The sequence below is a fragment of the Eleutherodactylus coqui genome, chromosome 2 (genome assembly GCF_035609145.1).
Source record: "Eleutherodactylus coqui strain aEleCoq1 chromosome 2, aEleCoq1.hap1, whole genome shotgun sequence".
Classification (NCBI taxonomy): Eukaryota; Metazoa; Chordata; class Amphibia; order Anura; family Eleutherodactylidae; genus Eleutherodactylus; species Eleutherodactylus coqui.
Genome location: NC_089838.1, coordinates 9,604,951 through 9,677,039, shown reverse-complemented (window position 1 = coordinate 9,677,039; position 72,089 = coordinate 9,604,951). Strand labels below are relative to the sequence as shown.

Sequence of the window (72,089 nt, the reverse complement as noted above, 5' to 3'; positions counted from 1 at the left end):
CGTAGTAGGAACACCGTTAATCTTCCCGTAGATACCAAGCCAGAGTGTAGTAGAGTTACAGCTTTGTGTAGGGGAGCAATGTGACAGTCAACCTCCAGGACAGAAAATAGTAGTAATGTGAGTGATTGATGCTGCAATCATCACACATAATACACTATATGGACTAAAAGTATTTGGACACTGCGGAAAATCAGTAAATATGCAAATACTGAGTTTGCCGAACGGCATGCTGGGAAGGGCATGGGTAAAATAAAAAGCTGCTCATTTTGTAATAACCATTCATTCATCCGATCGAGCACTTGTGGGACGAACTGGAGCGACGGGTGCGACACCGCCGCCCACGCCCATCCTCACAGCAATCTCTTCTCACAGCCTCGTACGAAGAATGGCGGCTATTCCTGCCCAGTCTTACAGAGACCTTGTGGGAAGTACGCCTCGACGTGCGGCCGCTGTAATACCAACAAAAGGAGGGCCGACACGTTACTACAGAGAATAATAAAGCACTTTTTCTGAAAAACATGCAGCGCCCAATTTGTCCACATGGTGTATCTAGAGGCCACCAGTTCTACTTATTCCTGCTATTTGAATAAGGGGAAATGGAGCCGCCTGCGATGACAATCATTGCCTAAACATGTCAGATCTAGAGCCGGGCAGTAGTGCTGTTCTTAGCCTAGAAGAGGCAATGAAGTTACTTAACCGCTGCGTGTACAAAAAAAGATGCCAGACACCGGAAAGCCATGTGTCTGTTCAGACATGGAGTCTAGCAGCACGATATTTGCCCCTCAGAAGGAGGGGGCTAATGGGGGCATCTTACCAGGGGCGTAGCTAGAGGCTCATGGGCTCGGGTGCATAAGTTTAGCTTGGGGCCCCCCTACAGACCCCTCCAACCCCCACTCCTTTTCACGGCTACTCCTTCTACATCACTTTTTGCTACATTACTGTTTTTTTAAATGACCCATCAATAGATCATTAGTAATCAGGGGTTTTAGCAGAGTTTTAAAACATCCAGAACACAAGCCTCAAGGCACGCTTTGTTTCCTCAGGAAAGAAAATGTATATATATATATACACACACATATACATTGGAGACAGCATAATAACAATACATACAATAGAGACAACATAAGCTAACTTTATATAACATGTTAGGGCTCATGTCCACGGCCAGGTTTTCACCACCTATTATGCGTGCGTGGCGCACACACACGTGTCAATGAAAGTCAATGGACTGCGTGTAGATATGCAAGAGAAATAAATCCCAGCATGCTCTCTTTCTTTATGTACCACGCAACGTGAGCCCTGTACACTTGTATGGGCTGCATGTGATAAACCGCCCATACGCAATACATTGTTTCCATATGCATTGACACTCTAAACACTCCCCATCACATGGAACACCCCTTGTCGTCGTCACCCCCCCCCCCCACTCCCCATTACACGGAACACCCCTTGTTTTCACCCCACACACTCCCCATCACACAGAACGCCTCTTGTTCCCCACCCCCCACTCCCCATCACACAGGATCCCCCTCATTCTCCCCCGCCCCCGATCACACAGGATCCCTCTCGTTCTCTCCCCCCATCACACAGTATCCCCCTCGTTTTCCCCCCATTACACAGGATCCCCCTCGTTCTCCCCCCCATCACACTGGATCACCCTCGTTCTCCCCCCCATCACACAGGGCCCCCCTCGTTCTCCCCCCCATCACTCAGGGTCCCCCTCGTTCTCCCCCGCCCCATCACACAGGGTCCCCTTTGTTCACCCCCCCCCCCCATCACACAGGGTGCCCCTCGTGCTCCCCACCCCCGTCACACAGGGTCCCGCACACTGACCGCAGTTTCAGCCCCACTTCAGTAGCCTTGAGTACTTCCAGCAACCTCATTGGTTGTTGGGGACACACCTTCCTTTCAGATGTGCCCGAGGATACAGTTACACAGAGCTGTGCACGAGAAGCAGATGCTGACAGGAATACCGTTACACAGATCTGCCGTGTATTCGCAGAGCTGTGGAGGCAAGAGAAGCAGTGAATACACCGCAGATCTGTGTAACGGTATTCCTGTCAGCACCTGCTTCTCGTGCACAGCTCTGTGTAACTGTATCCTCGGGCACATCTGAAAGGAAGGTGTGTCCCCAACAACCAATGAGGTTGCTGGAAGTACTCAAGGCTACTGAAGTGGGGCTGAAAAGAAACATATGCGCGCGGGCCGGCAGCTTCTCCTGCAGAGGGGAGGAGTCTGAGCGGAGGTCCGGGAGGAAGCGCCGGCATGCAGGAGAAGCTGCCGGCCGGCGCAGAGACCTTAACGAAAGTAACTGCGGTCAGTCCGTGTGAAAGAGGGCCCCCAAGGGCTCAGGAAACCGCAACCGCGACCCCAGAACCCCCTATATGTACGCCTATGCATCTTACACTACGATGCCCTGCATGACAAGCAGAGCGCAGCTATGATAGGTCTTATTCTAGAGGCGATAAGATAGCGGCCCGATAGCCATTGTGGTAATCATGACCATAACCACCCAGCTGAAAGTGCCTAACTCTGCCCAGAAAATAAGCATATACGTCTGAGGCAGAATCGCGCAGCACTACAATAATTATAACCCAACCATGTAGGAGTCATCCATATACGCCGGTCCCAAGCCCAGATAAATGGGGAGGGTTAGGGAAAGACCTGGCGACCCACCATGTAAAACCTTCGCCTTGGAAAGCCTATGAAAGTGATGTAAGATCCAACATCTACCAAAACACCCGGGTCACGTAGGAAAGGGATTTATTCCTGTGTCGTCACTCACTTAGAGGGACAATATGATCCCAAATCTCTGAGGGGCTATTATATTGTATACATGGGTTTATATATTGGGTAGGCAGGCTTATTAACTCCTTAGTGACGGCCCAGTAGTCTTTCCACGTCCTGCTGTTGCAGGACATGTATGGAAGGAGATAGCGCCGCTCTCTTCCTCCATACGGCACAGGCGTCAGCTGTTTATCGCGGCTATTAACCCTTTGAATGTCGCTGTCAAGTCTGACAGCAGCATTTAAATCCCCTGATATTCGGGGGGTCCCGTACGGCCCCCGCGCGGTGAGATCGGGGGAGCCGTGCAGGTGTTATGGCAGCCGGGGGACTTTAGAAAGGCCCCAGGGCTGCCTTAGCAGACTGCCTATTAAGCCATCCCCGTGGGGTGGCTTGATAGACTGCCTGTGAAAAAGCAGTATGACGTAATGCTATAGCATTACGTCATACTGCAGGAGCGATCAAAGCATCGGATGTTAAATCCCCCCTGGGGACTGAAAGAAACTGTAAAAAAAGAACAATAAAGTTTTAGTTATTATTAAAAATAAGTAATAAAAGTTCAAAAAAAAACCTTTTGCCATATTTGCAATAAAAAAATTAAAATAACAAACCAAAAATACATGTTTGGTATCGCTGCATCCATAAAAGTCCGATCTATCAAAGTAATGTATTATTTACCCGCACGGTGAACGTGGTCCAAAAAAAAATAAAGAAAGAACGCCCGAAATGCACTTTTTTGGTCACCCTATCTCCGAGAAAAAATGTAATAAAAGGCGATCAAAACGTCAACTGTATACGAAAATGGTACCAACGGAAATGTCAGGACATACCACACAAAATGAGCCCTCACACAACTATGTCGCCAAAAAGATAAAAAAGTTATTGTGCGCAGAAAATGGACACAGAAAATAATTTTAAAAAATTAAATAACTTAAAAAAAAATACAAGTACTACAGCAAAAAAAATACTATATAAGTTTGGTATCGCAGTAATCGTACTGACCCAGAGAATCAAAATATCAGGTCGTTTTTGTTGCAGTTTGCGCGCCGTAGAAACAGGACGCACAGAAATATGGTGGAATGTCGGTTTTTTTTCCATTTCTCTCCGCTTAGAAGTTTTTCAATAAATTATATGGTACAATAAATAGCGCCATTGAAAAATACAACTCATCCTGCAAACAACAACAAGCCCTCATACAGCGACGGCGATGGATAAAGAAAGGAACTACGATTTTTTTTAAAAGGGAGTAGGAAAAAACAAAAATGGAAAAAAGCAAAAAAAGCTCCGTCACTAAGGGGTTAAAAGCTAACACTTATTGCTTCATCTTATCTTTAACTTGAGACAAAGAAAGCAGGAAGTATATTTTACTTTCACTTACAAGTTTAGGAAAGGGAGGGAGAGAGAGACTGTGAGGGAAGGAAAGGGGGTTAGTGGGTAATAGAGATGAGCGAACGTACTCGGTCACGCCCCTTTTTCGCCCGAGTACGGCGATTTTCGAGTACTTCCGTACTCGGGCGAAAAGATTCGGGGGGCGCCGTGGGTGAGTGGGGGGTTGCTGCGGGGAGTGGGGGGGAGAGGGAAAGAGAGAGGGCTCCCCCCTGTTCCCCGCTGCTACCCCCCGCGCCGCCACGCCTCCCCCACCCCCCGGCGCCCCCCGAATCTTTTCACCCGAGTACTGAAGTACTCGAAAATCGCGGTGCTCGATCAAGTAATTACTCGAAACAAGTACATTCGCTCATCTCTAGTGGGTAAATTCCAACTGCTGCTAAATCCCTGGTATCTGGTTACACAGTGTATCTGTCATGTCCGTGCAGCACACGAGCGCCACACTCACCAAGGACGCAGGGTGATGATAACAACTACAGGAGCTGAAAGACTATTGCACTGAAGAACAGTGCGCACCACAACAGAAGTACATAACCCAGATGTAAGGCCCGTGTGACACCAGAGTACAACACTCAGCGTGGCGACAGGGAATGTACACATGATAGAAAATAGATGCACACCCAGTTATGCTGCATGGTAGCACCCCTCCAAGGAGAAGGAAGCCTGGCCCTAATCTAGCAGAGGAGGTGAAGGGTCCCTGCCTAGAAGCAGAGTATTCATGTCAATAGAGACGGCCCCACGGTCTTCATCCTGGGCCCTGGCTGTCCCTGAAGGGACCCCTGGAGAGATGAACTGAACAGCAAAGCAAAATAGAAATGAAAAGCAACATAATAACTGAAAAGGAACCCGCAGCTACTTATCTGCAAGTAAAAAAACACTCAGCATAGCAGAGCTTCAAACTCCAAGATCTGTACAACGGAATAAGCAGCACTGATCACCAGGAGGGGTGAGAATATATAGCCACTCTGCACCTGAAAACTGACAGAGTGAATAGAAAACCATACCTCCACCCTACTCCCAGGCATGACTAATCTAGCATGCATCCATGCAACAAAGACAGACCCTAGACTGTGCACATGGTGCATTGACCCTTGGCCTGCTTAACAATCTGTGTTGAGGCCACCATGCCACGTCGTTGTCACGACTGACAAGCCACGACAGTATCTCAGCTACAGTTAGTATCACATAGATGAGAATTAGATACATAGCAAAGCAGACTGTATCTACTTTTGTTAGAGAGAAACACATTCGGCATTTAGGAGAGCGGCAGCTCGCTTGCCAGCAGCATCTGCTTTTCTGTTTCCCTGTGCAATGAGTGAGTCTCTTTTCTGATTTCCTTTACAGTGAATGACTGCCACTTGAGTAGAGGCCCACACATCTTCTAACAGTTCCAGAATGAGAAGGGTGTTAGAGCAAACCAATATTTGCTATACGATATTCTGTTGGGGTCCAAATTCAATTATTAGAGGTAAGCTGAGACTAAAGGCCCATTTAGACATAACGATTATCGCTCAAAATTCACTGTCTTTTGAGTGATATTGTTGTGTTTAACCCCTTAGTGACGAGGCTATCGTAAAACTACGTCCTGCTGTTACAGGACGTGTATGGAGGGAGGTAGCGCCGCTATCTCCCTTCATACAGCGCGGGCGTCAGCTGTTTATTACAGCTGACACCCGCGGGCAATAGCTATTAACCCTTTGAATGTCGCTGTCAATTCTGACAGCGGCATTTAAATCCCCCGAACGCTGTTCGGGGGTCCCGCACGGCCGCCCCGTGGTGAGATCGGGGGAGCCGTGCAGGTGTCATGGCAGCCGGAGGCCTAATGAAAGGCCCCAGGGCTGCCTTAGCAGACTGCCTATCAAGCCATCCCCGTGGGCTGGCTTGATAGACTGCCTGTAAAAAAGCAGTATGACGTAATGCTATAGTATTACGTCATACTGCAGGAGCGATCAAAGCATTGCATGTTAAAGTCCCCCAGGGGGACTTCAAAGTAAAGTAAAAAAAAAAATCAATAAAGTTTTTTTAATTGTAAAAAAAAAAAAAAGTTATAAAAGTTTAAATCACCCCCCTTTTGCCATTTCTATTATTAAAAATTCTAAATCATAAAATAAAAATAAGTATTTTGTATCGCCGCGTCTGTAAAAGTCAGATCTATCAAAGTAGCACATTATTTTTCCCGCACGGTGAAAGTCGTCCGAAAAAAAAAATAAAGAACGCCAGAAATACACTTTTTTAGTTACCCTGTCTCCCAGAAAAAATGCAATAAAAAGCGATCAAAAAGTTGTATGTATTCCAAATTGATACTATCGGAACCTACAGGATTTCCTGCAAAAAATGAGCCCTTGCTCAAATACGTCGACGAAAAAATAAAAAAGTTATTGCGCACACAATAACTGCAGAAAATAATTGAAAAAAGTTAAATATCTTTAAAAAAAAAATACAAGTACTACAGCAAAAAAAATACTATATAAGTTTGGTATCGTAGTAATCGTACTCACCCATAGAATACAAATATCAGGTTGTTTTTGTTGCAGCTTGTGCGGCGTAGAAACAGGATGCACCGAAAGATGGTGGAATGTCGTTTTTTTTCCCCATTTCTCTCCGCTTAGAATTTTTAAAAAGTTTTTCAGTACATTATATGGTACAATAAATAGTGCCATTGAAAAATACAACTCATCCTGCAAAAAACAAGCCTTCATACAGCTACGTCGATGGATAAATAATGGAACTACGATTTTTTAAAAGGGAGTAGGAAAAAACAAAAAACGAAAAAAGCTCCGTCACTAAGGGGTTAAATGTGCCCATCTTTCACTGTTTGACTGAAGGACAGTTTTCAGTTCTGCTTGAAAAATGTCCTTCAGCAGAACAGCTGTTAAGTAGGACCCCAAGCTGTGTTTGCTGTCCGTGGTGCTGAATTCCCCACGGGGAGCCTGTGGCTGAACAATAGAGCTAATTACAGAGCTCAGACCTCCTGCTAAGTTCTGTAACAGCTCCCAGAAGCTCTTTATTGCATGAAGCTAATAAAGTACTAATAGTAATTAGTGTCTATTAGTACTTTATGCAAAACGATAGTTGATCTTTTAATCTTTTGAAAGATATCTGTGTGTGTAAATGGGCCTTAACATTAAATCACACAGCTGATGGAAAAGCAGCGCAGACGCAGTAGAATCCTACATGATTAATTTCTCAGAATACAAAGATACAATAATTGTTTAGGGAGAGACAGAAGAACAGGGCACAAAGACCTGAGACATTCAATCTAGGTCCTTGGAATGTTCTAATCATAGAACATGGAGTCACATTCATTTCACTAACAGGGGCATGCTTCACTTCTTGACCCGCTGAAGTGATCAGACACTTTTCTTGGTACAGGGCCCCATAAACATGGAGAATGAGGAAAACATACTTTGAGTTAGTGAAGATATTGACTTTCAGCCCAGCTACCAGCTGTAGGGTTCTGATAAGTGCAATAAGTTCTGCCTTTTGAGCTGAAGTTCTGCTTCTATAGTAGTCTGTAAGGTGACCACTGCATATCCAGCATAGTGCATACCTTTATCCACGAAGCTGCTGCCATCTGTGTAATATTCAGCATCAGGAGTTCCAAGAGTTGTGTCCTGTAGATCAGGATGGCTGCGAAAAACGTCATCCTTTACCTCACAGCAGTTATGGTCCGGGGTTCCAGTTCTAGTCAGCAACAGGGTCGCTGGAATTAGAGTGGTGCACACTTCCAGCTTCAGTCTTGGGTTTTCACATAGGAAGCCTTGGTACTTGGTCATGCGAGCATTTAACATAGTAACATAGTATGTAAGGCCGAATGAAGACAATGTCCATCTAGTTCAGCCTGTTTATCCTCCTGTGTTGTTGATCCAGAGGAAGGCAAAAAAAAAACAAGAGGCAGGAGCCAATTAGCCCATTTGGGGGGAAAATTCCTTCAAGACTCTCTAATGGCAATCAGACTAATCCCTGGATCAACCCCTAATAGTTCCTACCTGCCTGTATACCCGGATTAACAATTAACCTAAGATTTATATCCTGTAATATCATGCCGCTCCAGAAAGACATCAAGTCCCCTTTTAAACTCCTCTATGGATTTTGCCATCACCACATCCTCAGGCAGAGAGTTCCACAGTCTCACTGCTCTTACAGTAAAGAACCCTTTTCTGTGTTGGCGATGAAACCTGCTTTCCTCTAAGCGTAGCGGATGCCCTCTTGTTACCGTCGCAGTCCTGGGTATAAACAGATCATGGAGAGATCCTTGTATTGTCCCCTCATGTACTTATACATGGTTATTTGATCGCCCCTTAGCCGTCTTTTTTCCAGGGTAAATAATAACAATTTTGGTGCCTCTCTGGGTATTACAGTCCTCTCATTCCATGTATTAGTTTAGTTGCCCTTCTTTGAACCCCCTCCAGTAGTGTAAACATCTTTCCTGAGCACCGGAGTCCAGAACTGTACGCAGTATTCCATGTGAGGCCTGACAAGTGCCTTATGTAGTGGAAGAACAATGTTCCCGTCCCTATACCTCTTTTAATGCACCCCAAAACTTTATTAGCTTTTGCAGCAGCCGACTGGCATTGGTTGCTCCAGTTAAGTCTACAATCCACTAGTAGCCCCAGGTCTTTTCCATATCACTTTTCCCTAACAGTACCCCATTTAGTGTATATTGGTGACATCCGTTTCTCCTGCCCATGTGCAGAACCTTACATTTATCAACATTGAACTTCATTTGCCATTTTTCTCCCCGATCCCCCGGCTTATCTCGGTCCCTTTGTAGCCGCACATTGTCCTCCGTTGCATTGATTATATTGTATAATTTTGTATCATCTACAAATATTGATATTTTACTGTGCAGCCCCTCTATCAGGTCATTGATAAATATATTGAACAGAATGGGGCACAATACTGAACCCTGTGGCCCCCCACTAGTAACTGTGGTCCAATCAGAGTACGAACCATTTATTACCACCCTCTGCTTTCTATCATTGAGCCAATTCATTACCCAGATACACACGTTTTCACCCAATCCGAGCTTCTCATTTGATATATCAGCCTAGTATGCAGCACGGTGTCAAATGCTTTAGAGAAGTCCAGATATACGAGATCAATAGACTCTCCCAGGTCCAGCCTAGAGCTTACTTCATCGTAGAAGCTGATCAGATTGGTCTGACATGATCGACTCTTCATGAATCCATGCTGGTGAGGGGTTATTCCGTTCTTCTCCTTGAGGTACTCTTCGATTGCGTCTCTCAGAAACCCCTCGAATATTTTTCTATTTACTGAAGTCAGACTTACCAGCCTGTAGTTACCAGGCTCACTTTTGGACCCCTTTTTGTAAATTGGAACCACGTTGGCAATGCGCCAATCCAATGGTACAACCCCGGTTTTGATAGTATCCATAAATATTAGATATAGCGGCCTAGCTCTCACATCACTTAGTTCCCTTAGTACCCTTACTAATCACAGAGACGGGAATGTCTATATATTTATTTATTATTAACTAAAGCCCTTCACAGATATAGACTAAAATGATATCCTTTATTGAAGATTTCTTTAAAACAACATCTATGGGCCGACAGACAAACTTAACACATAGACGAGGGGTAAGGAAACACGTATTGGATGATACAAGCCATAGATGGATTTATATTACCCAGATAACAGTAATGTATCGATCTTTATATGAAGATGGGTGTATGACTGCGTAATTCACAGTGTATAAGAAAAGAGAATGAGATCTAGTCAAAAGTTCAGCAAAACGAAGGCTCGACGCGTTTCCCCACTCCGTGAGGAGCAGTTCATCAGGAGCTCCAAAATACTGACTTTATATCAGAACTCCGGTATGCTGAAATGTTCTCTACAACTCCCCCTTGTCATAGCATGGCAGATGTTTGCGCTGCATACAAGGTGATGGCACTATCTTTACAAAATGTAATAATGACCAGTATGGATACATTGGTCATAGAAATAGAATAACTCATATAGAAGAGTTTCTATTTAAAAAGGTAAACAGGGGGGGGGGGGGGGAGAAACGAGGCCAGGATTTTGGCTCAACCCCCCTATGAGGAATCAGGCTAAGGTAAAGCACATCAAGATGCCTGATATGCATGCACATCAGCGGATAGCTTATTAAGGAGGTGTCTCCTATATTAGTCTTAGACACTGGTCTAATAACCCTATATTCTCCCCTTCCAAGATAGACTAGCACAAAGTCCTTTACACGCTGGCCTGATTGCCCTTTATGTATAACCCTGATGGTAACTAGCCAGAGCACCATCAAATAACAAACATGTAGATAGAGACATGGGCGTAACTATAGTGGGTGCAGGGGATGTGGTTGCACCCGGGCCCAGGAGCCTTAGGGGGCCCATAAGGCCTCTCTTCTACATATACGGAGACCATTACTATGAATAAAGCATTATAGTTGGGGGCCTTGTTACAGGTTTTGCATTGGGGCCCAGAAGCTTCAAGTTATGCCTCTGTGCAGCGTGGTTTAGGTATAGGTACGGGTACAGATACAGATAGAGGGGGGCCCCAGCTCACCTTTTGCATCAGGGCCCCTGAGCCTTTGGTTACGCCCCTGGATAGAGAGATCGGTCCTGTGGCTCTGATGGTGAACCCCAGGCTATGATTGTTGTCTCAGCCTCAATGCCTGATATACCCGGCCTAAACCCTCCTCTTGGGGAGGAGACCTATAGATCCTCCAATGGATTACAAACTCTTAATGAGTAAGGGGAGCAGCCGGATACCTTACCCTAAAATTGCCTCTTGGGAAAGCCACCAGTCCCATGAGATACACAGAAAACAGATAAGTATATTTGGGACATTGTAGGTAACCTCCGTCTCACATTTGATTGCTGGCCGCTAGCTACGATCGCTCTCAAGCGGCCATAGTATGTTCCCCATTCACCGGGATGTTATGGGCGGAGTGCGCATGCGTGCGCAGCGTGATGATGTCATTACGTCTATCATGTGATGTCCGTCACGTTCGGCCTTGCGGAATGACGTAGCGGTATGGAGACCGCGCCATTCATTCATAAAATCTGCAATGTCATTATAGGAGCCCATTCCGATTGAATTAAACGATGCTGAACTTAAGTAGTGATGAGGATGTATCGCTGCCGACGGACCTCCTAATAGCAGAACTACTGCTTAACATACATGACTTAACAATGAATATAAGATCAGACAAGCCGACAACGTGATAGAGAGAAGTCTAGGAAGGAAGTTTAGAATCAAACAAATATAGAATTAGGCTCTAAAATCCTTAAGAGGCTTTTTAATGAAGCAGACATACAGTCTGGACGCAAACGGGTAAGTATTAACCCTTTCCAATCCACTGTCTGATGTCTGAAGACATTCTGATTGAAGGCTGTACAGCTCCGATGTTGGAAGACGTCCGGCAGGGTATTGTTACTGTATATTACTAGCCGCTCTGTTGTCGGGGGACTGCTCCAGCATGTCCCATACCGCAGTACTGGCTCTAGACAGCAGATGGTGCCGTTGTATAATGGCGGAAAGAGAAAGCCCCCTAGGAAACCCTGAATCCAAAATTGGATTGCAAAGAGTTAATGGCTGCAAGTCGTTTAAAGACTGAAGATACATGTTATTGTACACAAGATAAGACTCATGATAGAGTAAATGGCAGTTTGGCCAGGAACGGTATATCAGGGAGGGAAATGTGTTTGTCCCAAACATGTGGAATCTCCCAGGAAATAAAGTCACAGAAAACAATTAAAACATAAATTTCCATTTAGCCCGACTGGATTGAGAGTATTGATGCGGTAAATCCTCTTTCTGGAGTAAGCACTCGTCAGGATCACCTCTGCCGCCATACGGTTTTAGATAATTCAATTCCTTGAAATGTGATAGACTAAGCGTCTCCATGATGCATTGCCCAGACGTGGTCGGCTAGTGGTGGGGATTCATGACGGTGGATGTTGCCAACATGGCCTAGGATCCTGCGGCCAAATTGCTGTATAGTTTTCCCTATGTCATTTTTAGGGCAGGGCAGGTGGCCATGTATACGACGTCCTGCAGTTAGTGAAGTCACGGCATAGATATGTTTTGCTGGTAGAGGCGCATGTGAATGAATTGCCCTTTAACTCCTTCCCGCAACAGGACGTACCGGTACGTCCTGGGGATAGCGCGAGATCACATATGATCCCGTGCTATCCCGCAGCGGGAGGCGGCTGTCAGTCACAGCCGGCGTCCCGCTGCAACAACAGGGGGACATCGGAGATGTGCCCCCCGCTGTTAACCCCTTCCCTGCCGCGATCTAAGTAGATCGCGGAAGGGAAAGAGTTCACAGAGGGAGCGCACTGTCTCTGTGTCTCCAGCCGGCTCTCGCGATGTCATCAGGCAACAGGACGCCAGACACTGGCGTCATGTATTGCCTATGCCTATGCTCGCTGTATAAGCGATAAGGCATGGCAGAGCAGTAGCTCTGCCAAGCCTTATGACAGTGATCATCGGTACAGTGTTGTAAGTCCCTCAGAGGGACACAAATTATGTAAAAAAAAGAAAAGAAACATTTTAAAAAAAGAAAAATGTAAAACAAATATATTTAAAAAAAAACTTTTTTATGCTTTTTCTAATATTAGCATAAAAAAAGGTTAAAAAAAATTAAAACCCCACATATTGGGTATTGACACGTCCGTAACGACGTGGACAAATAGTTAAATACACTTTTTATTTTGTACGGCAAAAAGCGTTAAAAAAACGCTAAAAAACAGGCAAAATGCTAATTTTTAGCATTTTGCCTCACAAAAAATGCAATAAAAAAGATCAAAAAAGCCATACATTCCCCAAAATGGTACCAATAAAAACTACAGCTCATCTCGCAAAAAATAAGCCCCCATAGAGCTCCGTACATAGAAAAATAAAAAAGTTACAAAACTTTGAATGCAGCGATAGAGAAAAAAAAAGATTTCCAAAAAAAAATGGCTTTTTATTGCAAAAAAGTGTAAAAACCTTAAAAAAATTAAGAATTTTGGTATCGTTGTTACCGTACCGACCCGCAGAAAAAATTTAGTGTTTCATTTATGCTGCATGATTAACGCTGTAAAAAAAAAAAAAAAATCTATGTCAGAATTGATGCGTTTTCTCTCCCTGTTATCATAGTAAAAAAATTAATAATAGTTTTACGATATAGTCTATGTACCCAAAAGTGGCACCAATAAAAACTACAGCTCGCCACGCAAAAAACAAGTCCTTATACGGCCGCGTCGTCGGAAAAATAAAAAAAGTTATGGCTTTTGAAAAATGGAGATGGAAAAATACCAAAAATCGCTTGGTCCTCAACGCCAAAATAGGCGGCGTCATTAAGGGGTTAAAATAAACGGGCATGCTAGACCCCCGTGACAGGGAAAGGTACCACAGGGTTTATTAGACCTGGGCCACGTCTTTTATGCATCATCGGAGTGAAGATGACTCTTAACCAGGTGATCTTTAAGGTTATGGCCGCGACGAAAGGTGATCAGAGGCGTAGGTGATGTAGACTCTCCAAGGTCAGCGTCGCTTTTTAGGATATCCCAATAATGATTCCGGATATTGCTTACTTCCTTTGAGGCTGTATGGTAAGTCCCTGTAACTCGAGTGTATTGGTCAGTCGGGCGTTCCCGTGGTGTCAGGAGGGGAGTACGGTTTTGTGAACAGCATGTCTAAATGCTCTATGAACAGCCTCTTCGGGGTAATGTCTATCCTGGAAACGTGTGGAGAGTTTCTCACTTTCCATCATGAAGGAAGAGTAATCAGAGCAATTCCGTCTCAGACATAAAAATTGCCCTTTTGGGATTCCCTTCTTGAGTGGGAAGGGGTGACGGCTCTTCCCACCGAGCAGACTGTTGGTGGCTGTTGTTATATGAAGTCGAAGAGATCATACCATCCTCGTCTTCCTTGATCAGTAGATCCAGGCTGGGTAAGGCCGTGGAATTAATCTCATACGTTAGATGGAGATTAAGAGTATTTTGATTCAACGAGTCCACGAAGTTCTTAAAGGAGGATGATGTGCCTTTCCAGAAAAAGAAGATGTCGTCGATATATGGAAGCCATAAGATAATGTTGTCAGACCACATGGTGTTACTGTAGACAAACCTTTCCTCCCACCAGCCCAGGTACAGGTTTGCATCTGATGGGGCACAGGGCCGCCCCATCGCTGTACCCCTGAGCTGGTGAAAGTACCTGGTGTCAAACAAAAAGTAATTGTGGCTGAGAGTAAACTCAAGATATGATATGCTATTGCCCGTGGGTGTCAGCTGTAGGAAACAATAACATGTAGAAAAAATAAAATGTCATAGTTTTGCAAATATGTCATTTTAAAGACTGTTTTTTCTCTATAGTGAACATGAAAAAGAAGATTTGTACCCCAAAATGGATCCCCCTGTTTGTCCTGAGTTCAGAAACATACCCACTGTGGCCCTAATCTTATGTCTGTATGCACAACGGGGCCCAAACCAAAAGGAGCAGCCAGTGGCTTTCAGAACAGAAATGTTGCCTGAAGGTTTTAGGCCCCATTGCCCACTTGTGAGCCCTTGAGCGGCCAAAATGATAGAGAACTCCCCAAACAGAGTACTTTCAGCTCCCCTCCTCATCCTCACTGCTATATTAAGCCTTCGCAATCCAATTTTGGGTTCCTGGTTTTCTAGGGGTTTTTCTCTTTCTGCCATTATACAATAGCGCCATCTGCTGGCTAGAGACAATACTGCGGCTTTTGATATGCCGGAGAGGCCCCCGACAACAGAGCAGCCAGTAGTATACAGTAGGAAAACCCTGCCGGACGTCTTCCGACATTGGAGCTGTAGAGCCTTCAATTAGAATGTCTTCAGACATCAGACAGTGGATTGGAAGGGGTTAAATGTTATGTCCTCAACAGTCGCCATTAGTACTATATTGCATACTACAACCTCATCATCCATCATTACTACTATATTATATACTACATCCTCATCATTAGTACTATATTATATACTACATCCTCATCATCCATCATTACTATGATATTATATACTACATCCTCATCATCCATCATTACTACTATATTATATACTACATCCACATCATCCATCATTACTACTATATTATATACTACATCCTCATCATCCATCATTACTACTATATTATATACTACATCCTCATCATCCATCATTACTACTATACTATATACTACATCCTCATCATCCATCATTACTACTATATTATATACTACATCCTCATCATCCATCATTACTACTATATTATATACTACATCCTCATCATCCATCATTACTACTATATTATATACTACATCCACATCATCCATCATTACTACTATACTATATACTACATCCTCATCATTAGTACTAGATTGCATACTACTTCCTCATTATCCATCATTACTAGGGGAAGAGACTTGTTATTTGTATAGCACTAACTTATTCTGTAGCGCTATTGTAGGGGCCCAGAGCTAGCGGGGCCCCTCCATAAGTATGAATGCTTTTGCCTTGTTAGTGTCTTCTATGTGTGTTAATTTGATGTGTATTGCACATCTGCAGCACTGAATGGGTTAATGTCTGTGTTATGTCTGAAAAATGTATCTTGTTGTATGTCATGTGATCATGCTATGTATATGTGTTTTTGCAAGGATGCTGTGCAAGTCTTTTTGTGACTTGCACAAAAATTGACATTTATTTAGGCCACCTTCACACAGATTTTCCCCAGCGGAGTTCGACCCGGCACCCGGCTGGTGACCCCTGCGCTCTTGTCCGGTGGCTTCTGTACAGCGCTGCGGATGTGCCGGGTGGCGCTCCCTCATACATGCGCAGAAACCGCCAGAGCTCTGCAGTGAAGCGTATCCCTCGATACTTCTGCAGGGCTCACTGTGAAGGGCCGCGGGACAGACCGCTTGTATTGCCTTAAACTGAAGCCAAACGTGCGTATCCCGCACAAAATCGCAGCATGCTGCAATTTATTTCACCCCTGAGTAGAAAATCGATTTCCGCTCATGGGCAGGAAATCGCGGATTGCCATAGCATGCTATGGGCTGGAATCCCACTCCGGATTCTGCGATGCAAACCCGCCTGTGTGAAGGAGGCCTTATGCCATAATTCTGGTGTAAAAGCTTCTGTAAATACCCCCCTATGTGTTTACCAAAACATGCTCAGTGGGGCGCCATTCCTGAGGTGAGAACTGCATGAACATCCATCAATGAACCCAAGATGCCCCCGCAAGGCTGGGGGGTCACCGGACCACCATATAAAGTCAGAGCGGGGGAGGAAGGAAATACTAAATGTGACAGTGAGGTAAAAACTAAAGTAAAGACACCGGCGCCCATCAGTTATATGCAGATACATCTTTATTAACCCTTACAATGCCCAGCAGTTACCTACACAGATCTGGTGACCCCAAAATAATGCAAACTGGGGGAAAAACAAGGCGCATTTCATGTGATTGGGTCATTATAACAATAGTAAGCAAGAAACAAGCGGAAATTAACCTAAAACCCAAACTGCTGAAGATTAAAGTAATACATAGAATTACATTTCCTTAGTCCGACATTAACAGGCTCTGATGCCGGATTATCAGATGTTCTGAGTTACTGAACTGGCAAAAAACTTTATAAAACTTTCTGGCAGAGAAGCTGAAGGAAGATGAAATGCTCATACATAATCTGCTGCTGTCACATAATGCTCCGTCTTCTGGTCCTGTGCTGGAAACAAGGGCCGGATTATCAGAATCTCTGGATTATCAGACACCGGATTACGGGTAATTCACAGAATGGGTTCTATTCACTGACATTCTGATTAGTAATATATTTATTGCCCTAATATCGAAAAATACTTAGATAATAGTAAAGGTTAACGTGTGACTGAGCTTTCTAAAAGCTTTTAACATACCATAAGGTAAGGTGACCATATATCCTGATTTAGGTGGGACAGACTCACTTTGGGACCCTGTGTCCTGACTTCCACCGGGACCCCAGTGGGACAGGCATTTGTCCCACTTTCGGGACATTTGTCCCGCTCTCTGGTGACGTCTAGTCACCATCCACTGCCCATAGCAATATAGCCCAGAAGATTTCCGGGCTATGTTTCACTATGGGAGCTGCAGAGCACACTGCCATAAGCTGTGGCAGTGTGCTCTGCCTGCACAGACCCACACAGAGCAGTGCAGGACTTTGAAAAACAGAAGCTGGAAGATATTGCCGATCAGCCGGCAATCTCCTGCTTCTATTTTCAAAGTCCTGCACTGCTTTGTTTACAGGTTGCCATAGAGACCATCGGCTTGTCAGAAGACAGCCGAAGGTCTCTGTGGCAGGGAGAGCTGGTGCTTGGCTGTTCCCCCGTTTAAAAAATCATAACTCCTTTATTTATTCATAGACATCGCTGAATGAGGGCTTATTTTTTGCGGGACGACTTGTATTTTTCAATGGTGCTATTTAATGTACTGAAAAACTTTTACAAAATTCTAAGTGGAGTAAAATGAAAGAAAAATGATATTCTGCCATTTTTCAGTGCGTCTTTTTTCTATGACACACAAACTGCAACAAAAATGACCTAACTTTATTCTATGGGTCGGTACGATTACTGCGATACCAAACTTGTACAGTTTTTCATTTAATTTTTTTAAAATTATTTTCTGCTGCATTTTCTGCACACAACAACCTTTTTATTTTTCCGTCGACGTAGTTGAGCAAGGGCTCATTTTTTGCAGGATGTTCTGTAGTTTCCGATAGTACTAATTCAGAATACATACAACTTTTTGATCGCTTTTTATTGCATTCTTTCTGGGAGACAGGGTGAATGGAAAAGCGCATTTGTGGCGTTCTTTATTTTTTTTTTTTCGGACTACGTTCACCATGCGGGGAAAATAACGCAGTACTTTGATAGATCGGACTTTTATGGACGCAGCGATACTAAATATGTATTTTTCTTTTATGATTTAAACTTTTATTACTTTTCTTTTTTTTTTGTGAAAAAGTTGCAAAATAAAAAAAAGCATTGCAATTTGGTATTGGCATAATTGTACCGGCCTGTAGAATGACTCTAATATATTATTTATACTGCTCAGAGAATGCAGTAAAAAATAAAGATAAAAAACATGCCAGAATTACAGATTTTGTTAATCTTGCCCCTAGAAAAAATGGAATAAAAACTGATCCAAAGTTTACAAGTTCCTAAAAATTAGATAATTGAAGACTGGAGTTCATCCTGCAAAAAACACGGCCTTCTGGGGCTCTGGCAATGGAAAAAAATAATTAATACGGCTCTTGGAATAGCAAAACATAATACAACTGTATAAACTCGGTATCGCCAGGAGAATAACGTTATCACACTATTTATTCCGCACGCTGAACGCTGTAAAAATGAAATCCAAAAAACAAATGGCAGAATTCCTTTTTTTCCCCCAATCTTCCTACAAATTTTTTTACAAAAGTTATGCAATACATTATTTATACCCAAAAATGATGCCATCAAAAAGTACAACTTGTCCCGCAAAAAACAAGCCCTCATACGGCCATGTCAGTGGAGAAATGAAAAAGTTATGGCTCTTGGAACGCGACTGGGAAATTAGGTGAAATTAAGTGATTAGACCATTTAAAAAACCTGCCCTGGTGGGTCTGACAGGGGAGTAAGAAACCCACCACTCAAGGGGTTAAAGTGATTACCGGGCGAGGTGCCGCAGCTCCCTGCCCGGTAATCACTCTGCAGCGCCGCAGCCTGATACACATACCGATAGCAGTGTGTCCATCTGGGATCCTCCTCCCCTAAACTCTCCTTTTTGGTTCCGCTAGAGCAGAGGGCAGGAGGCGCTGCTGCACACACACTTCCACCCACTAGCAGCAGTGCTGAGAGGATTGTTGGGAAGCCTATATAGGAGGTGAGGGGGAGCGCCGCTGCGTATGTCCAGCTGATTTCCAGTCAAAATCCACACAAATGGCACAGATTTTGACTGGTTTTTGGTGCAGAAATGCTGCGGACTTTGCTCCCTGTCTCTTTTTTTGAACCGGCCATGTACATTTTATAACGATGGAGGTAAAATCATACGTTGTGATAAGCCCCGCCCCTGACCACACCCCTGTCCCGCATTGACCCTGGAAAAATCTGGTCACCTTACATAAGGACATGTCAAAAGTTTGGATGGCTGGAGGTACAACTGCTGAGATCCCACCGATTGCTAGGAAGTAAAGTTACACTAAGTCTCCTGGTATGACGGGCCGGCAGCGATCTAAAGGGGATGGATCTGCGGTAATATTCTGGCTTTCTTGATCTGCCCCCACAGTCGGGTTAAAGGGAACCGCTCACCACCTGTCAGCCTTATAAACTACATTATGGGGCTCGAAGGTGAGAGAACGGGGAGTCCGGGAAGTTGTGTTTGACACTCACCATGTGCCTCGTTCTCTCACCTTTGAGCCCAATAATGTAGTTTATGGAGCTGGTGACGGGTCCCTATAAAGGCGGCTGCGAACATCTGGGATGATGTAATTCAGTAGGGATCGGGGTCCACAGTCACAAGACCTTACATGTGATAAGCAGTAAGACTGCGGTAAATCATCCGCGTGACTTCAGCGTTCCCCTTTGGGTAGAATGTCACCATAATAAATACATCTGATGTGTCCATAAGACAAGATCCCAGGGCCGGGTGCTACACAGGAAGTGTCCGGCGCTCTACAGACGCTCATCCGTAGGACGGCTCCACGGACGAGCTGCGCACAGCGATCTCCGTGTATGTGGAGCGTTATTTGCATTTAACCCTAATGAAGCGTCATTCACAACACTTAGGCTGCGTTCACACGGGGCGCAATTGCTGCAAAATTTCCGTGCAGACTTTCTGCACAGAAATTCCGCCTGCGACTTTAATCCTGGGATTAGCCAGCAAAGTGCAGGAGATTTACAAAAATCTCATCCATACGCTGCGACCGAGCCGCACTGAGATTGACAAGCCACACGGAACTCAAAGACGTGGCATATCAATTATTTCCCCGCTTCCGCAGTGGATTCTCTCCTCTCTATGGAGAGATGGCCGCAGCGGAATGCAGGCGGTGAAGCCGCTCCTAAACCCGCGACGAAAGGCCATGGGTTTAAAGCTGCATTTCTCTCGCAGAAATCTCGCAGTATTTCCGTGCGGTCATTCCGCGAGATTTCAGTCCCGTGTGAACCCAGTCTTGAACCCGACCGGATCTACCCAGGAGCCCCACAAACATACCAGGATGCCACCTTTATGCAGATTTTCATGGACTTCACCCACTTAGCGCTCTCTTTTGGGGGACAATCCTGGTAATATAGGACTGCTGGTTCATGTGATGTAGTAGATCAGACATCATTGGGATAAACAGCAATGACACACGGAGGATTATCCATAAGGAGACACAGGGATCACACCCAGAATACAATCACAGCGGATCCCCCACATGTGATCTAGTCATAAGGACAGCGGTCAGATAGGCCGGGCACCAACATATGTGCATTGGGTATAACACACACAATGTACTGTGAGAGAAGTCCCAATGGTCTCTCCTGCGCCATCCTGCCCTTCGCTCTCTATAAATAAGGGCTGTTGTTCGGCTCGTTTTCAATGTCTGAGTCTAAAAAAACGTATAAATATTTCTATTTTTTTCTAATAAAGGGAGAATCAGCTGATTACGCAGAATGCTGTGTGACCGAGTCTATGATCCTTCAAGCAGCTCGAACTGAACCCCGCTGGATTCGGAGCACAAGAATATAGCTGTAGCATTCCATCGCACTAACAGCGCACGCATATAATACGCGCAAAAGGTGTCAATGAAAGGACATTGCTCTCACTGTTCCGCTCACGCTTGCCTGTATTTTATTGCGTATGTTATGTGCGTAATAAAGAGCGCAGCATGTTCTATTTTACCGCATATAATGCACATAACAGCCCTATTGTTCTCTATGGGTGCGTTCACAACACAGCGCTTACACAATTACATTCCATATGTATGGCGGTTTTATGTTGCCAGGAGACAGGAGAAGGAAAGTGAAAAAAAGAAGAAACCAGCCAGCCGGCGCAGGACAGCGTGCGTAAAATACGTGTACATGTGCAGGCATAACCGTGTAAGAACATGACAATACGCAGGGATACGCAGTCCCCTACTCCGGGAAAATGGTCAAGTGGGCCTGGCTTTGGTTATAATCACCTGCAGCCCCACCTCATTCATCCCATTGGCTGTTTGATCTACCAATCAGGTTGTCTTTCAGTCCTGTCTCTGGTCAGTTTCTATTATGGTTTCTCCCAGTTGTTGCTTCTCCCAATATCGTTATTGAACCATCATATACACGTAATACAGCATGAAGCGGCTCGGTGAAGGAGGCAGTGAAGGTGTGTAAGTGTCTGATGGGGTCACACAGCTCATAAAACGACAGCCGCCCGGCCTCATAATCCAGACAGATCCTGACTCTATTACTGGATATAATGTGAGGTAACCGGATCACTTTACTGTCATGTCTCACTGAGTACTGATTATTACCCCTCCACAAACTCCAGGACTTGTTATTATAGCCAATGTATGACTGCTGCCCCCTCCTGTCTATACTGGGGTAACACATCCCCACCCTCCACCCCCCTGATCTACTGCCCTCCACATCCCAGTAATATCGTCCTGAGGAGAATCCCCTCCTGCTCATCACCTGATTATACTGGAATCTCTCTGCTGTTTCTGGATGGTTCTGGTTCTCTTGTGTCCCGGTTGCAGTTTTCAGGTCATCTGATATATGGATATTATTAGCAGCTGTGCTTACATCCAGTAATATGTCTACAGGACCCTCCACATAGATCCCCCTCCTTATATCTCTTATTATGTCATCTAATGTGTGTAATGTGTCTGAGATCACAGCCACATCCGGACCATCTACATCATGAAGCGGTTCACCATGTCCCCCCGTGTCCCCATCACCTCCATCATGTCCCCCCGTGTCCCCATCACCTGCATCATGTCCCCCCGTGTCTTCAGGATCACACAAGTCCCCGGTGTCTGGTTCCTGTAAGACAGTCAGTGGATCAGTCATGTTACACAGCTCCTCCATGTGTCTCATCTTCCTGGACAGCTCGTCCTTCTGTATTTCCAGCTTCTGGATGAGAACAGAAAGTGAGAATGACTCTTCCTTTTCCTGCCTGGAGATCTCGCTCAGTGCCCTCTTCTCCACATCGTCCAGCTGTCTCCTGATGTCTCTACACAGGGCAGTGACTCTCTCAGCTTCTCCAGATGCTTTTTCTTGAGCTTTCCTCCTGCACTCCTCCAGACTCCGGACTCTTTCCTCAGTCTGCTCCCTCCTTGTGATCAGTTTCTGGAGAACATTTCTCAGTCTCTCCTTCTTCTTCTCAGAGGCCTCGTCCAGCATCTCCACCCGATGACCCCGATGTTCTCCGGCCAAACTGCAGGACACACAGATACAAGCGGCGTCCTCAGTGCAGTAATATTCCAGGATCTTCTTATGGACAGAACATTTCCTGCTCCCCAGGTTGGCGCTGGGCTCACATAAGACGTGTTCTGCTGACTTGCTGTGAACTCTCAGGTGTTTCTCGCACAGAGAAGCTTCACACAGCAGACAGGATTTAGCAGCCGGTACAGGAGAGTCCACACAGTAAGTGCAGAAGATCCCGGCTTCCGTCTGTGTCGGAGGAGTAATCAGGAGGTTCTCCACGATGTTACACAGAGCTAAGCATCTCATCAGTGCCGGCCGCTCCTGAGACTCCTCTCTGCATTCAGGACAGGAATAAACTCCAGCCTCGTCCTGTGTATCCAGCACACGATGAATACAGACCCGGCAGAAGTTGTGTCCACATCTCAGCATTACAGGATCTGTATAAGTGCTCAGACAGATGGAGCAGAGCAGCTCGTCTCTCACAGCAGCAGACGCCATGGCTGACAGAGGAAGAGAGAAACGAAACTACTACTTCCTGACCCTCATAGACCTATGAGCAAGTTTTCTTCTGTTGACTACAGGGCGGGGCTGCACGGCACAAGATCACTATTAACCTGTTAATGGACAGTTGTCATAATGATACAATGTTTTCCTGAAAATAAGACCCTGTCTTATATAAATTTTTGTCACAAAACAGGCATCGGGTCTTATTTTTGGGGAATGTCTTATTATACTTACCTACCAGGCTCAGTTCAGGTCCCTCCCGCTGCTCTCTAGACCTACGACACGCTGAGCCGTGGCATTGATTGGCCAATTCATAAATTCTGCCTCCACAACGCGAACCAATCACAGCCATCGCATTAGTTCATCGAGCGCTGCATGGATTGGCTGAGCAGTGCTCGAGAACCAATAGCAGCCATCACTTCCTGGAGGTGGGATTTATGAATCCCATAACCAAGAAGTGATCTTCTGTGTGTGAACGAGAACTGCAGGACGCACGGCGGAGCTCCAGGCAGCAGCAGGAGGACCTGGATCAATCCTGCTAGGTAAGTATTCAATTTGTTTTTTAAATGTAATGCAGCTAGGGCTTATTTTCAGGGTCAGGCTTGTATTTCAAGCCTTCCCAAAAAATCTGGGTAGGGCTTATTTTCAGGGTAGGTCTTATTTTCGGGAAACTGGGGTAGATTCTTTCTGCTGTATATTTGGGGCCTACATTGTGGTCACATATAAAGCGTTGGGTTGTTACTTGCAGTAAATTCCTCTGTTATTCCTCTCTTTTAAAAAGAAATTCAATAGAAATCTACTGAAAATAAAGAATTTACAGCAGAGATAAGAGAAGAGATTCACCAAGATCGAAATTCATGAAGAAATCAGACATCTGAGAGGTTCATGAATTAACCCTTTGCAATCCAATTTTGGATTTAGGGTTTGCTAGGGGGCTTTCTCTTTCTGCCATTATACAATGCCGCCATCTGCTGGCTAGAGACAGTACTGCGGTATGTGACTTGCTGGAGAGGCTCCCAACAACAGAGCGGCCAGTAATATACAGTAAGAATACCCTGCCGGACGTCTTCTGACATCGGAGCTGTACAGCCTTAAATCAGAATGTCTTTGATGTCATCAGTCAGTGGATTGCAAAGGGTTAAAGGGGTTGTCCCGTTGTGACAAGTATATGTATGCACTTCTGTATGGGCCTTACAATGCACTTTGTAATATACTTTGTGCATTGAATATGAGCCATACAAAAGTTATATACTTACCTACAGGAGTGACCCCCCCCCGCCCCCCATGTTGATGATCTCATCGTCCCTAAGCCTGTGGACAAGCCCGGTACAGTTTGCAAATGCACAGTAGCTGCTGTCAGGCCGTGATCGTGCTTTCCCACGGGGACTATCAAGCAGCAGATGGTAACTGTTACTTGGAGGGAGGGGGGAAGGTGTGCTGACAGTGTACTTGTCATGGGGGGGAGTGCTGTCGATGTACTTGTCGCACCGGCGGGCGGCTGGGGTGCTGTCAGTGTACTTATTGCACTGTGCGGGAGGGTGCTGTCAATGTACTTGTCGGGGGGGGTCTGTCAGTGTACCTGTCGTGATGGGGGGGGAGGGAGGGAAGGGGTGCTGGTAGTGAACTTGTCAGGTGAGTTGGGGGTGCTGTCAGGTCAGAATACTTTTGGATGGGGGCTGCTGTTACTGTACTTGGGGGGGTGGGAGTGCTGCTAGTGTACTTGTTGCACCATGGGGGGGTACTGTCAATGTACTTGTCAGGGGGGGAGCTGTTAGTGTACTTGTTAGGGGGGCTATTAGTGTACTTGTCAGAGGGTGGGGGGGCTGTTAGTGTACTTGTCGGGGGGGCTGTCATGGCACTTGTGGAGCTGGGGGGGGGGGTTTGCGGGTGCTGTCAGTGTACTTGTTGGGGGGTGCTGTCAGTGTACTTATCCGGGAGTGACTAGGTGGGGGGTGCTAGCGTAATTGTCAGGGGGTGGGGAGGGAGGGGGTTGCTGTCATTGTACTTGTCGCGCCGTGAAGTAGGGTGCTGTCAGTGTACTTGTCCTGCGGGGGAGGGGTGTCACTATCACTACTGGGGGCAGTGTCAAGGGGAGGGGAGGGTGGCGGCTGGTGTCACTATTACCACTGGGGCAACTATTGGGGGTTACTAGTACTGCTAGGTCAGAAAAAAAAAAAAAACTAGTAGTCCCGCGCTCCTTATAGGGGTGAGGTGTATTATATATATATGTAGATATTTTCAATTTTCTATACATGCACTTACTTCTTTTGGAGGTCCCTTCCTAGGAGACCCCACTTTGTCAAAAGATGAGCCTTAAGAAGTCTCCACCGGTGGGATATCAAAGCCACAGATCCTCAAAATGGCAGACACTGTGTCATCTGGAGGAGACGAAGCGGTGAGGAAGATGCGACTACGGCTGATGGTTGGAGTCTCCTCTGTTCTCTTGTGTAATCATGGTGACTCTTGGTTTCCCTGCAGCTGGATGGAGTCCTGCCTCAATGAGGAGATGTGGCCCCATACGGAGCTGGAGGAGAGTCTGCACAACGGTGCCACCCTTGCCAAGCTGGGGCATTTCTTTGCTCCAGAGATTGTACGAGGACCACTGAGGAAAATCTTGTCACAAATCCAACGTTGTGTTATGTTGCTTTGAGGATATGGATGTTCCACGATTGAACCGGCTGCACAGAGTCCGACCTGAACCCGACCAAACTGGAACGTCAGTGTCCATCTTCTTTAAGAGAATTCCCCAAACATCTTTCTCGTCTGTATCATAGCTAATGGGGGCACTATTTCTGCTGCGGCAATTGTAGAGGGTAACTGCCCCAGCAGTGATAGTGATTCCTAATATTTATCACTGCTGGGGCAGTTAATGGGGGTCACTATTTCTGCTGTGACTATAATTGTTGGGGCACTGATGCTGCTGTGGCTACTATTGTGGGGGCACTATTACTGCTGTGGCTACTATTGTGGGGGCATTATGTTACGTTGGAGCACTATATGGGAGCACTGTGGTAGCACCATGTGTGGGCATAATGTTATGTGGGAGCACTGTGTTATGTGGGTGTACTATGTTATGTGGGGTCACTGGGGGGGGCACTGTGGGAGTGCCATGTGGGAGTACCATGTGGGAGCACTATGTGCGGGCACCCAGGAGGCACTGTTATGTGGGGCGCACTATGTTATGTGGGGTCACACTGTGGGGGCAGCAAGTGGGAGCACCATGTTATGTGGGGGCAGTGTGTGTGGGAGCACTATGTGGGAGCAGTGTGTGGGAGCACTATGTGGGCACTGTGAGAGCACCATGTAGGGGCACTGTGTTGGGCACTATGTTATATAGCGGCACTGTGGAAGCACCATGTGGGGACACTATATTATGTGGGAGCACTATGTAGGTGCACTATGGAGGAGCACTATGTTAGGGAATGTGGGAGCACCATGTGGAGGAACTGTGTTATGTGGGAGCACAATGTTATGTGGAGTCACTGGGGGAGGGCATTGTGGGAGTACCATGAGGGGGCACTATGTGAGAGCACTATGTACGAGCACTATGTGGGGGAATGTGGGAGCACCATGTGGGGGCATTGTGTTATGTGGGGTCACTTGGGGGGCACTGTGGGAGTATCATGAGGGGGCAATATGTAGGTGCCCCATGGGGGGCACTGCATAGGGGCACTATGTTATGTGGGGGCACTGTCGGAGCACTATGTGTGGGCACTATGTAGGTGTATTCTTTAGGGGCATTATATGGGGGGGGCACTATGTTGGCGCACTATGTGAGAGCACTGTGGGGGCACTATGTGAGGACAGTGTGGAAGCACTATGTGGGGGCACCATGTTGCGGCACTAAGTAGGTGCACCATGGGCGGGGCACTGTGCGAGAGCAGGTGGTGTTACTTTCACATTTAATTACTTTCAATGGGAGAGGATGGCGATCTCCTGCTTCTGCTGTGACAGCTGTAGCAGGAGATTCCTTCATCTCTCTTTGAATGGGGCTGGTGCGCTGCCTGCTGCCGGCTCCATTGAAAGCAGTGGGGACTCGCACGGAGGGAGAGAGCTATATCAGGCCATCACTCACAGCCCGATATCGCTCTGCCCATCACAGCGTGCGTCTCTCATAATGACGCCGGTCTTCCGTTCATTTGACTGGCGTCATCGGGAGCGCACACTGAGGAGGAGAGGGGGCAGTGCATCATGGGAACTACCTCGGCGGCGCCATCTTTGAAATATTCTGTAGGTCAGCTTTACAAGGAGAAGATAAGGAATAGAGATGAGCGAGTATACTCGCTAAAGACAACTTCTCGAGCGAGCATTGCCTTTAGCGAGTATCTCCCCGCTCGAGACTGCAGGTTCGGTTGCCGGTGCGGGGGAGCGGTGAGTAGCGGCAGTCAGCAGGAGGGAGCGGGGGAGAGGGAGAGAGAGATCTCCCCTCCGTTCCGCCCCGCTCTCCCCCGCAGCTCCCTGCCCGCCGGCACCTGAACTTTCCGTCTCGAGCGGGGAGATACTCGCTAAAGGCAATGCTCGCTCATCTCTGCTAATGAATAAAAAGGTTAGCAGAATCCCGTTTTTTATGTGTAATGCTGTATTGTGGGATGCTTTTACTCTACAGGGCATTAATGGGAATAACATCACTTTGGGCGGCCGGACAACCCCTTTAAGGAGAAAACGTGGCAAAGAAACGAGAGGGAAAATAAGTCATCAGCATTTTATCTTCACACTGGTGGACATGTGATGCGGGACACATCGGCATGTAATAAGATGCTGCGGCACGATTCTGGCCCCATTTACAGCCCAGAGATTTTGCATATCCCATTTGTGTCTGCCAGTTAGACAATCGGCATCCTGCCAGCCGGTGGGGGGGGGGGGGGGGGTCTTGAAGTCCTTGGGTGACACCAGAAACCAAATATATGAATACATTATCAGCACAGCACAAGGCCAGGTTTACATCTGAGCCAAACATTTATCCTCCTCTGTGCCATCATAGGAACAGGAAACCAACCATGACGGACGGCCCGATGGGTCACATGATGGACATAGTAGCCATTACTCTTCATGTTACCAGTGGTAATAACGCTGCATTGTTTACAGTAGAATTGATGGAATCTTTGATGGAGGCTCCAAAGGGAATTTGTAACGCAGATTAAAGGGGTTGTCTGACTTAAAGGTTTCTTTTATATTTGTGTTCCTCATGCTTACAAGTAATAAACCAGCTCATGCCCCTCCCCCGCGGACCGGTCCGAGTCCTCTCGCTGATGTAATGATTACAAGCTGTACTAGACTACTTACAGGACGTCACAGGCTGCTGCAGCCCGTTAACAATCCAGAATTGTTCCATCCATGGAAAGTAAAAGGTAGATACTTGAAGTATTGCCAAAAACTAGATTAACAGCAACCAAAATACTCCCTTCTGTGAGAATCTAAGGACGCTGTAAGATGGATTGGCTTGGAGAAACCGGCAGCAGTCATAGCAGTGTGGTTTTGAAGATACTGGCTGGCTGATATGTGGGGTTTGATATGACCATTGTTAGATAATGCTGCGTCATACAACAATGGTTTATGGAAAATGATGATACAGCTTGAAGCTCCCGGGATTGTAGAGGGGCGCCATGTAGAACGTAGTAGGAAGACCGTTAATCTTCCCGTAGATACCAAGCCAGAGTGTAGTAGAGTTACAGCTTTGTGTAGGGGTGCAATGTGACAGTCAACCTCCAGGACAGAAAATAGTAGTAATGGGAGTGATTGATGCTGCAATCATCACACATAATACACTATATGGACTAAAAGTATTTGGACACTGCGGAAAATCAGTAAATATGCAAATACTGAGTTTGCCGAACGGCATGCTGGGAAGGGCATGGGTAAAATAAAAAGCTGCTCATTTTGTAATAACCATTCATTCATCCGATCGAGCACTTGTGGGACGAACTGGAGCGACGGGTGCGACACCGCCGCCCACGCCCATCCTCACAGCAATCTCTTCTCACAGCCTCGTACGAAGAATGGCGGCTATTCCTGCCCAGTCTTACAGAGACCTTGTGGGAAGTACGCCTCGACGTGCGGCCGCTGTAATACCAACAAAAGGAGGGCCGACACGTTACTACAGAGAATAATAAAGCACTTTTTCTGAAAAACATGCAGCGCCCAATTTGTCCACATGGTGTATCTAGAGGCCACCAGTTCTACTTATTCCTGCTATTTGAATAAGGGGAAATGGAGCCGCCTGCGATGACAATCATTGCCTAAACATGTCAGATCTAGAGCCGGGCAGTAGTGCTGTTCTTAGCCTAGAAGAGGCAATGAAGTTACTTAACCGCTGCGTGTACAAAAAAAGATGCCAGACACCGGAAAGCCATGTGTCTGTTCAGACATGGAGTCTAGCAGCACGATATTTGCCCCTCAGAAGGAGGGGGCTAATGGGGGCATCTTACCAGGGGCGTAGCTAGAGGCTCATGGGCTCGGGTGCATAAGTTTAGCTTGGGGCCCCCCTACAGACCCCTCCAACCCCCACTCCTTTTCACGGCTACTCCTTCTACATCACTTTTTGCTACATTACTGTTTTTTTAAATGACCCATCAATAGATCATTAGTAATCAGGGGTTTTAGCAGAGTTTTAAAACATCCAGAACACAAGCCTCAAGGCACGCTTTGTTTCCTCAGGAAAGAAAATGTATATATATATATACACACACATATACATTGGAGACAGCATAATAACAATACATACAATAGAGACAACATAAGCTAACTTTATATAACATGTTAGGGCTCATGTCCACGGCCAGGTTTTCACCACCTATTATGCGTGCGTGGCGCACACACACGTGTCAATGAAAGTCAATGGACTGCGTGTAGATATGCAAGAGAAATAAATCCCAGCATGCTCTCTTTCTTTATGTACCACGCAACGTGAGCCCTGTACACTTGTATGGGCTGCATGTGATAAACCGCCCATACGCAATACATTGTTTCCATATGCATTGACACTCTAAACACTCCCCATCACATGGAACACCCCTTGTCGTCGTCACCCCCCCCCCACTCCCCATTACACGGAACACCCCTTGTTTTCACCCCACACACTCCCCATCACACAGAACGCCTCTTGTTCCCCACCCCCCACTCCCCATCACACAGGATCCCCCTCATTCTCCCCCGCCCCCGATCACACAGGATCCCTCTCGTTCTCTCCCCCCATCACACAGTATCCCCCTCGTTTTCCCCCCATTACACAGGATCCCCCTCGTTCTCCCCCCCATCACACTGGATCACCCTCGTTCTCCCCCCCATCACACAGGGCCCCCCTCGTTCTCCCCCCCATCACTCAGGGTCCCCCTCGTTCTCCCCCGCCCCATCACACAGGGTCCCCTTTGTTCACCCCCCCCCCCCATCACACAGGGTGCCCCTCGTGCTCCCCACCCCCGTCACACAGGGTCCCGCACACTGACCGCAGTTTCAGCCCCACTTCAGTAGCCTTGAGTACTTCCAGCAACCTCATTGGTTGTTGGGGACACACCTTCCTTTCAGATGTGCCCGAGGATACAGTTACACAGAGCTGTGCACGAGAAGCAGATGCTGACAGGAATACAGTTACACAGATCTGCCGTGTATTCGCAGAGCTGTGGAGGCAAGAGAAGCAGTGAATACACCGCAGATCTGTGTAACGGTATTCCTGTCAGCACCTGCTTCTCGTGCACAGCTCTGTGTAACTGTATCCTCGGGCACATCTGAAAGGAAGGTGTGTCCCCAACAACCAATGAGGTTGCTGGAAGTACTCAAGGCTACTGAAGTGGGGCTGAAAAGAAACATATGCGCGCGGGCCGGCAGCTTCTCCTGCAGAGGGGAGGAGTCTGAGCGGAGGTCCGGGAGGAAGCGCCGGCATGCAGGAGAAGCTGCCGGCCGGCGCAGAGACCTTAACGAAAGTAACTGCGGTCAGTCCGTGTGAAAGAGGGCCCCCAAGGGCTCAGGAAACCGCAACCGCGACCCCAGAACCCCCTATATGTACGCCTATGCATCTTACACTACGATGCCCTGCATGACAAGCAGAGCGCAGCTATGATAGGTCTTATTCTAGAGGCCATTGTGGTAATCATGACCATAACCACCCAGCTGAAAGTGCCTAACTCTGCCCAGAAAATAAGCATATACGTCTGAGGCAGAATCGCGCAGCACTACAATAATTATAACCCAACCATGTAGGAGTCAGCCATATACGCCGCTCCCAAGCCCAGATAAATGGGGAGGGTTAGGGAAAGACCTGGCGACCCACCATGTAAAACCTTTGCCTTGGAAAGCCTATGGAAGTGATGTAAGATCCAACATCTACCAAAACACACGGGTCACGTAGGAAAGGGATTTATTCCTGTGTCGTCACTCACTTAGAGGGACAATATGATCCCAAATCTCTGAGTGGCTATTATATTGTATACATGGGTTTATATATTGGGTAGGCAGGCTTATTAACTCCTTAGTGACGGCCCAGTAGTCTTTCCACGTCCTGCTGTTGCAGGACATGTATGGAAGGAGATAGCGCCGCTCTCTTCCTCCATACGGCACAGGCGTCAGCTGTTTATCGCGGCTATTAACCCTTTGAATGTCGCTGTCAAGTCTGACAGCAGCATTTAAATCCCCTGATATTCGGGGGGTCCCGTACGGCCCCCGCGCGGTGAGATCGGGGGAGCCGTGCACGTGTTATGGCAGCCGGGGGACTTTAGAAAGGCCCCAGGGCTGCCTTAGCAGACTGCCTATTAAGCCATCCCCGTGGGGTGGCTTGATAGACTGCCTGTGAAAAAGCAGTATGACGTAATGCTATAGCATTACGTCATACTGCAGGAGCGATCAAAGCATCGGATGTTAAATCCCCCCTGGGGACTGAAAGAAACTGTAAAAAAAGAACAATAAAGTTTTAGTTATTATTAAAAATAAGTAATAAAAGTTCAAAAAAAAACCTTTTGCCATATTTGCAATAAAAAAATTAAAATAACAAACCAAAAATACATGTTTGGTATCGCTGCATCCATAAAAGTCCGATCTATCAAAGTAATGTATTATTTACCCGCACGGTGAACGTGGTCCAAAAAAAAATAAAGAAAGAACGCCCGAAATGCACTTTTTTGGTCACCCTATCTCCGAGAAAAAATGTAATAAAAGGCGATCAAAACGTCAACTGTATACGAAAATGGTACCAACGGAAATGTCAGGACATCCCGCACAAAATGAGCCCTCACACAACTATGTCGCCAAAAAGATAAAAAAGTTATTGTGCGCAGAAAATGGACACAGAAAATAATTTTAAAAAATTAAATAACTTAAAAAAAAATACAAGTACTACAGCAAAAAAAATACTATATAAGTTTGGTATCGCAGTAATCGTACTGACCCATAGAATAAAAATATCAGGTCGTTTTTGTTGCAGTTTGCGCGCCGTAGAAACAGGACGCACAGAAATATGGTGGAATGTCGTTTTTTTTCCATTTCTCTCCGCTTAGAAGTTTTTCAATAAATTATATGGTACAATAAATAGCGCCATTGAAAAATACAACTCATCCTGCAAAAAACAACAAGCCCTCATACAGCGACGGCGATGGATAAAGAAAGGAACTACGATTTTTTTTAAAAGGGAGTAGGAAAAAACAAAAATGGAAAAAAGCAAAAAAAGCTCCGTCACTAAGGGGTTAAAAGCTAACACTTATTGCTTCATCTTATCTTTAACTTGAGACAAAGAAAGCAGGAAGTATATTTTACTTTCACTTACAAGTTTAGGAAAGGGAGGGAGAGAGAGACTGTGAGGGAAGGAAAGGGGGTTAGTGGGTAATAGAGATGAGCGAACGTACTCGGTCACGCCCCTTTTTCGCCCGAGTACGGCGATTTTCGAGTACTTCCGTACTCGGGCGAAAAGATTCGGGGGGCGCCGTGGGTGAGTGGGGGGTTGCTGCGGGGAGTGGGGGGGAGAGGGAAAGAGAGAGGGCTCCCCCCTGTTCCCCGCTGCTACCCCCCGCGCCGCCACGCCTCCCCCACCCCCCGGCGCCCCCCGAATCTTTTCACCCGAGTACTGAAGTACTCGAAAATCGCGGTGCTCGATCAAGTAATTACTCGAAACAAGTACATTCGCTCATCTCTAGTGGGTAAATTCCAACTGCTGCTAAATCCCTGGTATCTGGTTACACAGTGTATCTGTCATGTCCGTGCAGCACACGAGCGCCACACTCAGCAAGGACGCAGGGTGATGATAACAACTACAGGAGCTGAAAGACTATTGCACTGAAGAACAGTGCGCACCACAACAGAAGAACATAACCCAGATGTAAGGCCTGTGTGACACCAGAGAACAACACTCAGCGTGGTGACAGGGAATGTGCACATGATAGAAAATATATGCACACCCAGCTATGCTGCATGGTAGCACCCCTCCAAGGAGAAGGAAGCCTGGCCCTAACCTAGCAGAGGAGGTGAAGGCTCCCTGCCTAGAAGTGGAGTACTCATCTCGATAGAGACGGCCCCACGGTCTTCATCCTGGGCCCTGGCTGTCCCTGAAGGGACCCCTGGAGAGAGGAACTGAACAGCAAAGCAAAACAGAAATGAAAAGCAACACTGCAACTAAAAAAGGAACCCGCAGCTACTTATCTGCAAGTAAAAAAACACTCAGCACACCACAGCTCCAAACTCCAAGATCTGTACAACGGAATAAGCAGCACTGATCACCAGGAGGGGGGAGAATATATAGCCACTCTGCACCTGAAAACTGGCAGAGTGAATAGAAAACCATACCTCCACCCTACTCCCAGGCATGACTAATCTAGCATGCATCCATGCAGCAAAGACAGACCCTAGACTGTGCACATGGTGCATTGACCCTTGGCCTGCTTAACAATCTGTGTTGAGGCCACCATGCCACGTCATTGTCACGACTGACAAGCCACGACAGTATCTCAGCTACAGTTAGTATCACATAGATGAGAATTAGATACATAGCAAAGCAGACTGTATCTACTTTTGTTAGAGAGAAACACATTCGGCATTTAGGAGAGCGGCAGCGCGCTTGCCAGCGGCATCTGCTTTTCTGTTTCCCTGTGCAATGAGTGAGTCTCTTTTCTGATTTCCTTTACAGTGAATGACTGCCACTTGAGTAGAGGCCCACACATCTTCTAACAGTTCCAGAATGAGAAGGGTGTTAGAGCAAACCAATATTTGCTATACGATATTCTGTTGGGGTCCAAATTCAATTATTAGAGGTAAGCTGAGACTAAAGGCCCATTTAGACATAACGATTATCGCTCAAAATTCACTGTCTTTTGAGTGATATTGGTGTGTTTAACCCCTTAGTGACGAGGCTATCGTAAAACTACGTCCTGCTGTTACAGGACGTGTATGGAGGGAGGTAGCGCCGCTATCTCCCTTCATACAGCGCGGGCGTCAGCTGTTTATTACAGCTGACACCCGCGGGCAATAGCTATTAACCCTTTGAATGCCGCTGTCAATTCTGACAGCGGCATTTAAATCCCCCGAACGCTGTTCGGGGTCCCGCACGGCCGCCCCGCGGTGAGATCGGGGGAGCCGTGCAGGTGTCATGGCAGCCGGAGGCCTAATGAAAGGCCCCAGGGCTGCCTTAGCAGACTGCCTATCAAGCCATCCCCGTGGGCTGGCTTGATAGACTGCCTGTAAAAAAGCAGTATGACGTAATGCTATAGTATTACGTCATACTGCAGGAGCGATCAAAGCATTGCATGTTAAAGTCCCCCAGGGGGACTTCAAAGTAAATTTTAAAAAAAATCAATAAAGTTTTTTTCATTGTAAAAAAAAAAAAAGTTATAAAAGTTTAAATCACCCCCCTTTTGCCATATCTATTATTAAAAATTCTAAATCATAAAATAAAAATAAGTATTTTGTATTGCCACGTCCGTAAACGTCCGATCTATCAAAGTAGCACATTATTTTTCCCGCACGGTGAAAGTCGTCCGAAAAAAAAAAAATAAAGAACGCCAGAAATACACTTTTTTAGCTACCCCGTCTCACAGAAAAAATGCAATAAAAAGCGATCAAAAAGTTGTATGTATTCCAAATTGATACTATCGGAAACTTCAGGACATCCCACAAAAAATGAGCCCTTGCTCAAATATGTCGACGAAAAAATAAAAAAGTTATTGCGTGCACAAAATGACCGCAGAAAATAATTGAAAAAAGTTAAATATCTTTAAAAAAAATACAAGTACTACAGCGAAAAAAATACTATATAAGTTTGGTATCGTAGTAATCGTACTGACCCATAGAATAAAAATATCAGGTTGTTTTTGTTGCAGCTTGTGCGGCGTAGAAACAGAATGCACCGAAAGATGGTGGAATGTCGTTTTTTTTCCCCCATTTCTCTCCGCTTAGAATTTTAAAAAAGTTTTTCAGTACATTATATGGTACAATAAATAGTGCCATTGAAAAATACAACTCATCCCGCAAAAAACAAGCCCTCATACAGCTACGTCCATGGATAAATAATGGAACTACGATTTTTTAAAAGGGAGTAGGAAAAAACAAAAAATGAAAAAAGCAAAAAAACTCCGTCACTAAGGGGTTAAATGTGCCCATCTTTCACTGTTTGACTGAAGGACAGTTTTCAGTTCTGCTTGAAAAATGTCCTTCAGCAGAACAGCTGATAAGCAGGACCACATGCTGTGCTCTGCCCAAGGAGAGCTGATTACAGTTGATAACATTTTTACAGCCATCAGCTCCACAGGCAGAACAGCTGTTAAGTAGGACCCCCAAGCTGTGTTTGCTGTCCGTGGTGCTGAATTCCCCACGGGGAGCCTGTGGCTGAACAATAGAGCTAATTACAGAGCTCAGACCTCCTGCTAAGTTCTGTAACAGCTCCCAGAAGCTCTTTATTGCATGAAGCTAATAAAGTAGTAATAGTAATTAGTGCCTATTAGTACTTTATGCAAAACGATAGTTGATCTTTTAATCTTTTGAAAGATATCTGTGTGTGTAAATGGGCCTTAACATTAAATCACACGGCTGAAGGAAAAGCAGCGCAGACGCAGTAGAATCCTACATGATTAATTTCCCAGAATACAAAGATATAATAATGGTTTAGAGAGAGACAGGAGAACAGGGCGCAAAGACCTGAGACATTCAATCTAAGTCCTTGGAATGTTCTAATCATAGAACATGGAATCATATTCATTTCACTAACAGGGGCATGCTTCACTTCTTGAGCCGCTGAAGTGATCGGACACTTTTCTTGGTACAGGGCCCCATAAACATGGAGAATGATGAAAACATACTTTGAGTTAGTGAAGATATTGACTTTCAGCCCAGCTACCAGCTGTAGGGTTCTGATAAGTGCAATAAGTTCTGCCTTTTGAGCTGAAGTTCTGCTTCTATAGTAGTCTGTAAGGTGACCACTCCATATCCAGCATAGTGCATACCTTTATCCACGAAGCTGCTGCCATCTGTGTAATATTCAGCATCAGTAGTTTCAAGAGTTGTGTCCTGTAGATCAGGATGGCTGCGAAAAACTTCATCCTTTACCTCACAGCAGTTATGGTCCGGGGTTCCAGTTCTAGTCAGCAACAGGGTCGCTGGATTTAGAGTGGTGCACACTTCCAGCTTCAGTCTTGGGTTTTCACATAGGAAGCCTTGGTACTTGGTCATGCGAGCATTTAACATAGTAACATAGTATGTAAGGCCGAATGAAGACAATGTCCATCTAGTTCAGCCTCTTTATCCTCCTATGTTGTTGATCCAGAGGAAGGCAAAAAAAAACCAAGAGGCAGGAGCCAATTAGCATATTTGGGGGAATATTCCTTCCTGACTACCTAATGGCAATCAGACTAATCCCTGGATCAACCCCTAATAGTTCCTACCTGCCTGTATACCCGGATTAACAATTAACCTAAGATTTATATGCTGTAATTTCCTTCTTCTCCAGAAAGACATCAAGTCCCCTTTTAAACTCCTCTATGGATTTTTCCATCACCACGTCCTCAGGCAGAGAGTTCCACAGTCTCACTGCTCTTACGGTAAAGAACATCCTTCTGTGTTGGCGATGAAACCAGCTTTCTTCTAGACGTAGCGGATGCCCTCTTGTTACCGACGCAGTCCTGGGTATAAACAGATCATGGGAGAGATCCTTGTATTGTCCCCTCATGTATTTATACATGGTTATTTGATCGCCCCTTATCCCAATTTTGGTGCCTCTCTGGGTATTCCAGTCCCGTCATTCCATGTATTAGTTTAGTTGCCCTTCTTTGAACCCCCTCCAGTACTGTAATATCTTTCCTGAGCTCCGGTGTCCAGAACTGTGCGCAGTATTCCATGTGGGGCCTGACAAGTGCCTTATATAGTGGGAGGATAATGTTCTCGTCCGTCGCCCCTATACCTCTTTTAATGCACCCCAAGACTTTATTAGCTTTTGCAGCAGCTGACTGGCATTGGTTACTCCAGTTTAGTCTACAATCCACTAGTACCCCCAGGTATTTTCCATATTACTTTTCCCTAGCAGTACCCCATTCAGTGTATATTGGTGACATCAGTTTCTCCTGCCCATGTGCAGAACCTTACATTTATCAACATTGAACTCCATTTGCCATTTTTCTCCCCGATCCCCCAGCTTATCTCGGTCCGTTTGTAGCCGCACATTGTCCTCCGTTGCATTGATTATATTGTATAATTTTGTATCATCTGCAAATATTGATATTTTGCTGTGCAGCCCCTCTATCAGGTCGTTGATAAATATATTGAACAGAATGGGGCCTAATACTGAACCCTGTGGCACCCCGCTAGCGACGGTGGCCCAATCAGAGTACAAACCATTTATTACCACCCTCTGCTTTCTATCTCTGAGCCAATTCATTACCCAGATACACACGTTTTCACCCAATCTGAGCTGTCTCATTTTATATATCAGCCTATTATGTGGCACGGTGTCAAATGCTTTAGAGAAATCCAGATATACGAGATCAATAGACTCTCCCAGGTCCAGCCTAGAGCTTACTTCATCGTAGAAGCTGATCAAATTGGTCTGACATGATCGACTCTTCATTAATCCATGCTGGTGAGGGGTTATATCATTGTTCTCCTTGAGGTACTCTACGATGGTGTCTCTCAGAAACCCCTGGAATATTTTTCCATTTACTGAAGTGAGACTTACTGGCCTGTAGTTACCAGGCTCACTTTTGGACCCCTTTTTGTAAATTGGAACCACGTTGGCAATGTGTCAATCCAATGGTATAACCCCAGTCTTGATAGTATCCATAAATATTAGCTATAGCGGCCTAGCTCTCACATCACTTAGTTCCCTTAGTACCCTTGCTAATCACAGAGACAGGAATGTCTATATATTTATTTATTATTAACTAAAGCCCTTCACAGATATAGACTAAAATGATATCCTTTGTTGAAAATGTTCTTAAAACAACATCTATGAGCCGACAGACAAACTTAACACATAGACGAGGGGTAAGGAAACACTTATTGGATAATACAAGCGATAGATGGATTTATATTACCCAGATAACAGTAATGTATCGATCTTTATATGAAGATGGGTGTATGACTGCGTAATTCACAGTGTGTAAGAAAAGAGAATGAGATCTAGTCAAAAGTTCAGCAAAACGAAGGCTCGACGCATTTCCCCACTCCATGAGGAGTAGTTCATCAGGAGCTCCAAAATACTGACTTTATATCAGAACTCCGGTATGCTGAAATGTTCTCTACAACTCCCCCTTGTCATATCATGGCAGATGTTTGCGCTGCATGCAAGGTGATGGCTCTATCTTTACAAGGTGTAATAATGACCAGTATGGATACATTGGTCATAGAAATAGAATAACTCATATAGAAGAGTTACTATTTAAAAAGGGAATCGGGGGGGGGGGGGGGGGGGGAAACGAGGCCCGGTTTTTGGCTCAACCCCCCTATGAGGAATCAGGCTAAGGTAAAGCACATCAAGATGCCTGATATGCATGCACATCAGCGGATAGCTTATTAAGGAGGTGTCTGCTATATTAGTCTTAGACACTGGTCTAATAACCCTATATTCTCCCCTTCCAAGATAGACTAGCACAAGGTCTTTTACACGCTGGCCTGATTGCCCTGTATGTATAACCCTGATGGCAACTAGCCAGAGCACCATCAAATAACAAACATGTAGATAGAGAGATCGGGCCTGTGGCCCTGATGGTGAACCCCAGGCTATGATTGTTGTCTCAGCCTCAATCCCTGATATACCCGGCCTAAGCCCTCCTCTTGGGGAGGAGACATATAGATCCTCCAATGGATTACAAACTCTTAATGAATAAGGGGAGGGGCCGGATACCTTACCCTAAAATTGCCTCTTGGGAAATCCACCAGTCCCATGAGATACACAGAAAACAGATAAGTATATTTGGGACATTGTAGGTAACCTCCGTCTCACATTTGATTGCTGGCCGCTAGCTACGATCGCTCTCAAGCGGCCATAGTATGTTCCCCATTCACCGGGATGTTATGGGCGGAGTGCGCATGCGTGCGCAGCGTGATGACGTCATTGCGTCTATCATGTGATGTCCGTCACGTTCGGCCTTGCGGAATGACGTAGCGGTATGGAGACCGCGCCATTCATTCATAAAATCTGCGATGTCATTATAGGAGCCCATTCCGATTGGATTAAACGATGCTGAACTTAAGTAGTGATGAGGATGTATCGCTGCCGACGGACCTCCTAATAGCAGAACTACTGCTTAACATACATGACTTAACAATGAATATAAGATCAGACAAGCCGACAACGTGATAGAGAGAAGTCTAGGAAGGAAGTTTAGAATCAAACAAATATAGAATTAGGCTCTAAAATCCTTAAGAGGCTTTTTAATGAAGCAGACATACAGTCTGGACGCAAACGGGTAAGTATTAACCCTTTCCAATCCACTGTCTGATGTCTGAAGACATTCTGATTGAAGGCTGTACAGCTCCAATGTTGGAAGACGTCCGGCAGGGTATTGTTACTGTATATTACTAGCCGCTCTGTTGTCGGGGGACCGCTCCAGCATGTCCCATACCGCAGTACTGGCTCTAGCCAGCAGATGGTACCGTTGTATAATGGCAGAAAGAGAAAACCCCCCTAGGAAACCCTGAATCCAAAATTGGATTGCAAAGAGTTAATGGCTGCAAGTCGTTTAAAGACTGAAGATACATGTTATTGTACACAAGATAAGACTCATGATAGAGTAAATGGCAGTTTGGCCAGGAACGGTATATCAGGGAGGGAAATGTGTTTGTCCCAAACATGTGGAATCTCCCAGGAAATAAAGTCACAGAAAACAATTAAAACATAAATTTCCATTTAGCCCGACTGGATTGAGAGTATTGATGCGGTAAATCCTCTTTCTGGAGTAAGCGCTCGTCAGGATCACCTCTGCCGCCATACGGTTTTAGATAATTCAATTCCTTGAAATGTGATAGAATGAGCGTCTCCATGATGCATTGCCCAGACGTGGTCGGCTAGTGGTGGGGATTCATGACGGTGGATGTTGCCAACATGGCCTAGGATCCTGCGGCCAAATTGCTGTATAGTTTTCCCTATGTCATTTTTAGGGCAGGGCAGGTGGCCATGTATACGACGTCCTGCAGTTAGTGAAGTCACGGCATAGATATGTTTTGCTGGTAGAGGCGCATGTGAATGAATTGCCCTTTAACTCCTTCCCGCAACAGGACGTACCGGTACGTCCTGGGGATAGCGCGAGATCACATATGATCCCGTGCTATCCCGCAGCGGGAGCCGGCTGTCAGTCACAGCCGGCGTCCCGCTGCAACAACAGGGGGACATCGGAGATGTGCCCCCCGCTGTTAACCCCTTCCCTGCCGCGATCTAAGTAGATCGCGGAAGGGAAAGAGTTCACAGAGGGAGCGCACTGTCTCTGTGTCTCCAGCCGGCTCTCGCGATGTCATCGCGAGAGCCCGGCCTGTCACCATGGCAACAGGACGCCAGACACTGGCGTCATGTATTGCCTATGCCTATGCTCGCTGTATAAGCGATAAGGCATGGCAGAGCAGTAGCTCTGCCAAGCCTTATGACAGTGATCATCGGTACAGTGTTGTAAGTCCCTCAGAGGGACTCAAATTATGTAAAAAAAAGAAAAGAAACATTTTAAAAAAAGAAAAATGTAAAACAAATATATTTTTAAAAAAACTTTTTTATGCTTTTTCTAATATTAGCATAAAAAAAGGTTAAAAAAAATTAAAACCCCACATATTGGGTATTGACACGTCCGTAACGACGTGGACAAATAGTTAAATACACTTTTTATTTTGTACGGCAAAAAGCGTTAAAAAAAACGCTAAAAAACAGGCAAAATGCTAATTTTTAGCATTTTGCCTCACAAAAAATGCAATAAAAAAGATCAAAAAAGCCATACATTCCCCAAAATGGTACCAATAAAAACGACAGCTCGTCTCGCAAAAAATAAGCCCCCATAGAGCTCCGTACATAGAAAAATAAAAAAGTTACAAAACTTTGAATGCAGCGATAGAGAAAAAAAAAGATTTCCAAAAAAAAATGGCTTTTTATTGCAAAAAAGTGTAAAAACCTTAAAAAAATTAAGAATTTTGGTATCGTTGTTACCGTACCGACCCGCAGAAAAAATTTAGTGTTTCATTTATGCTGCATGATTAACGCTGTAAAAAAAAAAAAAAAAATCTATGTCAGAATTGATGCGTTTTCTCTCCCTGTTATCATAGTAAAAAAATTAATAATAGTTTTACGATATAGTCTATGTACCCAAAAGTGGCACCGATAAAAACTACAGCTCGCCACGCAAAAAACAAGTCCTTATACGGCCGCGTCGTCGGAAAAATAAAAAAAGTTATGGCTTTTGAAAAATGGAGATGGAAAAATACCAAAAATCGCTTGGTCCTCAACGCCAAAATAGGCGGCGTCATTAAGGGGTTAAAATAAACGGGCATGCTAGACCCCCGTGACAGGGAAAGGTACCACAGGGTTTATTAGACCTGAGCCACGTCTTTTATGCATCATCGGAGTGAAGATGACTCTTAACCAGGTGATCTTTAAGGTTATGGCCGCGACGAAAGGTGATCAGAGGCGTAGGTGATGTAGACTCTCCAAGGTCAGCGTCGCTTTTTAGGATATCCCAATAATGATTCCGGATATTGCTTACTTCCTTTGAGGCTGTATGGTAAGTCCCTATAACTCGAGTGTATTGGTCAGTCGGGCGTTCCCGTGGTGTCAGGAGGGGAGTACGTTCTTGTTGAACAGCATGTCTAAATGCTCTATGAACAGCCTCTTCGGGGACTGTCCATCCTGGAAACGTGTGGAGAGTTTCTCACTTTCCATCATGAAGGAAAAGTCATCAGAGCAATTCCGTCTTAGACATAAAAATTGCCCTTTGGGGATTCCCTTCTTGAGTGGGAAGGGGTGACGGCTCTTCCCACCGAGCAGACTGTTGGTGGCTGTTGTTATATGAAGTCGAAGAGATCATACCATCCTTGTCTTTCTTGATCAGTAGATCCAGGCAGGGTAAGGCCGTGGAATTAATCTCATACGTTAGATGGAGATTAAGAGTATTTTGATTCAATGAGCCCACGAAGTTCTTAAAGGAGGATGATGTGCCTTTCCAGAAAAAGAAGATGTCGTCGATATATGGAAGCCATAAGATAATGTTGTCAGACCACATGGTGTTACTGTAGACAAGCCTTTCCTCCCACCAGCCCAGGTACAGGTTGGCATATGATGGGGCACAGGGCCTCCCCATCGCTGTACCCCTGAGCTGGTGAAAGTACCTGGTGTCAAACAAAAAGTAATTGTGGCTGAGAGTAAACTCAAGATATGATATGCTATTGCCCGTGGGTGTCAGCTGTAGGAAACAATAACATGTAGAAACAATAAAATGTCATATTTTTGCAAATATGTCATTTTAAAGACTGTTTTTTCTCTATAGTGAACATGAAAAAGAAGATTTGTACCCCAAAATGGATCCCCCTGTTTGTCCTGAGTTCAGAAACATACCCGCTGTGGCCCTAATCCTATATCTGTATGCACAACGGGGCCCAAACCGAAAGGAGCAGCCGGTGGCTTTCAGAACAGAAATTTTGCCTGGAGGTTTTAGGCCCCATTGCCCACTTGTAGAGCCCTTGAGCGGCCAAAATGATGGAGAACTCCCCAAACAGAGTACTTTCAGCTCCCCTCCTCATCCTCACTGCTATATTAACCCTTCGCAATCCAAATTTGGGTTCCTGGTTTTCTAGGTGTTTTTCTCTTTCTGCCATTATACAATAGCGCCATCTGCTGGCTAGAGACAATACTGCGGGTTTTGATATGCCGGAGAGGCCCCCGACAACAGAGCAGCCAGTAGTATACAGTAAGAAAACCCTGCCGGACGTCTTCCGACATTGGAGCTGTAGAGCCTTCAATCAGAATGTCTTCAGACATCAGACAGTGGATTGGAAGGGGTTAAATGTTATGTCTCCAACAGTCACCATTAGTACTATATTGCATACTACATCCTCATCATCCATTATTACTACTATATTATATACTACATCCTCATCATTAGTACTAGATTGCATACTACTTCCTCATCATCCATCATTACTAGGGGAAGAGACTTGTTATTTGTATAGCACTAACGTATTCTGTAGCGCTATTGTAGGGGCCCAGAGCTAGCGGGGCCCCTCCATAAGTATGAATGCTTTTGCCTTGTTAGTGTCTTCTATGTGTGTTAATTTGATGTGTATTGCACATCTGCAGCACTGAATGGGTTAATGTCTGTGTTATGTCTGAAAAATGTATCTTGTTGTATGTCATGTGATCATGCTATATATATGTGTTTTTGCAAGGATGCTGTGCAAGTCTTTTTGTGACTTGCACAAAAATTTACATTTATTTAGGCCTCCTTCACACAGATTTTCCCCAGTGGAGTTCGACCGGCACCCGGCTGGTGACCCCTGCGTTCTTGTCCGGTGGCTTCTGTACAGCGCTGCGGATGTGCCGGGTGGCGCTCCGTCCTACATGCGCAGAAGCCGCCAGAGCTCTGCAGTGAAGCGTATCCCTCGATACTTCTGCAGGGCTCACTGCGAAGTGCCGCGGGACAGACCGCTTGCATTGCCTTCAACGGAAGCCAAACGTGCGTATCCCGCACAAAATCGCAGCATGCTGCAATTTTTTTCACCCCTGAGTAGAAAATCGATTTCCGCTCATAGGCAGGAAATCGCGGATTGCCATAGCATGCTATGGGCTGGAATCCCACTCCGGATGTCGCGATGCAAACCCGCCTGTGTGAAGGAGGCCTTATGCCATAATTGTGGTGTAAAAGCTTCTGTAAATACCCCCCTATGTGTTTACCAAAACATGCTCAGTGGGGCGCCATTCCTGAGGTGAGAACTGCATGAACATCCATCAATGAACTCAAGATGCCCCCGCAAGGCTGGGGGTCACCGGACCACCATATAAAGTCAGAGCGGGGGAAGAAGGAAATACTAAATGTGACAGTGAGGTAAAAACTAAAGTAAAGACACAGGCGCCCATCAGTTATATGCAGATACATCTTTATTAACCCTTACAATGCCCAGCAGTTACCTACACAGATCTGGTGACCCCAAAATAATGCAAACTGGGGGGAAAATAAGGCGCATTTCATGTGATTGGGTCATTATAACAATAGTAAGCAAGAAACAAGCGGAAATTAACCTAAAACCCAAACTGCTGAAGATTAAAATAATACATAGAATTGCATTTCCTTAGTCCGGCATTAACAGGCTCTGATGCCGGATTATCAGATGTTCTGAGTTACTGAACTGGCAAAAAACTTTATAAAACTTTCTGGCAGAGAAGCTGAAGGAAGATGAAATGCTCATACATAATCTGCTGCTGTCACATAATGCTCCGTCTTCTGGTTCTATGCTGGAAACAAGGGCCGGATTATCAGAATCTCTGGATTATCAGACACCAGATTACGGGTAATTCACAGAATGGGTTCTATTCACTGACATTCTGATTAGTTATATATTTATTGTCCTAATATCAAAAAATATTTAGATAATAGTAAATAGGTGAGTGAGTGCTGCCTCTGATTGGTGAGGGCTGTGACCAATCAGAGGCAGCCCATTCAGCAGGCGGGGATTTCAAATCCCCGCCTGCTGAATACTACACAGAGCAGTTCAGGAGAACTGCCGGCCGGCCGTGGCTGAACTCCGGCTGCAGAAAAAAGGTGAGTATACATTTTTTTTTATTTTATACATTTCAGGATGGTTTTCAGGGAAGGGCTTATATTTTTAAGCCCTTCCCGAAAATTCATCCCGCGCTCGCCGGCAGCCCATTGCCTTCAATGGAGCCAGCTATATTGCCGGCTCCATTGAATTCAATGGGCGAACAACGGACAGCGCTCCTTTGATTGGGCCCGTTTCGCTGAAAACGCTGCTAGGTACAGATTTTTCAGCGAATTGTCGGCCCCGGTCACGAGATTTGCAGATGCGCATCCGTTATGCGATTCGCAAATTGCGCGAAAAAACGCCTTTCTGACCGAGGCCAGAGTCTGTACCATTGGTACAGATTTTGACCAGAAATCAGCTGGAGATACGCAGCGGTGCTCCCCCTCACGTCCTCTGAAGGCTTCCCACTGTCAGCGCTCCCTAGCTTCCGATTCCTGGCGGCCTGGTCAGGTGTGGCACCACAGGTCCGCTGGGAACCGGAAGCCAGGGAGTGCTGAGAGTGGGAAGCCTTCGGAGGACGTGAGGGGGAGTCACAAATAGTGTGACATCAGCTGCGGATACGCGTCTGATTTCCAGTCAAAATCCACACAAATGGTACAGACTCTGACTGGTTTTTGGTGCAGAAATGCTGCGGACTTTGCTCCCTGTCTCTTTTTTTGAACCGGCCCTGTACATTTTATAACGATGGAGGTAAAATCATACGTTGTGATAAGCCCCGCCCCTGACCACACCCCTGTCCTGCTTTGACCCTGGAAAAATCTGGTCACCTTACATAAGGACATGTCAAAAGTTTGGATCGCTGGAGGTACAACTGCTGAGATCCCCACCGATCGCTGGGAAGTACAGTTACACTAAGTCTCCTGGTATGACGGGCCGGCAGCGTTCTAAACGGGATGGATCTGCGGTAATATTCTGGCTTTCTTGATCTTCCCCCACAGTCGGGTTAAAGGGAACCGGTCACCACCTGTCAGCCTTATAAACTACATTACGGGGCTCGAAGGTGAGAGAACGGGGAGTCCGGGAAGTTGTGTTTGACACTCACCGGGCGCCTCGTTCCGGCGCTGTGTCTCCGTGAAGTCCGTGCGCACACAGTAAGGCGCGATCACATGACAGTTTTTATGTTCAGCTTTTTGTGAGCCAAAACCCGGAGTGGAGAGCCAGTATAATGGGGAGAGGTGCCGTCCTTCCAGATTTTGGACCCGCTGCTGGTTTTGGCTCACAAAATACTGAACATAAAAACTGCCATGTGATCGCGCCCTCAGGGCTTCTACCACTAGTGGGTTTTTTAGCGCTGTCATATCGCTGCGTTTTTTTTCAATGGGACTTTCTAATGTTAAAATCGCATCGCGCAAAAATGGCAAGTTTGCGCTTCTGTCCCATTGAAAAAAAAGGTAGCGATATCACAGCGTTAAAAAGAAAGAGCTAGTGGGTGTCAGCCGTAAACCTTCTCAGCCCGCTCTGCGCATGTTCTTCCATTCATCTCTCTGGGACAGCGTGAGCACAGAGTCGGCTGTAGAGTCACACTATGTGTGCGCGGGGACGCAGCGCTGGAGCGGGGCACCCGGTCAGTATTGTACACCGCTCCCCGGACTCCCCGTTCTCTCACCTTTGAGCCCAATAATGAGGTTTATGGAGCTGAAAGCTGGTGACGGGTCCCTTTAACCCTTTGCAATCCAATTTTAGAGTCAGGGTTTCCTAGGGGGATTTCTCTTTCCGCCATTATACAATGGCACCATCTGCTGTCTAGAGCCAGTACTGCGCTATGTGACGTGCTAGAGAGGCCCCCAACAACAGAGCAGCCAGTAATATACAGTAAGAATACCCTGCTGGACGTCTTCCGACATCGGAGCTGTACAGCCTTCAATTAGAATGTCTTCAGACGTCAGACAGTGGATTGGAAAGGGTTAAAGTGGCTGCGAACATCTGGGATGATGTAATTCAGTAGGGATCGGGGTCCACAGTCACAAGATGTTACATGTGATAAGCAGTAAGACTGCGGTAAATCATCCGCGTGACTTCAGCGTTCCCCTTTGGGTAGAATGTCACCATAACAAATACATCTGATGTGTCCATAAGACAAGATCCCAGGGCCGGGTGCTACACAGGAAGTGTCCGGCGCTCTACACACGCTCATCCGTATGACGGCTCCACGGACGAGCTGCGCACAGCGATCTCCGTGTATGTGGAGCGTTATTTACATCTAACCCTAATGAAGCGTCATTCACAACACTTAGGCTGCGTTCACACGGGGCGGAATTGCCGCAAAATTTCCGTGCAGACTTTCTGCACAGAAATTCCGCCTGCGACTTTAATCCTGGGATTAGCCAGCAAAGTGCAGGAGATTTACAAAACTCTCATCCATACGCTGCGACCGAGCCGCACTGAGATTGACAAGCCACACGGAACTCAAAGACGTGGCATATCAATTATTTCCCCGCTTCCGCAGTGGATTCTCTCCTCTTTATGGGGATAAATGGCCGCAGCGGAATGCAGGCGGTGAAGCCGCTCCTAAACCCGCAACGAAAGGCCATGGGATTTGAAGCTGCATTTCTCTCGCAGAAATCTCGCAGTATTTCCGTGCGGTCATTCCGTGAGATTTCAGTCCCGTGTGAACCCAGTCTTGAACCCGACCTGATCTACCCAGGAACCCCACAAACATATCAGGATGCCACCTTTATGCAGATTTTCATGGACTTCACCCACTTAGCGCTCTCTTTTGGGGGACAATCCTGGTAATATAGGACTGCTGGTTCATGTGATGTAGTAGATCAGACATCATTGGGATAAACAGCAATGACACACGGAGGATTATCCATAAGGAGACACAGGGATCACACCCAGAATACAATCACAGCGGATCCCCCACATGTGATCTAGTCATAAGGACAGCGGTCAGATAGGCCGGGCACCAACATATGTGCATTGGGTATAACACACGCAATGTACTGTGAGAGAAGTCCCAATGGTCTCTCCGGCGCCATCCTGCCCTTCGCTCTCTATAAATAAGGGCTGTTGTTCGGCTCGTTTTCAATGTCTGAGTCTATAAAAACGTATAAATATTTCTATTTTTTTCTAATAAAGGGAGAATCAGCTGATTACCCAGAATGCTGTGTGACCGAGTCTATGATCCTTCAAGCAGCTCGAACTGAACCCCGTTGGATTCGGAGCACAAGAATATAGCTGTAGCATTCCATCGCACTAACAGCGCACGCATATAATACGCGCAAAAGGTGTCAATGAAAGGACATTGCTCTCACTGTTCCGCTCACGCTTGCCTGTATTTTATTGCGTATGTTATGTGCGTAATAAAGAGCGCAGCATGTTCTATTTTACCGCATATAATGCACATAACAGCCCTATTGTTCTCTATGGGTGCGGTCACAACACAGCGCTTACACAATTACATCACATATGTATGGCGGTTTTATGTTGCCAGGAGACAGGAGAAGGAAAGGGAAAAAAAGAAGAAACCAGCCAGCCGGCGCAGGACAGCGTGCGTAAAATACGTGTACATGTGCAGGCATAACCGTGTAAGAACATGACAATACGCAGGGATACGCAGACCCCTACTCCGGGAAAATGGTCAAGTGGGCCTGGCTTTGGTTATAATCACCTGCAGCCCCACCTCATTCATCCCATTGGCTGTCTGATCTACCAATCAGTTTGTCTTTCAGTCCTGTCTCTGGTCAGTTTCTATTATGGTTTCTCCCAGTCGTTGCTTCTCCCAATATTGTTATTGAACCATGAAATACACGTAATAGAGCATGAAGCGGCTCGGTGAAGGAGGCAGTGAAGGTGTGTAAGTGTCTGATGGGGTCACACAGCTCATAAAAGGACAACCGCCCGGCCCCATAATCCAGACAGATCCTGACTCTATTATTGATAATGTGAGGTAACAGGATCTCTTTACTATTATGTATCACTGAGTACTGATTATTAAACCTCCTCAAACACCAGGACTTGTTATTATCTCCAATTAAGAACTGACCTCGACTCCTGTCTATACTGGGGTAACACATCCCCACCCTCCACCCCCCTGATCTACTGATATCCACATCCCAGTAATGTCGTCCTGAGGAGAATCCCCTCCTGCTCATCACCTGATCATACTGGAATCTCTCTGCTGTATATGGACGGTTCTCTTGTGTCCTGGTTGCAGTTTTCCGGTCATCTGATACACGGATATAATTAGCAGCTGTGTTTACATCCAGTAATATGTCTGCAGGACCCCCCACATAGATCCCCCTCCTAATATCTGTTACTATGTCACATAATGTGTGTAATGTGTCTGAGATCACAGCCACATCCGGACCATCTACATCATGCAGCCATTTATCATGTCCCCCCATGCTCCCATCACCTCCATCATGTCCCCCTGTGTCCACAGGATCACACAAGTCCCCGGTGTCTGGTTCCTGTAAGACAGTCAGTGGATCAGTCATGTTACACAGCTCCTCAATGTGTCTCATCTTCCTGGACAGCTCGTCCTTCTGTTTTTCCAGCTTCTGGATCAGAGTAGAGGATAAGAGTGACTCTTCCTTCTCCTGCCTGGAGATCTCGCTCAGGACCCTCTTCTCCAGGTCATTCAGCCGTCTCCTGATGTCTCTACACAGGGCAGTGACTCTCTCCGCTTCTCCAGATGCATTTTCTTGAGCTTTCCTCCTGCGCTCCTCCAGACTCCGGACTCTTTCCTCAGTCTCCTCCCTCCTTGTGATCAGTTTCTGGAGAACATTTCTCAGTCTCTCCTTCTTCTTCTCAGAGGCCTCATCCAGCATCTCCACCCGATGACCCCGATGTTCTCCTGCTGAGCAATAAACACAGATACAAGCGGTGTCCTCAGTGCAGTAATATTCCAGGATCTTCTTATGGACAGAACATTTCCTGTCCTCCAGGTTGGCGCTGGGCTCACATAAGACGTGTTCTGCTGACTTGCTGTGAACTCTCAGGTGTTTCTCGCACAGAGAAGCTTCACACATCAGACAGGATTTAGCAGCCGGTACAGGAGAGTCCACACAATAAGTGCAGAAGATCCCGGCTTCCGTCTGTGTCGGAGGAGTAATCAGGAAGTTCTCCATGATGTTACGCAGAGCCAAGTTCCTCATCAGTGCCGGCCGCTCCTGAGACTCCTCTCTGCATTCAGGACAGGAATAAACTCCAGCCTCGTCCTGTGTATCCAGCACACGATGAATACAGACCCGGCAGAAGTTGTGTCCACATCTCAGCATTACAGGATCTGTATAAGTGCTCAGACAGACGGAGCAGAGCAGCTCGTCTCTCACAGCAGCAGACGCCATGGCTGACAGAGGAAGAGAGAAACGAAACTACTACTTCCTGATGCACATAGACCCATGAGCAAGTTTTCTTCTGTTGACTACAGGGCGGGGCTGCATGGCACAAGATCACTATTAACCTGTTAATGGACAGTTGTTATAATGATACCATGTTTCCCTGAAAATAAGACCCTGTATTATATTAATTTTTGTCACAAAACAGGCACTGGGTCTTATTTTTGAGGGATGTCTTATTATACTTACCTACCAGGCTCAGTCCAGGTCTCTCCCGCTGCTCTCTGGACCTATAACATGCTGAGCCGTGGCATTGTTTGGCCAATTTATAAATCCTGCCTCCACAAGGCGATAGCTGTGATTGGTTCATCGAGCGCTGCGTTTATTGGCTGAGCAGCAGTCGATGAACCAATCACAGCCATCGCATTAGTTCATCGAGCGCTGCATGGATTGGCTGAGCAGTGCTCGAGAACCAATAGGAGCCATCGCTTCCTGGAGGTGGGATTTATGAATCCCATAACTAAGAAAGATCTTCTGTGTGTGAACGAGAACTGCAGGACGCACGGCGGAGCTCCATGTGGCAGCAGGAGGACCTGGAACAATCCTGCTAGGTAAGTATTCAAATTTATTTTTTTTTATGTAATGCAGCTAGGGCTTATTTTCTGGGTATGGCTTATTTTCAGGAAAACGAGGTAGATTCTTTCTGCTGTATATTTAGGGCCTACATTGTGGTTACATATAAAGCGTTGGGTTGTTACTTGCAGTAAATTCCTCTGTTATTCCTGTCTTTTAAAAAGAAATTCAATCGAAATCTACTGAAAATAAAGAATTTACAGCAGAGATAATAGAAGAGATTCACCAAGATCCAAATTCATGAAGAAATCAGACATCTGAGAGGTTCATGAATTATCTTGTTTGTAGAATGCAGCAGGTTTATGTGTATTGGATGGCTGCAGCCATGAAAGGGTTAATGTCTGGAAAGTGTATCATTTTGTCTGGTGTGGTATAAAAGTATAGTCATGTGATGCGTGGTAAGGCTGCCCTGTCTAGCTTTATGTTTGGGCAGTCATGTTCAGTCTGTCAGTCTGCTGCGGCTGTTGCTGTTGTCCAGGCCAGAGAGAAAAAGAGAGCGAGTCGATGTAGGACTCAGTCTGCCTAAGTAAGAGAACCGGATGATTAGAAAATGGAAGAGTCCGAAAGGGGGTCCGTTGTTCCCGCCTGGGCCTAGCCTTGTAGAGGAACTCCCCTTAGCTTCTATCTCTAGAAAGAAGCGAATGTACCCGGATTGGAAGAAATGAGTAGAAACCGCATGAGTATGGAGAGGGAGAGAGGAACAAGCGAGAGAAATGTAAGTGACTGGCAGGAGACAGAGAGAGAGTTGCCGGGAGAGACAGAACTGACAGATCATTGGGACTGTGGTTGAGTAATGCCCGAGGGTCCTCCCTGATCCAGCACTGTTCTCACAGTGTTTACTAGTTAAGTCTGTTGTATTGTTGTTTGTCTAAAGAGACTTCAGTCAACGAGCAGAACTGAATGTTACTGGTTCCTGTTCAGAAAAGTGTAGCTTGTGCGTGGACTACTTTATTTCCCAGAATTGACATCGGTGGGATCCACCAAAAAGCATGGAACGTTGGCATCACGAGTGACAAGTTAGATTACAGGCAACCTTGGTTACTATCCCTGTGATCTCCCCCTAGTAGTAAGAGGTCAGGTTCCGAGCTACTCTTAGGGAGGAGACGGTAGCCTTGCCCCTTGACAAGGTTAAGACTCTACCCCGCTTTTTCCTCGGCTGAGGGCCTGCTCCTCGGATGCTGCACATACTTTGCAAACTTCTCCAGATGCAGTGTAATGCCATGGCAGGCAGCAGATGGCGTACGCTATTGCTTCATGGACATCGGTTGTGCCCCTGGTTTCAGCTGAACTGCGACTGGGGGTATATTCTGAGCGAGTCCTGGTGGATTATCTTCCGCCCTACTCCTGGTATTTTCATTACTTGGTCCAGGGTGGGGCCTGAGTGATCTGGCTCATGAATGACAGGAACTGTGAGTGAGAAGATGCGGGCAGGAATTGGAACATCTTCTCCAAGTTGTAAAGTCATCTGTCCGTCCGGTTGAAAGGACACTTGGGCCTGTAGTTTTGTCAACACATCCTGTTCCAGCAGTGGTTTTGGACAGTCTGGCAGATACAAAAATTGATGAGTTTCTCCCGAGGTGCATTGTGGTGGTACTATAAAGTGATGCTTCACACCTTGTCCAGTAGCTCCCACAATCTGGGCATTCTGTGAAAGAGGTGCTAGTTGTTGGGTTGTAATTGAATGTTCAGCTCCGGTATCAACCATAAAGTTCACAGAATGACCTTTACTCTGACCATAGGTTCCTGCGGGCCCAGCAGATAGGAACCTGGTCATTGTTATTTGGAATTATCTTCGTACAGCGGAACAATAGGAGCATAACAAGATGGAGGTCAGTGAGGATGGACCTGAGTGGCTCTGCCATGTGCTTGTCTCTGGTAACGGCCATTTTGGGCCTGGCCCCTTCCTCCTTCTTTTCCTGTATGAGCAGAGGAAGTGATTGGGCAGTCTCTACTCTAGTGACTGTGTTTCCTGCACCTTCTGCATTGGTCTCTATCAAGGGGGTGGTGTTGGGCCCCACCCTTCTGCGCATATGAAGGAGGTGGGTCGTTGTACGAGAAGATAAGGAAATGCCTTTTAATGCCTTCTTAATAGAGTAGAAGCGTTGAATCGTTTAGTGAAGACTTTGATTTTGTTAATAGGGGTGTAATGTAGTGTTTTTTTATGCGTTTCTTGAAATAAAATGATATCCATGCCATGTTTCTCTAGGTAATGCAGTTTGTACAAGTGTGGTAAGCACTTTCCTCTTGACAGCCACCTCACTTCGGTGTGTAGTAGACATTTGATTCTTCATTGTGGTCTAGACAGAGCGGAAAAGATGTTTATTCAAAAGAGTGCGCTAATCTTCTTAACAGCATTAACTACATAGCGCAGAGAATCATGCAATCTCTCACGTACATGTTTAGCAACAAGGTGCTGCCGATGGATTACACTGCAATTATGCCCGGCATACCAGATTTTAAATGGGCTATAAATCCGCGATATCGACCAATCATGGACGCAGCTCCGTCGGTTGCACAAGCAGGTACATTTGTTAAAGGTAAATTTTTTTTCTTGGAAAAATTCTCCCACTCTTTTGTATATAGAGGAGCCTTTCATATGGGTGGTTACATTTCTGGTAAACAACAGTTCCTCCACTACCTCTTCATTCCGATTAATGAAAGGAACTTAAGCTAGCATCAATGCTTCATTGTCTCTAACCGTTGACTCGTCAATTTGCATTACAAATTCTGTGTTCTTTAACATGTCTAAAAGCGTTTCTTTCACATCAGCAGCCATCTTGTCAATTCTTCTTAAAATTGTGTCATTGCACAAAGGAATCAATTTCACCATGGCACACGCATCAGGCCCCAGCATAGCACTGACAATCTCTTTAACTGTGGGTAACACTAGTGTTTCCCCAATAGTATGTGATTTGCCACATTGCGCAATTAATAAAGAGACTTTATAGAAAGCAAGGAGGCCTTTGGTAGGATTGAGAGCAGATTTTCCCAATAGCTTGCCTACAGTGCTGCGGGACTCAAACTTTGACTTTAAACCTTGGTAAGATGAAATCGGCTTACCCATTTTGTCTGAATGCATTTTTGCAAGGTGATCACTCAGTCTCAAAGGCTTCTTAGCTTCATTCGAAAATGCCTTTTCACAAACGAGGCACAAGAGAAGCTGTCCATTTGTAGAAGGGAAGAATCCGTATTTCAAGTATTCATTTCAATACTGACGGCATTTCTTCTTCTCAGCCATTTCTATAAAGTATGCTTCAAGTATGCACTGGCTATGTCGCTCTATCATATAATGATGTCTGACATTTATAACTCCATGACTCCGCTACAGATCAATGGATAACACTGGATAACCTAAAGAACAACCTAACCCGCTGTATTCCATTATGCCGATGATTGGCTGGAATTTTTAATTGTGTGGGTCTCTGGGAGTTGTAGTTTATATCAGTGGTCTGAAAAGATACTTGGCGTCTACTAGACTACAACTCCCGGAGACCCACACAAGTGAAAGTTTGAAGCGGTTCCAGCCAATCAGCGGCATTATGGAATACAGCGGGTTAGGTTGTGCTGTAGGTTATCCAGTGTTATGAAGTGTGATTGATCTGTAGCGGAGTCATGGAGTTATAGAAGTCATACATTATATGATAGAGGCGCACAGGCTGCACACAGCTATAAGTGATTCATATGGAAATAATTGCCTCGGTTTTCATCAGTTTCGGATTTCACTGATTGTTTATTGATTATCGCCGAAAACTGAGGTATCACTACTAATTTTTAGAAAAATGTAGTTACTAGATGAAAAAAAATCAACAAAGCAAACACAGAACGCCCCCCTACCGCCCCCTGTATGTTCCAACGCCCCCCTTCCACCACCTTGAGAAGTAAAAATGCCCCCCAGGCGGAAATAACGCCCACATTGAGAACTACTGCTTTAAAAAAGAATTATTGCAGTCGATTGCTTTGTGTGTCGTTTTCAGCCACTAGGTGGTGCTGCTGTCAACTTGTTTGAGGTCAGCAGAGTTAAGCCAGTATGCAATAGAAATGAGTGAGAGAGATTGCTGCCTTTGAATAGAACTGGGTATGCTCTGAATCCGGCCCTTTTGTGTAGCCAAAAGTGGTTTCTTGGCCGTGTATCCCCCCCCTGCTCTTCCAGCCCTTACAGTCCTAAACAGGCCGCTTTATTTGTAATGTATGATAGTATGCTGCGGGGGTGAGAGTGCTTATAATTGCTTCTGCACCATCCAGATCCTCCTGGTGAGCACCCAGCTGTGTGCAGATGTGCAGAAATGGAGGTGTTGCAGCAGTCTGCCTCCCCCTGTACTTATGTCAGGGAGTTATGTATGTTTAACCCCTTAACAGCCAAAGACATGAGGGTACGTCCTGAAGCGTCGAGGTATGTATGAAGAGAGGTCGCGGGGCAACCTCTCTTCATACAGCGCGGGCGATTGCGGCTATCAACCCTTTAACCCCTTAATGACGCGGCCCTTTTTTTAATTCCATTTTCGTTTTTTCCTCCCCCCTTTAAAAAAATCGTAACTCCTTTATTTATCCATCGACGTCGCTGTATGAGGGCTTGTTTTTTTGCGCGACGAGTTGTATTTTTCAATGGTGCTATTCAAAGTACCATATAATGTACTGAAAAACTTTTAAAAAATTCTAAGTGGAGTAAAATGAAAAAAAAAAACAACATTTCTCCATCTTTTAGTGCGTCTTGTTTCGACGACGCACAAACAGCAAAAAAAATGACATGATAACTTTTTTCTATTGGTCGGTACAATTACTCCGATACCAAACTTGTATAGGTTTTTTCTTACTATACTCCTCTTTTTTTTTTTCAAAGACATTTAATTTTTTTCAATTATTTTCTGCCGTCATTTTGTTTGCGCAATAACTGTTTTATTTTTCCGTCGACATAGTTCAGCAAGGGCTCGTTTTTTGCCGGATGTTCTGTAGTTTCTGATAGTTTGGAGTACATACGACTTTTTGATCGCTTTTTATTGCGTTTTTTCTGGGAGACAGGGTAACTAAAAAAAGTGTATTTCTGGCGTTCTTTATTTTTTATTTTCGGACGACGTTCACCGTGCGGGAAAAATAATGCACTACTTTGATAGATCGGACTTCTACGGACACAGCGATACCACATACATATTTTTAATTTATTATTTAGATTTTTTAATAATAGATATGGCAAAAGGGGGGTGATTTAATCTTTTGCAACTTTTTTTTTTCAATTAAAAAAAACTTTATTGATTCTTTTTTTTACATTGCTTTGAAGTCCCCCTGGGGGACTTTAATATGCGATGCTTTGATCGCTCCTGCAGTATGTCGTAATGCTATAGCATTACGTCATACTGCTTTTTGACAGGCAGCCTATGAAGCCACCCCACGGGGATGGCTTGATAGGCAGTCTTTTAAGGCAGCCCTGGGGCCTTTCATTAGTCCCCCAGCTGCCATGACACCTGCACGGGTCCCCCGATCTCACCACGGGGGGGGCGCGCGGGACCCCCGAACATCGTTCGAGGATTTAAATGCCGCTGTCAGAATTGACAGCGGCATTTAAATGGTTAATGGCCGCGATCGGCCGTGCGGCCACTCGTGGCTATTGCCCGCGGGTGTCAGCTGTTATAAACAGCTGACTCCCGCACTGTATGAAGAGAGGTTGCCACGCAACCTGTCTTCATACATACCCCGCCGCTCCATGACCTACCTATACGTCATTGGTCGTTAAGGGGTTAAATGCCGCTGTCAATTCTGACAGCGGCATTTAAATCCCCATACCCCCTCCCTCCATGCGGTGAGATCGGGGGAGCCATGCAGGGCTGCCTTAGCAGACTGCCTATCATTACATCATACTGCAGGAGCCATCAAAGCATCGCATGTTGTCGTCCCCCAGGAAAAGTGAAAATAAGAGCAATAAAGTTTTATTAATTCTACAAAAAAAAGTTATAAAACAGTTTAAATCCCCCCCCTCCTTTTGCCATATCTATAATTAAAAAATCTAAATCATAAAATAAAGATACATATTAATATCGCCGCGTCCGTAAAAGTCTGATCAAAGTAATGCATTATTTTCCCCACACGGTGAACGTCGTCCAAGTGCCAGCGCATCCTCCACCATGTGTGGCACGTTGGGGTACACTTGCCTGCGGACCGCCCCCCTTTCTTTTTTGATTCAAATCTTTTTTATTGAATACATTTTTCTTGTGTCTCAAGACCCTTTTGGTCCACAAACAGTACAAACACAAAGACAATAACGAATCTCCCCGGTAAACAAGACCCAACAGTCTCTCCTGCAGGGTCTCAGCTCATTGTATGAAGTTCCTTGGGTTTTTCCAATCACTGAGGAGCACTTCACAGACCACACAGCTCAGCGTCACCGAGAATGTAAGGGTTAGCATTTCCATGACATCGTTATCTCATCGGACCTTATCCTCTAGTCGGTCATTTTGCAGCCATTTGAACCAAACACTGCAGTATTTTTGTGGTGTTTTTCTTTTATAATAAATGCTTTTTTCCCACATTATGATTTGAGTGATTGTTTTTCTTAGCTCAGCCAGATCAGGGGGGCTTCGTCCAGCCAATGCTGTGCTATCAGTTTCCTGGCTAGATATAGTATCCTAGCTACTGCTAGCTTTTCATTTTCTTGCAGGGGCACATCATTCACCTCTCCTAAAACACATACCAGGGGTGTAAATTCCAGTTGAATGTTATACACAGCGCGGATCAGACTGCACACCTCGGTCCAATATCTCTACAACGCCACATCATGTGTATAAGGTCTGCTGTGTGGGTCTTGCATCTGTTACACAAGGGGGTATCCCTCATGCCTATATTGTATAGAAACGCTGGAGTGCGGTACACCCTATGCAATAAATAGATTTGTGATAGTCTATGAGACTCGCTCAAGGACCGTTTGGGGGTCATCTGTAATACTTCTGCCCACAAGGATTCTTCAATAGGGCCAATATCTTCCTCCCACTTGCTCCTCGTCGCTAGAGGATAGCGCAGATTTATCTGGCTCTGTATACTGGAGTATACACAGGATATCTTCCCCTTAGTATTAGCTGTACCTCCTACGATCTCTGCTGGCAGAAGTCTCTCAATCTCTATATTTTCTAGGCCTCTCTCTGCTTGAAAGGCATGCCGGAGCTGCAAATATTTGAAGAATTGAGAATGTGGCAGGCCGCATTCATTTCTCAATTGCTCAAAGGATTTAATATGGGTTCCTGACACTATCTGACCCAGACGCCTGATCCCCCTATCCTTCCATTCCTGAAAGCCCTCCAACTTCTCCAGCTCTCGCAGCCTTGGGTTATCCCAGATAGGGGTATAATGCGTAAAGCTCTTAATCCCTATTATTTCTTTGACCTTCCACCAAACCCTATGCATGAGGGCCAAAGTTGGGAGACTGTGGGGACTGCAGCGGAACCTAAAGCTCTCCAGGCCTCAAGCAGGTGCGCACCTGGAAAATGAATCTTTAGAAGACGAAAACTCCCATCTCGCGTGTTTTCCGATTCCCATCCTCTAAAATGTTGTATTTGTGATGCTAGAAAAAATGACATGGGATTAGGCAACGCAAGTCCTCCATCCCCCTTAGAGTTGCACAGCGTCTCCAACCTAATTCTAGGTCCTTTATCTCTCCATATCAAGTTTCTAAACAGTTGATTAATCCTGTTAGGAGCCTCGCGCAATCCAATGGGGTGAATTATGGAGTAGGGACAGTAATTGCCGCATCCAGATCATTTTAATGAGGTTCACCCTTCCTATAATCGTTAGGGGAAGTTTACACCAAATGTCATGTTTTCCCTTAAATTTCACCAATAGGGGGTCTAGGTTCAACTTCCCGTAATCCAAAGCATTCTTGGAGACCCTGACTCCCAGGTATGTGATTACTGGCTTGCACTGCATAGGCGTTGTATTTTCTCTTGCTGCGAGACCAGGGTCATCTATTGGCAGTATGTCCGATTTACTCCAATTTATAGTGAGGCCCGAGAATACCCCGTATCGTTTGATCAGTGACATTGCCGCGTCTAAGGATTCGCCAGCGTCTCTCAGAAATAGCAACAGATCATCAGCATATAATGCCACTTTCTCTTCCACCTGTTCTCTCTTTAACCCCACTACCTCTGGACAAGCTCTTAAAACGCTAGCTAGGGGCTCAATTACTAGCGCAAACAGGAGCGGCGAGAGCGGACAGCCCTGTCTTGTTCCTCTGTTAAGCATAAAAGGTTCAGAACAAGCGCCATTCACCGTGACACATGCCCTCCCGTTAGTATACAAAAGCCGTATGAGTCTCACATATGTCTGACCAAATCCCATCCTGCTCAGTACTTCCCACATAAAGGGCCATTCCACAGTGTCCAACGCTTTAGCAGCGTCCAGGGAGCATATTATCCTCCGGCCCATATTATCTGCTGGTAACTGGAGATTAAGGAACAATCTGCGTATGTGGATCGCAGTGGATCGGGCTGGAATAGATCCCCTCTGATCAGGATGGATGAGAGTCGCGAGCCCCGCGAGAGCCTATTAGCCAGGACTGTCGCTAAAAGTTTCACATCCACATTAAAGGGGTTGTCCCGCGGCGAAATCGAAATTTTTTTTTTCAACTTACCCCCGCATTCTGCCCTGTTAAAAAGAAAGCATTGGTTAGTTTTTAAAAATAACATTTCGCTTACCTGCATCAGCGTTCTGCAGATACTTCTTTTCTTCTTTTAAAGATGGCGCCGCTGGTCTTCTCCCACGGTGCACCGCGGGTCTTCTCCTATGGTGCACCGTGCATTTTCTTCTCCTTCCTTGCGTTCCACTGCCGATACCGCCAACTAATTGGCTGATCGGCACCACGTGACGGAGGCGGAGTTATGATGACGACGCGCAGACCAGCTCTCCGGCGCGAGCGGCCCTATTCACCAGGCAGAAGATCGCACAGCGCAAGCGCGTCTAAAGCAGCCACAAGACACAGAAATTAGACGGAGCCATGGAGACGGGGAAGCCAGCAACGGAGTGGGTAAGTGTATAACTTCTGTATGGCTGATATTTAATGCACGATGTATATTACAAAGTGCATTAATATGGCCATACAGAAGTGTATAACCCCACTTGCTGCCGCGAGATAACCCCTTTAAGCAATGAAATAGGTCTATACGAGTCCGGCAAGAGTGGATCTCTCCCTGGCTTTGGGATAATTGTTATTATTGCATTACACATGGATGGCGGCAGCTCCGCTTGTCCTTCCGCTTCTAAAACCACCTCCAATAATTTAGGCAATAGCCCCCCCGCATATTGCTTATACAGCTCAGCTGGGAGCCCGTCGTCTCCTGGGGATTTATTGTTTTGCATGGATTCTAGCGCTTCCCCCAACTCCTCCAGCTCCACGGGGGAATCCAAGAACTCCCTTTGCTCTTCAGTCAATCTCGGCAGTTCTATGTCTGCTAAATATTGAGCAATGTGTTCCTGTGTCTTATGAAGCTTGGAGGAGTATAAGGAAGCATAATACCGCCGCACCGTCTCTCTTACCGCCGCCCAGTCCGTTTCCAGTGTACCTTGTTCATTTCGCAGCTCTATAATGTAGGTAGAATTTCTCTGTCCCTGAGAGACCATCGCCAGCATATGTCCGGCTTTCTCGCCCTCTTCATAGTAGGCCTGTTTTTTAAAAGTACTTTTATGTGCTGCAGTCTCTAGCGTGTACAAAGTCAGGTTCTCCTGGGCCGCCCCCCATTGTTCTATCGCCTCCACTGTACCTGATTCTACAAATCTAGCTTCACTATTTGTCAGCTGTTCTCTCAGCTTTTGCCCTCGTTCTCTATGTCTCCTCTTCACTTGCGTCACCCGCTGGAGGAGGATACCTCTAAAATATGCCTTCATCGCTTCCCATTGTACACCAATGGTTGCAGAACCCGTATTTAATTCAAAGTTTTCTCTCAGCGTTTCTCCCAGGTCCTGATGTCCTATTATATTTAGCCAGTATGCGTTGAACCTCCATGAAGGACGCACGAGCGCACCACCTCCAGAGTGCTGCACCACAACCTGCAATGGGGAGCGGTCAGACCGCACTCTAGGAAGATATCGGATCAATTGTATTCTCCCGTATAACAATGTGTTGCCAATTGCCAGATCAATACGCGGCAGAGTCTGGAACGTACTGGAGTGGCACGAATAATCTCTAACTTTTGGATTTTTGGTGCGCCATATGTCCAGCAGGAGTGTTTCTTCCAATAGGCGACCTAGCAGTGTCAGGCCCCCCCTGTCCGGTGGTCCCTGCGATCTTTGCCTGTCCCAGTAGGGGTCAATTACCGAGTTAAAGTCTCCTACCATCAAGACGGGGACATCTGGTGTTTCCGCTACAAAGCCCAGGATCCGCTGCATTACCGCACTGCTATAGGGAGGTGGAAGGTTCACTGAAATTAGTGAAATCGGCCCTCTGCGTCTATCCTCTGAGTGAAGACCACAAATGGTATGGACCGATGGACAAGAATACTAACTCCTCTAGAACAAGAAGAATATACCGAGTGGAAGCTATGCCCCGCCCACCCCACCTTAAAGGAGGGCAGCGTGTCTTGAGAAAGGTGTGTCTCTTGTAGGCAGAGAATCACAGGGTGGTACTCCTTAATTGTCTGGAGCACCGCTAGACGCCTGACCGGATCCCCCATACCTCTGATGTTCCAAGATATAACCGTAAATGTGTCAGCCATTTCGCCTCTGATAGGCATGAACAGATGGTTTCTCTCCAGTCAAGAATCCAGCGGCACGGCAGAGTTTCCGCGTCCGCCCCCAGCAGAATAGCGCGTCCGCACAGCAGCTATTGGTAGCACAAGGGAGATAGAACATAACAAATGTGAACATTTCCCACAACAACATTCCCCACATGTAACTAGGTGCAGACCCTTCCCACATAACATGTAACTAGGTGCAGACCCTTCCCACATAACATGTAACTAGGTGTAGACCCTCCCCACATAACATGTAACTAGGTGCAGACCCTTCCCACATAACATGTAACTAGGTGCAGACCCTTCCCACATAACATGTTTTGGTCTGTTTTCACCCCCACAGATCAGGTTGTCAGTCCACCAAGCAACGAAAAATGGCGGTTTGTTCGCAGTTGCGAATGTAAAACATTGTAAGCTTGAAAAAATAAAGCAGTAAACACCCAATAGAGGCAGTAGATCCATCCTGCTTCCTCCGATATCCTCTTCTTCATCCTTTATTCCCTGTTATCAACGTTTCGCTCCAATCATTCTCCCAGGTGATAAGCAACATCTGTAATGCAGCTCCTCCTCTGTCAGGGTCTATGATTGGCCTCTGCAGAGCGTCGCGGCGATCGCATCCCGTATCGCAGCTTCGTTTCTTTCTAGCCAAACTGCCGCAGATCTTGGGTTGTCAAAAAACTGTGTTTCTCCCATTGCTACGACACGCAGTCCAGCAGGATATAGCATGGCATATGGAATACGGAGGTCACGCAGTCTAGCAGGATACAGCATGGCATATGGAATACGGAGGTCACGCAGTCCAGCAGGATATAGCATGGCATAAGGAATATGGAGGTCACGCAGTCCAGCAGGATACAGCATGGCATATGGAATACGGAGGTCACGCAGTCTAGCAGGATATAGCATGGCATATGGAATACGGAGGTCACGCAGTCTAGCAGGATATAGCATGGCATATGGTATACGGAGGTCACGCATTCTAGCAGGATATAGCATGGCATATGGTATACGGAGGTCACGCAGTCAGCAGGATATAGCATGGCATATGGTATACGGAGGTCACACAGTCTAGCAGGATATAGCATGGCATATGGTATACGGAGGTCACGCAGTCTAGCAGGATATAGCATGGCATATGGTATACGGAGGTCACGCAGTCAGCAGGATATAGCATGGCATATGGTATACGGAGGTCACGCAGTCAGCAGGATATAGCATGGCATATGGAATACGGAGGTCACGCAGTCTAGCAGGATATAGCATGGCATATGGAATACGGAGGTCACGCATTCTCCTCTTGACATCTATGAAAGTTCCCCTTTTCTTTTGGATTTCTGACGAGAAATCAGGAAAAAAGGAGATTCTGGAGCCATTGATCCTTATAGCGCCCTTCTCTCTGGCACGGCGTAGTATGGCGTCCCGGTCTTTGAAGTGTAAGAGTTTCATAAGGACCGGTCTTGGAGGGGTCCCTGGGGGAGGAGGCCGTGTAGGGACTCGATGGGCTCTTTCTATCGCAAACATTGGTGAGAAGCAGTCTCTACCAAACAGATCCAGTATCCACTCCCCAATATATTCGGATGGGTTATTGCCTTCCATCCTTTCTGGCAGTCCGACGAGGCGCACATTATTTCTGCGGGAGCGGTTCCCTAAATCGTCAATTTTGGTGAGGAGAAAAGCTATATTCTGCGTGTTCCCTTTCACTTCACGTTGCATAGGTGGCATTTTATCCTCAATGTCACTTATTCTGCCGTCCGCCGCCGTCATCGTCTCTGAGGTTTTCTGCATATCTTGTCTAAGCAGCCCCATATGTTCTTGTAAAGTGCCAAACTGCTGATATAGTGCCTGTAGTGTATTGGAACATTTCGTAATAGCTCCAAGGATTTCATGTAGCGTGGGCTCTGCTACTTCAGTGGTGCCGGGGGCCGCTCTAGGAGCATACTGTATTGCTGGTTCTATCACATTAGGGGTTTTAGAAGCAGCTCCACAGGTGTTTCGCATTGTTGGCTCTGCTACATTGGAACCTTTAGAAGCAGCTCCACAGGTGTTTCACATTGTTGGCTCTGCTACATTGGAACCTTTAGCAGCAGCTCCAGAGGTGCTCTGCATTGTTGGCTCTGCTACATTGGAACCTTTAGCAGCAGCTCCAGAGGTGCTCTGCATTGTTGGCTCTGCTACATTGAGAGCTTTATCAACAGCTCCAGAGGTGCTTTGCATTATGACCTCTGCTGCACCAGATGCTGTGGCCACAGCTCCAAAGGTATGCTGCATTCTGGGCTCTGCTACATTCATGTATGTCCCCTCTGTACATTTCTTGCTTGCCTCTCCTCCCGGCTCCCATGCTGTCATGTTTAGAGGCACTCACCCGTGGTTTAGGGCTCCCATCTGGCTGCTGGTAGCTGGCTGGCTCTTCTCTCTGCAGCGTGCCTCCTCTGGTATACCGAGCTAGCTTGCTCGCTGTATCTTTGTGCAGTTCAGTGCGGGGGGTCCGGTCTCCACGTGGAGTCCCCTCCACACATGTGCCGGCGCCATCTTGGAGGTGCCGGCCACTTGTCTCCCCGCTACCTTCTTTCTCTTTTCTGCGGGTCATCTCTGCAGTCAGCTGTCCCAGCGCTTCCCACTGCTGTCCAGGCACACAGAGAGTCCTAGGGCTGCTGCCTTATCCAGGTAAGCCTGGTTACAGGATGGTCTGGCAGGTATTTTACTGTGGAGCTCTGGTCTCACACAACTGCTTACATGCCTTGCTTACCGCCCCCCTTTCTAGCCTGAGTGACAGCCACACGTGAAGAGACAGCTCAGGAGCCGTGCATTTCTTTATCAGGATACTGCCAGCCTTTATTTACAGTACAAACAATGTAAACAGAGTCCATATACACACCCCACCTGGTGTTGAGGTTAGGGTGGTCAGGTCACCCCTATCCACCTCTGGCCTTTGCTACGCCACCAGCCTGCAGCACCTCAGCTCTGCTGCACCGGTCCTTTCTGCCTCTCTCAGCCAACATCTCCCTGGGTGTAGCAGGAATGTACCCTTATATCCAACTTCCTGACCACACCCATGGGCGTTTTCCCTTTTCTCAGGCACCAGAATGCCTGTCTGTTGCCCCCTACAGGCCTTCTCTGTAGTGCACCTCTACAGTGCAAACATACTGTACAAGTTTTTGATAAGATATATATTTTCATCTGTTTACTTTATTCTGGATGCACATTGGGAAAATTTTAGGGTTTTTCAACCATTTAGGAGACGTACAAATTTAACATTGATTATTAACATTTTGAGGAACACTTTGTTTTCTTGCACCAAGCCAAGATCACAAAGGCTCATAGGGGTCAGAATGATAGATACTCTCACAAATGACCCCATTTCTAAAAAAAACGACACCCATTAATGTAGTCACTGAGGGGGTCAGGATGATTTTGACCCCACAGTTTCTTTTCAGGAGTTAGGCTGGGTTCACACGAGGCGTATTCCTGTCGGAAATCTTGCGGTTTGGCCGCAGCAAAAGAGATTTCCGCCGGGAGAACCACCGTGGTTTCAGCCGGATTTAGCGCAGCGGATTAGCCGTCCCGTGTGGACGAGATTTCTGAGAAATCTCGTCCACATGGCTGGCTAATCCCGAGATTAGCGGCCGCGGCAAAACCGTGGCAAATCCGCCCTGTGTGAACCCAGCCTTAATGCAGTTTAGAGGAGAAAAAATAAAATGTCATATTTTTGCATATATGTCATTTTAAAGCCTGTTTTTTTCTCTATAGTGAACATGAAAAAGAAGATTTGTACCCCAAAATGGATCCCCCTGTTTCTTCAGAAACATACCCGCTGTGGCCCTAATCCTATATCTGTATGCACAACGGGGCCCAAACCAAAAGCAGCAGCCGGTGGCTTTCAGAACAGAAATTTTGCCTGAAGGTTTTAGGCCCCATTGCCCACTTGTAGAGCCCTTGAGCGGCCAAAATGATGGAGAACTCCCCAAACGGAGCACTTTCAGCTCCCCTCCTCATCCTCACTGCTATATTAAATGTTATATCCTCAACAGTCACCATTACTACTATATTGCATACTACATCCTCATCATCCATTATTACTACTATATTATATACTACATCCTCATCATCCATTATTACTACTATATTATATACTACATCCTCATCATCCATCATTACTACTATATTATATACTACATCCTCATCATCCATCATTAGTACTATATTATATACTACATCCTCATCATCCATCATTACTACTATATTATATACTACATCCTCATCATCCATTATTACTACTATATTATATACTACATCCTCATCATCCATTATTACTACTATATTATATACTACATCCTCATCATCCATCATTACTACTATATTATATACTACATCCTCATCATCCATCATTACTACTATATTATATACTACATCCTCATCATCCATCATTATTACTATATTATATACTACATCCTCATCATCCATCATTACTACTATATTATATACTACATCCTCATCATCCATCATTACTACTATATTATATACTACATCCTCATCATCCATCATTACTACTATATTATATACTACATCCTCATTATCCATCATTACTACTATATTATATACTACATCCTCATCATCCATCATTACTACTATATTATATACTACATCCTCATCATCCATCATTACTACTATATTATATACTACATCCTCATCATCCATCATTACTACTATATTATATACTACATCCTCATCATCCATCATTACTACTATATTATATACTACATCCTCATTATCCATCATTACTACTATATTATATACTACATCCTCATCATCCTTCATTACTACTATATTATATACTACATCCTCATCATCCATCATTACTACTATATTGCATACTACATCCTCATCATCCATCATTATTACTATATTATATACTACATCCTCATCATCCATCATTACTACTATATTATATACTACATCCTCATCATCCATCATTACTACTATATTATATACTACATCCTCATTATCCATCATTACTACTATATTATATACTACATCCTCATCATCCATCATTACTACTATATTATATACTACATCCTCATCATCCATCATTACTACTATATTATATACTACATCCTCATCATCCATCATTACTACTATATTATATACTACATCCTCATCATCCATCATTACTACTATATTACATACTACATCCTCATCATCCATCATTACTACTATATTATATACTACATCCTCATCATCCATCATTACTACTATATTATATACTACATCCTCATCATCCATCATTACTACTATATTATATACTACATCCTCATCATCCATCATTACTACTATATTATATACTACATCCTCATCATCCATCATTACTACTATATTATATACTACATCCTCATTATCCATCATTACTACTATATTATATACTACATCCTCATCATCCTTCATTACTACTATATTATATACTACATCCTCATCATCCATCATTACTACTATATTATATACTACATCCTCATCATCCATCATTACTACTATATTATATACTACATCCTCATCATCCATCATTACTACTATATTATATACTACATCCTCATCATCCTTCATTACTACTATATTATATACTACATCCTCATCATCCATCATTACTACTATATTATATACTACATCCTCATCATCCATCATTACTACTATATTATATACTACATCCTCATCATCCATCATTACTACTATATTATATACTACATCCTCACCATTAGTACTATATTATATACTGCATCCTCATCATTAGTACTATATTATATACTACATCCTCACCATTAGTACTATATTATATACTACATCCTCACCATTAGTACTATATTATATACTACATCCTCATCATTACTGCTATATTATATACTACATCCTCATCATCCATCATTACTACTATATTATATACTACATCCTCATCATTAGTACTAGATTGCATACTACTTCCTCATTATCCATCATTACCAGGGGAAGAGACTTGTTATTTGTATAGCACCAACTTATTCTGCAGCGCTATTGTAGGGGCCCAGAGCTAGCGGGGCCCCTCCATAAGTATGAATGCGTTTGTCTTGTGCATTTGTATTGTTAGTGTCTTCTATGTGTGTTAATTTGATGTGTATTGCACCTCTGCAGCACTGAATGTGTTAATATCTGTGTTATGTCTTAAAAATGTATCGTGTTGTATGTCATGTGATCATGCTATGTATATGTGTTTTTGCAAGGATGCTGTGCAAGTCAGTCTTAGGCCTCATGTCCACGGGCAAAATAAGAATTAAAATCCGCAGCGGATTTTAACTCTTCTCCTGCCCGCGGATCCGCGTCCCATAGGGATGCATTGACCACCGGCGGGTAGATAAATACCCGCGGATGGTCAATAAAAGGGATTTTAAAAAAAATGGAGCATGAAAAAATCTGGACCATGCTCCATTTTCATGCGGGTCTCCCGCGGGGACGGCTCCCGCGGGCTTCTATTGAAGCCTATGGAAGCCGTCCGGATCCGCGGGACACAAAAATCATATTTTACTCACACGCTCCGTTTCTTCTCTTTGCGGCGGCGCCATCTTCTCTCAGTCGCGGCCGGATCATTTTGCTTCGGCCCGGCGCATGCGCGGGGCACGTCACCGACGTCATCATGCACATCCGCCGAGCCGAAGAAAGAAGATCCGGCCGCGACGAGAGAAGATGACGCCGCAGCGAAGAGAAGAAACGGAGCGGATGGGAGGTGAGTTTATTGCTATTTTCAGCGCTCATGTCCGCGGGGCAGGAGGGACCCGCTGCAGATTCTCCATGGAGAATCTGCAGCGGATCTGATTTTCCCCGTGGACATGAGGCCTTAGGGCTCCCACCCACTAGCGTTTTTTTACTGCGAAATTCGCAGCGTTTTTTTTTTTTGCAGGTGTCTTTGGGCTATGGGAGTTGTAAAGCTAAAATCGCGATTTCGCGCAAAATCGCGATTTCGCGGTAAATCGCGATTTTGCGCGATCGCGATTTTAGCTTTACAAGTCCCATAGACCCCCTGTAGAAAAAAAAAAAAACGTGCGAATTTCGCAGTGAAAAAAAACGCTAGTGGGTGGGAGCCCTTAGGCTGAGCCTGAGCCTTGCAAGATCTAAGTCAGTGTGCAGTCTAGCAGAAATCTGGAGAGCTGAGAGACTTCTAGTGAGTGGGAGAACTTGTGCTTTGTCCTATGAGGAGCCCTAGGATGGGAAAGGCTGAGCGATGGCCTGATGTGTGCCCTGGCCCTATTCACCCGGGCCCCCCTGCTATTAATATGGAGGACTGTAAGAAAGAAAGAGGAATCGCCCTGCAGCACTGAGTGCTATCCCTAAACGTGAGTGTTGACCGAGAGAGAGAGAGTGGCCGGGAGCAGAACCCCACAGATAACTGAGACTGTGGACTCGTCTGACCTCCTGTGAATCCCCCCTGACACCACTAATCTGTGTGCATCGGTGATTTGCTGGCTGATGTAAAGTTGATGGACTGTTAATCGTTATTACAAGTAAACGAGCTCTACCAACCATTCCGGGTTTTGCTCATAACATTTTCTCTGTGTGTGGACTACGTTACTTTCATCTACTGGATTCACCACAGAGGACGGAACGCTGGCGTCACAAGTGACAAAAAGGACTTAAAGGGGTTGTCCCGCGGCAGCAAGTGGGTCTATACACTTCTGTATGGCCATATTAATGCACTTTGTAATGTACATTGTGCATTAATTATGAGCCATACAGAAGTTATCAAAAGTTTTATACTTACCTGCTCCGTTGCTGGCGTCCTCGTCTCCATGGTGCCGACTAATTTTCGGCCTCCGATGGCCAAATTAGCCGCGCTTGCGCAGTCCGGGTCTTCTGCTGTCTTCAATGGGGCCGCTCGTGCAGAATGCCGACTCCGTGTAGCTCCGCCCCGTCACGTGCCGATTCCAGCCAATCAGGAGGCTGGAATCGGCAATGGACCGCACAGAAGAGCTGCGGTCCACGGAGGGAGCAGACCCCGGCGGCCATCTTCAGCAGGTGAGTATGAAGACGCCGGACCGCCGGGATTCAGGTAAGCGCTGTGCGGTTTGTTTTTTTAACCCCTGCATCGGGGTTGTCTCGCGCCGAACTGGGGGGGGGGGGGGGGGGGGGTTAAAAAAAAAAAAAAAAAAAACGTTTCGGCGCGGGACAACCCCTTTAAGATAAACCGCGTACTGGCTTACCCTGTGAAACTCCTCCAGCAGTAATTTGTTCGGGTGCCGTGCCACCCCAAGGGAGGAGATGGTAGAGCTCTGTGAAAAGGCATCAATCTACCCCGCTCTCTCCTCGGCTCTGGGCCTGCTCCGCGGACGCTGGACTTTCAGGTAAGCTGGGTGCTCATTTTACTGACCTCGGAAGGATAGAAGGCTGAGCCAACCTTGTGCTGGCTGCCTGAACCATGCGGGTAGCCGGATCAAGGTTCAACCCACGACCTTCAGATCGTGAGCAAGAGCTTAGGACTGCATTCTGCTTCCTTAACTCTCTGCGCCACACAAGACCATTACTACTATATTATAAACTACATGCTCATCATCCATCATTACAACTATATAATATACTACATGGATGATGAGGCCGCACCCACTTTCTGTGAGAAAAAAAGCTAAAAAGTCACAAATTTCTGTGACTTGCACAAAAATTTACATTTATTTAGGCCACCTTCACACGGATTTTCCCCAGCGGAGTTCGACCCGGCACCCGGCTGGTGACCCCTGCGTTCTTGTCTGGTGACTTCTGTACAGCGCTGCGGATGTGCCGGGTGGCGCTCCGTCATACATGGGCAGAAGCCGCCAGAGCTCTGCAGTGAAGCGTATCCCTCGATACTTCTGCAGGGCTCACTGTGGAGTGCCGCGGGACAGACCGCTTGCATTGCCTTCAACGGAAGCCGAACATGCGTATCCCGCACAAAATCGCAGCATGCTACAATTTTTTTCACCCCTGAGTAGAAAATCGATTTCCACTCATGGGCAGGAAATCGCGGATTGCCATAGCATGCTATGGGCTGGAATCCCACTCCGGACTCCGCGATGCAAACCCGCCTGTGTGAAGGAGGCCTTATGCCATAATTCTGGTGTAAAAGCTTCTGTAAATACCCCCCTATGTGTTTACCAAAACATGCTCAGTGGGGCGCCATTCCTGAGGGGAGAACTGCATGAACATCCATCAATGAACCCAAGATGCCTCAGCAAGGCTGGGGGGTCACCGGACCACCATATAACGTCAGAGCGGGGGAAGAAGGAAATACTAAATGTGACAGTGAGGTAAAAACTAAAGTAAAGACACCGGCGCCCATCAGTTATATGCAGATACATCTTTATTAACCCTTACAATGCCCAGCAGTTACCTACACAGATCTGGTGACCCCAAAATAATGCAAACTGGGAAAAAATAAGGCGCATTTCATGTGATTGGGTCATTATAACAATAGTAAGCAAGGAACAAGCGGAAATTAACCTAAAACCCAAACTGCTGAAGATTAAAGTAATACATAGAATTACATTTCCTTAGTCCGACATTAACAGGCTCTGATGCCGGATTATCAGATGTTCTGAGTTACTGAACTGGCAAAAAACTTTATAAAACTTTCTGGCAGAGAAGCTGAAGGAAGATGAAATGCTCATACATAATCTGCTGCTGTCACATAATGCTCCGTCTTCTGGTTCTGTGGTGGAAACAAGGGCCGGATTATCAGAATCTCTGGATTATCAGACACCAGATTACGGGTAATTCACAGAATGGGTTCTATTCACTGACATTCTGATTAGTAATATATTTATTGCCCTAATATCAAAAAATATTTAGTTAATAGTAAATGGGTGAGTGAGTGCTGCCTCTGCTTGGCTGAGCGCAGGGACCAATTACAGGGCAGCTCTCAGCTATTGAATGACAGCTGAGAGCTGCCACTGATTGGTCCTTGCGCTCAGCCAATCAGAGGCAGCTCTCACTCACCCATTCATGAATTCATGAATGGGTGAGTGAAAGCTGCCTCTGATTGGTGAGGGCTGTCATTCAATAGCTGAGAGCTGCCTCTAATTTAAATCCCCGCCTGCTGAATACTACACAGAGCAGTTCAGGAGAACTGCTGGCCGGCCGCGGCTTAACTCCGGCTGCAGGAAAAAGGTGAGTATACTTTTTTTTTTATTTTTATACATTTCAGGATGGTTTTCAGGGAAGGGCTTATATTTTTAAGCCTTTCCCGAAAATTCATCCCGCGCTCCGGCAGC

The 72,089-nt window shown here is 45.8% G+C and overlaps 2 protein-coding genes across 2 annotated transcripts; both read right to left on the bottom strand.

Annotated features, from left to right (window-relative positions):
• Positions 1-16,480: 16,480 nt before the first annotated feature.
• On the bottom strand, positions 16,481-23,036 carry LOC136611063 (E3 ubiquitin/ISG15 ligase TRIM25-like). The gene has a single exon (XM_066590310.1). The coding sequence runs from the start codon at positions 23,022-23,024 to the stop codon at positions 21,375-21,377; it is 1,650 nt and encodes a 549-aa protein (XP_066446407.1). The 5' UTR covers positions 23,025-23,036; the 3' UTR covers positions 16,481-21,374.
• A 25,273-nt stretch (positions 23,037-48,309) lies between these two features.
• On the bottom strand, positions 48,310-50,512 carry LOC136611064 (E3 ubiquitin/ISG15 ligase TRIM25-like). Its single transcript, XM_066590311.1, has one exon. The coding sequence runs from the start codon at positions 50,507-50,509 to the stop codon at positions 48,902-48,904; it is 1,608 nt and encodes a 535-aa protein (XP_066446408.1). The 5' UTR covers positions 50,510-50,512; the 3' UTR covers positions 48,310-48,901.
• Positions 50,513-72,089: the final 21,577 nt, after the last annotated feature.

Excerpts from the sequence above, each read along its gene's own strand:
- LOC136611064 (XM_066590311.1), bottom strand. The coding sequence starts at position 50,509 with ATGGCGTCTGCTGCTGTGAGAGACGAGCTGCTCTGCTCCGTCTGTCTG.
- LOC136611063 (XM_066590310.1), bottom strand. The coding sequence starts at position 23,024 with ATGGCGTCTGCTGCTGTGAGAGACGAGCTGCTCTGCTCCATCTGTCTG.